At 40.4% G+C, this 65,454-nt stretch overlaps 1 protein-coding gene across 2 annotated transcripts; it reads right to left on the minus strand.

Annotated features, from left to right (window-relative positions):
- Positions 1-24,450: 24,450 nt before the first annotated feature.
- LOC127395611 (chondroitin sulfate proteoglycan 4-like) lies at positions 24,451-60,528 on the minus strand. Of its 2 annotated transcripts, none has more exons than XM_051642783.1 (10): positions 60,339-60,528; positions 52,389-52,552; positions 48,250-51,819; positions 46,997-47,467; positions 45,998-46,174; positions 40,656-40,854; positions 36,751-36,882; positions 32,415-32,587; positions 29,712-29,895; positions 24,451-29,504 (listed from the first exon to the last, which is right to left on the minus strand). In XM_051642783.1, the coding sequence occupies exons 1-10, from the start codon at positions 60,421-60,423 to the stop codon at positions 27,451-27,453; spliced, it is 7,209 nt and encodes a 2,402-aa protein (XP_051498743.1). In that variant the 5' UTR covers positions 60,424-60,528; the 3' UTR covers positions 24,451-27,450. The 2 variants fall into 2 exon arrangements, with proteins under 2 accessions (XP_051498743.1, XP_051498744.1); XM_051642784.1 differs by having other exon boundaries at positions 52,389-52,533; positions 60,339-60,398.
- Between the last annotated feature and the right edge of the window lie 4,926 nt (positions 60,529-65,454).

Below are 65,454 nucleotides of genomic sequence, written 5' to 3' on the forward strand. Positions count from 1 at the left end.
GACCTCGGGGAAACTGAATGGACAGTAAAGCCTGAATTATATATATATTATACAGTTCTGCTTGCAAGGAGAAAGAAGCACTTCAGAACCTTATTAAGATACAATGTTAAGAGTTTGTGCTTGTTACAGAAGCAGACCTGTGTGCTGCAAGGCATGCCCTCTCAATTGAACTAGCTCAGTGTCACAAATTCCCTTCCACAAAATCTTAGATTTCCTTTATGTTTTCTTATTCCTGCCAGGGGAAATACAACTGCCTCTTAGATGTCAGCATTTAGACATAACGATGATAAATGATATATAAAGGATGAAGGCATCCACAGTACATAGAATGGGAAAAAAATTAGTCTCCTGCTACTTATGGTGATTAAAAGTTTTGTAGTACTTTTTGAAATCATAGATGTGTTCACTTTCCTTTCCTGGCCAAATTTCAAGTTAGACAGCATGCTGTCAACTTTATGATATGTAAAGCTTTCTATAGACTGAGAATTTTTCCCTTCACTTCCTCTTCTCCCAACTGGAGAGGTGGTTGGATGATGGAAAATACTCACATAGAGTTGTGACTTGTAACTGAGTTATTATTCCTACAAATGCTACAAATACAATACAACCATACCTTTAATACAAATCACACCTTCTGCCGTAATAGCCATTCAGGTACCCTGATGCATAGTGTTTACCATTTACAAAACTTTATACCCCGGTGGTTATTAGAACAGTGTATTGTGGTAGTTGTCACCATGTCCCAAATCAAAGGCAGGGTAGCACAGTCACAAATACAGGAAATAGTGATGTTGGACAGGTCAGTAGTGGGTGAGATCCATGCATGTGAGATGCTGCAAAGGTGCTAGACAGGGTTGAGCTGAAAATGCCTCTGTCAAGGCAAAGTAAGATGATCTGGGAGGAAAGCAGCACATTGTCCCTCACGCTCCTGAGATCTGATTTTCCTTTTGCCTTCTCCAATGTGGTTTCTTCAATATGTAAATGTTTGGATGTGAGTTTATAGCACTGAGTGCCTATCCTACCCCTTAAATACCCCTAGGCTTGAACCTTCCCCTGGTACTTCATAAATGGGGTCTGTGTTCCTAGGAATGTTCCCAGGTCTCATCATCAAGGCCTGAGGCTTGCAGACTTCATGCATACTTTAAATATTCATTGAGACAGGGATTGTGGAGTGGTTTTGCTCAAATAATGTTGTAGTCTGAGGGATGCTGACCTTGTCAAAAGCTAATTATAGTTCTCTGAAGTACACAAAGGAAACAGAGTTAAAATAAAAAAAAATATGGTATGTAGATGCTACTGGTGGAACAGTATTCATTTCCCTCTATTGTGATAACATGGATACAAAAAAGAACACCACAGTTTGACAGACATCAACTGTAACATGCTTTCACTGCTAGCTCCAGTTTTCATGTTTGTGTGCTTTTGCTTACAGACACCAATAAATTTCTCGACGGTGACCCTTTTCCATTGCTTTTTTAGTGTTTGCCATTTTCCCTGCCATTTTTCTGCTGGTATTATTCTTCCTGTTTTCTCCTGAGACATTCTGTTATCTACTGATGGCTTAATATTATTTCCTCCCTATTCACCCCTTGCTTATTTTAGCTGCTTTTTCCTTCCTCTTACTTACTTTTTCTATCGATTTCCTACATGCTTGTATGTCTTCCTTGCTTCCCTCCACACTTTAGACAGTTGTCTACTCAGAAACCTTTAATATTTGGATATTGTGATGTGAGTGTGATTAATTAGCAATATCTAGAAACCAGAACAGTTTCCATCACATAAACAGTGTCCTCATCTGATTATGACAGTCACAACATTTGCTATTACTTTCCACCATGGGTTTGTTTTTCCCTAAAATAGAAAATCAGTTCCCTGACTGGGTGCAGCACGCAGCCATGGAGAACTCCCCATCTGCTCATGGGAAGAAGCAGGACATGAGGAAGGAAGAGCAACCAGGAGGGGTGGTAGTGCCTCTCTGAGCAGCTCAGAGCCTTCAGGGAAGACTCACACCAGTCTAAACTGACAATGGCTCTGCTTAATGTGACTTCTTTGTGTCTTGTCATCATCAGTAGATACGTGAGGAAATTGAGCTCAGGCCTACAACTCTAACTTCACAGCTAAAAGCTCTGAGTATTCAATACAATTTTTCCACTTTTCTCCAAGATCCAGTCAAGGTTTTCTCCTGCCTGGAGTTAGAGAAATTACCTTCTCCTTCACTAGTAAAAAACCACATTAAACTTATGGTGACTTTGTTGTAGGTAGGCTAATAGTAGAATGCATGTATTACTCTCTCCATGGTTTCTGTTTTTCTTTCTCCTCTACCTTTTTGCATTATCTTCTGCCTATTTTCTATATTTACCTGTTTCCTGGCTGTGAATATCAAGTGTAGAGGGATCAGAATGAAATAAATGGAAGAATGTAGAATGCAATTAAAGCAAATCTAGCCCTCTTGCAGTCTATACCATTACTGCAAGTTAAACCACATCCACATGAAAAAGGTCCACCTGAATTTAAGACAAATTGTTCTCTTTTCTGTAGCTTGAATTCACATTGCAGAATCTCTGTGGTTTATTCCTGATGCCTCATTTCACCGGGACTCAGAGAAATCACAATAAATCCCAGAGATTTTATAGAAAAAAACAAACGCTATACAGGCTCACTGTTTGCCTTTGTGTGTGCAAAATTTTTATATAGTGTATGGCTAATAATATTGCCCTGGGTACTCTAGTCCTGTAGCACAGAAAATACATGTGGTTCATTTTCCACAGTAAGGAACTGTGTACTTTTTGTCTCAGCTCTGTCCAACAGGACTCAGCAGTTGTCAGCAGTCTGTGGAACTTCCTGCAAAACCCTATGGAATTTTGTAGAAGGAATATAAATTTTTATCAAGATTGTTAAAATAGAATGGTCAAAAGGACGTCACTGTCTATAAAAAGCAAAGAGAAACTGGAGATGTCCCTTCTATTGTGCTTTTTAATCCCTTGCAGATCTGCACCTTGCAACCACATGGAAGCAGCTGAAACAGGGCAAAAGAATGGAGGAAATAGGCATAAAACATATTCATATGGACCAAAACTGTAACATATATTTATAATGCAAATTTAGTAAGCTTCATATTGTACATTTTTATCATCATTATTTTGAATATTTTTTTTCTTGAAACTTCAAGAGTCTGATCCAATCCTGTTCTGCCATCAGTCAGATTCCCATTGAGTTCAATAAGGTTTAGAATCCTTAGTAAGCACAGATGCATAAACAACTGCCAGCCACAGGCTACTAAGAATTCACTAAGTAGATCTACTGAGTGAGTGCCTATAGGATACAACCCATTTCAAAGTGTCAGTATTCTTAAACTTGAAAATACTTTTTACATCCACAGCCTATAGCAGCTACTATATGCTGTACAGTCATCTGTGTAAAGATAATAAAATAATAAATATAAATAGCAAATAAATAATAAATGGTCATACCTAAACTGCAGCTTCATCTCAGTAGCTCATGGTATGACACCCAAAGGACCTTTAGACCACCAAAGGTGACAGCAAGATCGTGAGCTCCTTTCAAAAAGGAAAGCAAACTAGAATTATGCTAACATATTGTCAGCATTCAGCTATCAACAGTCCAGAACAGGACCAGCCTGAAGAGCCAGATCATCCTTAAACCACTGCTTTGTGAATGCATTTTGCCAGAAGTACAGAAGAGTTATTTCCCTGAGGAAAAAAAAGACCCATCATTTTCAACCAGTGATCTGTTGACTATGTATGTGAGAGGAGGGAATGTATATGTGCTTCTCAGAGGTCCTGAAATTAAGACCAACAGCAAACTCATGTATGTTTTGTATCTGTTTACATATATATGAAACTTATAAGGTGTCCGTACTTGTTCAGGAAAAAAAAAAGGAAAAAAAAAAAAAAAGAAGAAGAAAAAAAAATTATGTAAAGGTCTGTGCATTGACTGAAATATAAGGACTGGCTGACTTCCCATTAGGGGAAGAGTCATGAGCTGGACAGGATTTCAAGTGCCATCCAGTACTCACCACTTTGCAGTGAAGTAGAATTGGGATTGCCACTGGAAAACTTAAATTTTTGATAGTTTAACTCTATCCCAGGAAAATTCTGAGAGCAAGAAAGTTCCATTGAGTGAAAGTGGATGTCTTTTTGCTTTCCTGTGTTTTGTGGCTTGAACCTAAATCCCCATCAGAAATTATTTTTTCCTGCTATAACCAGTATAAGAGTGACTGCATTTCAACTCAGCTCAATATTGAACAAGTACAAAGAAGGAGCCTGTGGAATAATTGCACCAGATTAGGTCTCAACTATGTTTAAAAATATTCAAAATACCTCCCTGCCAAGAACCATTCCTTATTTCTTCTTTCAGTATTTGTAAAACTTCAAACTGCATATGCACTACATCTGATAGAAAAGGTGTGGTTGATGAGTGTTGTCTTAATGACTGGCTTAAAGGCAGAGTTCAAGTATTTCGTTTTCTGGTCTTTATTTGTTTAAGTTAAAACTTCTGTAGCATTTTAATCCATATGGCAGGTCTTCATACTGTGCAGGTAGATAGAAAAACATTGGCATGTTTTCAGACATAGCACTATGAAATAACCCCTTCACAGGTACTACCCAGTGATTTTTGAAAAGTCATTCCTTCCCTTTCCCCAGGCTTTGATCTGAAGACAAATCTGTACAATTGGATGACTCTTTAGAGAATGTGTTTGATATATATGCCAAGTCTCCTCTTTACAAAAACCTTGCTTCAGAGATGGTGGGAGCGATACGAATAAGTCTGAAGATTTGTAAATATTGATGTGGTATTTAGCCAATATTTAAGGGGCTCACAATGAACTCAGCATAACCAAGACAAATGTCTCTTTTAAAGGAAAAGAAAACAGCCTGTGTAGATTATTGCAATGTGTCCACTTTCAGTTGGCATCTGCATGCAGCGCCAGCGGTTTTGATGTAGAGCATTTTTTTTTCTTACAAACAAGAGGCTTCAAAAATCATAACACTCTGAATTTTTAATTTAATTTTATTTTTTTTTAAATGAAGGAATGGACTTTGTACCTTTTTCTATAATTCTGGAAACAAATTTGGGGATTAAAAGAACTACCAGATTCTAAAGAATCATTGAGCCATCAGCTAGAAGGCATGTTGATTTTTCTAGGTAAGGATTTCTCTTTTCCACTTCAGACCTTCTGCTTGGCTTACTTTACAGTGGCCAGTTATAAAGCCAGGAGAATCCTCCTTCACCTGTCTGATACGGTTTTTGAGTTTTATGGGTTTTCTTTCAACTTGAGTAGTTCTAATATGCACTGTCACACTGTTAGTAATTTGATTTACATTACTTTATAAAGGTTCTATATTCATGCTGGTTATTGGTGTTCTTGAAAGTTAATTATGCATACATGGTCAGTAATAGTAACTAAAATATTAACCAAAACAACTGGCAGAAGGTTTGAATTATATTAACTGAGTAAATTCAAACAGCAAATGTTTCTGTGGCAGGAAGCTGAAGCTAAATAAATGTGCATGATGTGCACTTGGTTTTAACATTTTGGACAGTAAATGTCTGGAGGAAATTGTCAGGAATAGCAATCTAATAAAATGCAATTACGTGCCCTGTCATTTCCCTGACTCAGCTTCCTCACAGTAAGACAGGAATACTCCTTGTCTATTTTCACATCCTACAGGATCTACTAAATCTTCCTTAGTTCCTGAGCATGATGGCACACAGGCAGCCTCTGCCCTTGTGACAAGATACAACCGTGAGGGACCGCCAGTGTTCGTTTCTTTGTAGGACAAGGCCACAACATTTGCAAAGTATTCAGCCAGCCATCCTGACACTGCAGAATTTCTCATGTGGGTGAGAGCCACAGAATCAGAGATACAGGTGATCATACCAAAGGAGAGGGATACTGTGGAAGGGTTCTCAAGCCAAAACCACAGGCCAGAGCTGTTCAAATGCCTGCGTTGCATCCTGGGATAGAGCAAGACTGTGCTGCACTGTGCAGAGTGTTCCACTGAGCTAAGCAGTGCTGGCCCCACCGCATCCCCAGGGTTGCTTCCTCCCATTGCTGAGAACAGCAGCACAGACACATAGCCCTGGGTGGGGAATGCCACCTGAACTACTGGTGAGCTGCCAATGGCTTAGGAAACAGCTGGAGGACTTCCTTGTTCCAGCAGAAGAGCTTCTATATTAGCTCCTCCGTACTAGAAATAGAAATAGAAGTTTATCTTAGACATTAAAAACAGTAGATGCAGGGTTCATTGGGTCATAAACAAACAAAAACCCAGGAAGGTGCACAGGTTAATGGGCAATGTGAACCAGATTGCCTTTGAGATTGTATCTTCTTTGCATAGCCTGGGTTTCAAGGTCATCTGCATCTGGGACATTAGATAATTCAATTAGAAGTTTCACTTTGCCTCAAGACCTCATTTCCTTTTGGAGGTAGCACAATAAATCACGGCTTTGTAAGCTGCAGTACAAGACAGTTGCTCTGTCCTCCACCTTGCTCATTGATCAGATTGACAAGAGCCCATCTGTCTCTAAGGTCTGGAGTTGGTCTTTGTTCCCCTGGAAATCTGGCTCCGGGAGTGTGAGCAAGAGCCAAGCAACTGAAGCAGAAATAACACCAAGTAGGAAACAAGGTATTTCCATCCCATTGGAAATGCATGTGCGGAGAGCGATCATGTGTAGCCGGAAATTGCTTGTGAATAAATATTTCAGTTACTGTTCTTAGTCTGAGTTTATTGCTGGCAGTGGTCCTGTGCTCAACAGTGGTGTCATTGAAGCTGTACTCAAGTATTCAAGTTCATTTTAAAAATTACAACAATGCAGGTTTTCTGCCCATTTCAATACAAGCGTAGCAGTTGAGCGTGGCATTCTCTACACATGCTACCTTTTGGAGGTGGAGGGATTGTTTTGTAGAGTGAGTCAGGCAATCAGGATTAGCCAGCAGGGCATCTCTATCAGTAAACACATTTTCTGTTACTCCCCAAGGGACGACCCACTTGAATATATGGGTTTGTGAATTGCCACGTCTCCATTGTCTTGCCATGGCCAGGACTACCTGCTTTGAGCATGGCACTGAACTGAACATGCATTTAGACAAACATTGTGCTGAAAATACCAGGGAACCATACAGACTAGAGCCGGAAAGAGGCAAATGAGAGGAGGTATTACACGTTGATAAACTGATTAATACCATGAATAGATTTGGGATATCTGTTTTCTTTTCCAATATCTGAACAACATACTTTTAAGTTATCAGGTCTCAGACCATAGGAACTTATGTATGTAAAAAAATACATACATTTAAGAAATAACTAAACAAATCATGACAGAAAAATCCACTATGGGCTACTGAATAAAAAAACATTAATTTGATTCTGAAAATCCTCACATTGATGGCCGTTAGGAACCTATGAACAAATATTTTGTATGCATCATCTCTTGATTTACATTTGGGGTAGGTATCCAATACTAGCCACTGGAGGCAAGGGGGTACTGAGGTAGATGGATGTTTGCACCAGTACTGCTCTTGTTACACAGCTACCTTCTTAAATTGCTGCTGGAATTATCCCACTCTTCATAGGTACATACAGAATGTGTGCGCCCATGGTGGAACACAGCATCTTAACAAATCTAGCTAACATGGAAGAAATAGCAGTATTTTTAATGCTCTCAGTCAGAACTATACACCCAAATGTCTTAGAAGTGTTAAAACATGCTCTGTCTCTTCTGTGTACAACTCATTTTTCTAGGAATGAGTCCATCTACTCAGAAAGAAAGAGGTCTAGGCTAAGAAAGGCTTTGTGAATCTTGGAAATAATTGGACTTCAGGAGAATATTGACAATCAAATGGCAAACTCTGGTTTGTCAATTTGTGTAATGCTTGAAAATCAATATGTCATTTTGTCTTGATAAAGGCAAAGTGCAGATAATGGATTGATTGGATTATTGAGCTGTAATGAAAATGGTCCCAGGAGAGCACGGGTGCACAAAGATGCATGCAAGGCTGGGGACTACTCAGCAACAACTGAAAATGCTTTTAATCTTGACATGCAGATAATGAGCTGACTTTTTAACACAGTGATCCAGCATATGGCTTACAGTGGAGTTCTGCAGGGATAATCACTATTGGGTGGTTATTTTCTTGAATGTCAAGGAAGACACATAATGTCTCCCAGTATCATTCAGTGCATTAAATATTTCAGCTTTCCTGGCTTAGCACCTTAGCTTTGCTAGTGAGAGGTATGTCACAGTAAGCACTCCTTTCCTCATTTTAAGTAATTCAGAAGTATCCAGCAGATTAAATTACAGAAGTAACTTAAAAGCATTTTCTAATGCTGTTTCCTGGTTTACCATTTTTAGTTTATGATCTGTAGACTATTTCAGCGAAGGAACAGAAGAGCAAGACGATTGTCAGCAGGCTTAAATTCCCTCTAAATGAACTACATCTTCATGACCTGCATGGAAAAGACTGGGGAGATGAGAGAGAAAAATAAAATAAAATAAAATAAAATAAAATAAAATAAAATAAAATAAAATAAAATAAAATATAGGATCAATTCATGCCATCTCAGATAAAACTTTTTAACAATTTCCTCCAAAAGCAGCCCCCATTTTACAAGAGGGGCCAAGGAAGTGATTTACTAATTAATGCAATACTGTTGTAACTGCAGACATGCAGGAAAGGGTGCACTGTACTTTTATTAAATGTTGCTCAACATGGGGAACCGCAGACGGAAATTGATGCCTTCCCTATGTTTGAGTGGTTAATGCATAGAACAGCACAAACGTTTGTGACCTAATGTCTGGACGAGGAACTTCCATGGTCTCTCACTTCTTTTTTTCAGTTTTGAACTTCTGTGGGGTTTTTGTTCACACTACCTCAAAATATCATAACAAAGAAGGAAGACAAATTCAGGCAGCCACTGTAATATAAAAGATCTTTTATTCGCACCTTTTGATGCACCAAATGTGTACAAGGCCAAGTTATAAGCCTTACTGGACATGAAGTCAGGTTGAATAATTATTTTAATGTTTTTTTAAATTACGTATTATTTACACACAGACAAATTTCCATATTGGTCAGATGAATTACTCATATTGAATAATTAATTCATCCAGCTCCGTGAAATAATTTTAAATAATTTAGACCTCTCTGCGAGGCTGCCCAGATATCTCATCTAAGATCCTGATCACTCTAAAATTATATGATCACCTGAAACACTTGTCTGAATATTTAAAACATGCTTTTAAAACTCCATCCAGAATAAGCCAGCATGGAACCAGGAACTGCACTTATATAAATCAGGCTTTTTCCACTGAGGTGAAATACTCTGAATTCCTCAGGAAGTGAAGAACTGTCTTAAGTTCTTAATTTCTAAATGTGGTTCCTCAATTCTATCACCAGAACTGCTAGATCATAGTACAGATGTACTTGGTCATTCAGTTTAGTTGTGTGCAGCTAACCCTCCTGACTTCTCCAGGGAGTCACCCTACCTATTCTCTTCTACCTGAGCAAAATTAACCTGGGAAAGGCACTTAATACTCTGGCAGGTTAAGGTGCACCCTGTTGAGAAGCTCATTTTAGTGTATACAGAAGCACTTGTGATGTGTGTAAACTGTTAGATCAGGACTTTATTTTTTTTATCAGGAGACCTACTAACCCCGAGAATTACAACATTTCATTTAAAAATATATCAGAGCTAACCCATTAGATTAGTAAACAGTTCCTGTTTGCTGCCAAAGGAGTCTTTTCAAACTTAACTCGGCATTCTATGTCACATGCTGACTGTCTGTGGTCATAGTCTGAAATTCCTGCTTATTCGCAGTGAGTCAGCTGTTTTTTCTTATTTTTTGCCATAAAAAACCCAACACACACACACAGAAAGAACACAAACAAACAATCATACAAACAAAAAAAACACATCTAGTGTAAGAGGACTCAGTTTTTCTGGATGTCATACTTCTCGCAAGCAACAAGGCATAAGCTGCTTCATGTCTTCCTCAATGCTGAGGTCATGAAAACCACTCTGATCACTCATTTCTTTCTTGTTTTCTTTGCACAGAATGTCCTTTAGGGCACAGCTGACTATTAATGGCTAACAAAAAGTAAAAAAGCCATTCCCTTCTTGTCTTGCAGAAGAATTAAGTGCGAAGGAATTCAAGAAGCCAAACAGTACATGGGAGCACATATTTTTGAAAGGTTGGCTAGCACAGCTCATTGGAATAAGCTCTAGATGACTGTCAAGCCATCTCCTGTATATTCTCCTATCATGCTCTATCAGCTTGAACATTTTGTCTCTGTATTTTGCTGGCATGAACAGTCTCTTCTTTTTGACAGTGAACAGAGTCCCAGCTTGATTTTATAAGAGAAGATATCCCTGGAGACTTTGCAGAACCACAGAAGATGGGGCTATTGTTTGCTGAGACATGACAATACCAGACTAGTGGAATATACAGCTGCGAGCCACAGGGCACTGGGGAAAAAAAATCCCAATTTTCAGAGAGGCTTAAAATTTTTGAGCTTATGCACTTACTTAAACATATGGTCAAAGAATTCAAACATTGTAAAAAAAATTATGTGAAGTGGTTCTGTCTAATGCTTCACCAGCTGTTTATTGAGGGTTAGCATTGCACTGGAGTAAGAGGCACACATATTGTGCTGAGTAGACCACTGCTTATATATTAAAAAGTGCTGTGGGATGTGTCTAGGCACATGATGCTGTTGGAATCATCCTCAGTAAGGTTTTGATCTAAGACAACAAACAGACTCCCAAAATTCTCTAGATATGGTAATTTCCCATTGTGGCCTTTATGTTTGGGAAGCTAAGTGTGGTTAATAGGCTGTGGGATCTTCTAAGAGGATTGGCCTCTGTGCCAGAGAAAGATCTCTGTTATGCTTAATTTACCAGTATAGATTTAATTACCAAGATGAGCTCTTACCTCAGTGATTTCTGTAATTGTGATGCAGATTTTATGATTGCAATAGCTGGTATTTACAAAGGACAAGATGGCCCCTAAATTTGCTCCAGAGGATTTACAGCACAGCAGGTTAAAACCCTTCACTGTAATGCCTTGCTGTCTGCGAGTGTCTTGGCTTAACACTGGGTTAAATCCAATTTTTCCACCTTCCTTTCCACCAGCACCTTCCAGTGGAACAGCACAACTGATAACTGCATAGACAGAACTTGGAAGCCTCAGCACAGAGCTTTCTGGAAAAAGCACAGGAAAATGGAACTTGTGTTTGGAAAAAATAGAAACACTGACAAGTTCTTGTGCTTTTGGAATGAGATTTAAAACTCATTTTTCCTGGATGGGAAGAGAGAACAAATAGAGTCAACAGTAGTTCAATCCAAAGAAGCCAATAAGAGATTTGTTGTTGATACTTCTATGTGCACGCTGCATACATGAGAGGAACCACTCTTATAAAAATTGTCTGAATGGTTACTTCTTTTTCAAGTTTTGCTCTTCACATACAACAGTAGCAAACATTCTTTTAACAACCTGTCTTATGTCAGAATACAGAAAAAGGCAGCAAGATCAGAAAAAGTGAATGGCATGCAGGCAGTCATCTGTAGTCATTTCATCATTCACCTAAATGAACAAGAGTCCCACAGTAATAAATAACTTCTAACAAATAAAATTCTTTGTGCACTTTGACAGTGCCTTGTTGTGTAAGCACTTGGGCAACAATCTTTTTCTGATGTTTTCCATTCTTATTTTTCCCCAATGTTTCCCTTCCATTATTTAACCCTACACTAAACCACAGAAAAATAAAATTGAAAGGGAGATTTGCCTTGGAACAAAAGGGAAAAAAAGTATCATGGGTGTGGAGGATAGAGAGAATCTGCAAGAGTGGATTCAGCTGTAATTTAGTGCAGTTTGTAGTCTCATCTTTCCAGACTGCCCAGCGAGAGGCCACATTGCCCAATTCGTCATATTTCAATGAAAGAAAGAGAAACCCATGACTATTGCAACCAGGAAATGTTGACATAATGGAGTTACTGAATGTTAGTCAACCTCCATGTTAGATACATTGCAGGCAAGATCACACAACCTTTATTCACAGTAAAACCACTGATTTTTTTGTCTTGACAGGGTTTTTGACAATCAGGCAAAATGTTTTTTTTTGGCCAGTGCACAAAATGAATCAGCATTTTCCACAAACACATTGAAAATGAACATGCTGAGACTGTAGCAAGGTTGCATCCTGTGACTAGAGAATGGGTTTATTGCAAGGATGGGGGCATCACTGAGAATTTCCAGAAGGACACACTGAGATACGTATGGGTGTCTTCCTCCTCCAGTTGCTGTCATTACTACATTTCTAATGCCCATGAAGAGACATTAGTCCTATATTTAAGAATTCTCTCTTAACACTGAAAAATCTGGACAATGAACTGTCTATGAGACTACATTAAGACTACACAACACTTGGAAAAAGTAATTGCTGAAAAGTAGCAGTAGCTGGATATATGGAAGATTGAACCAGTTAAATTCAGTGAAGGGGAGTTACTGTTGTAGGTGAGGGCTCTGTGGCATGAAACAAGGAGGAGAAAGCCAAAGTTAGCTGTGTCATTTGAGCAGGCTGAACAAGGCAAAGAGAGAGCTGGAAAAAGCCATGAGCAGGTGTGGGACCTCAGACAGTTGTACTCAGGTGTCTTCTTCCCCCTGTGGTGGGAAAGGAGGGGATGGGTGGTACTGAAGGACACGGGACCATCTGCATGCTGCACACCAGGGTGGTCTGGATGAGAGGCAGTGAGAAATGCGAGCTGCCAAGGCAGGACAGCTGAGCCTGTACACCCACCTCCACATTCCAGAGCACTGCTAAGTCCCTTGCAGGGACCTTTGCTGTCAGACCAGTTCTTATTCTCACTTTTATGTTCACCTATTAGCAGCAATTCATTTTATGTTCTAACACTTTCCCAGAACTGGAATATGGCTGAATTCCTCTGCTTTATTCAAAATAAAGAACTCCCAAATCCTTTTAAATACATTAATATATAATATTTGTGTCACTTCAGTGAAGATAAAGATTATCACTCAGAATCAAGAAATTGGGGGCAAACAGAAGATAATTAATAGGTGTTTATTTTGCCATTGTTTTTTGATATTTTCATTTTTAGGCTCTGAAGATGTCTGAAACTATGCTAACTAAAAAACATCACCTGGAGACATTGACCAAATCTGTGCCAGTTAGGATTAGAAGCCAAGATTTGGGGCTGGAGAGGGGGATTTAAGGGAGGTTTGGAGGTTGAAGCAAGTCTGCTATGAAGACAGGCTGAGGGATTTGGGGCTAATCAGCCTGGAGAAGAGAAGGCTCCAGGGACACCTTATAGCACCTTCCAGTACCTGAAGGGGCTACAGAAAAGCTGTGAAGGGGCTTTTCATCAGAGGGGCAGTGATACGACAAGGGGTAATGGTTTTAAACTGAAAGAGGGCAGATTTAGGTTAGACATCAGGAAGAAATTCTTCACCATGAGGGTAGTAAGGCACTGGAATAGGTTGCCCAGGGAGGTTGTGGAAGCCCCCTCCCTGGAGGTGTTTAAGGCCAGGTCAGATGAGGTTTGTGCAGCCTGGTCTAGTAGGAGGTGTCCCTGCTCATAACAGGGTGGTTGGATCCTGATGATCCTTAAGATCCCTTCCAACTTTAACCATTCCATGATTCTAAAATCTGGATCTCCATACTTAGCTACCTCTTTTCTATTTCCTCCTTTTCAGAGCAATTGATCACAGTGGAACCACAGATCTACACATTTTGCAAATTATGTTAAAATTATGAAAGGTATGTAAGGAACACATGGATAAAATTTGAGTTGCTTCCTTTCGCATTCCTGAACACTGCTAAGCTTGAAACTTCGAATTCTCTGCTCTCTTGATACTAGAATATAAAATGTTCCATTTGTTTAAAACTTCATTAGTACATGATCTTAACTGAAGTAAGCATGAATTAGAAGTTTATATTTTCCTGTAAAAGCAAGTGACCATCAGTAATTTCTGGGTAATGAAAAGGGCAGGTTTCACAATGGAGACATCTCAGACAGAACTAACCACAAGTATGTGTCACCCATTATTTACTGTGACCCTGAGAGAGGAAAGCTAGTCTGCCTTTCACATTTTAAAGCGAAAGGTCACACTCAAAATATTTTCAAGATTCTTATACCTGCTGTAACCCCCACGAATATAAACATACTCTTCTCTGAATATGTACATGAAAATACACAGTTCTTTTCATTGCCAACGCAATCCAAATATTTCAGAGTGTTGAAAAAACCCCTATTTGGAGTCACTTATTTTTTTAACTGAACTGCAAAAAGGTTTCTGCTGGGATGGTATTACCATCTAATGACTCTAAAAAGCATAAAAACTACTGAATTACTTAATCTAACTTAATTTCATTCTGGGAAAAAGTATAAAACCTACTACAAATCTGTTCTTGCTCAAAATATTTTTTTGTTAATTTGTGATTTAAAAGTTGAAATAATTTTCTCAAATCTGATTTAATTTCTTTTGCTGACATATCATGCTTATTAAGACACTGTGTACTTTTATCTTGGGAAAGGCCCACCTTTTTGACTTCTTAGGCACCAACCCAAGTGTCCTTCCCTGTTATTTCCCCTGTTGCATTAATTTGCACTGTTTTCACCATAACAATTAAACTATCACAAATTAAAATAGCAATGCTGAATGATAAGTGAACTTTTCTAAAAGGAACCAGCTTGCCTTTATTTATATTTTGTTTCATTTAATTTGAAAAGTGCATTTATTTTCAGATTCTCAGGACAGGCATAGACCACCCATCATGTGGGGCATAATATTAGAAATAGCAAAAGTGGAAAGTTGATATTAGGGAAGCTCACAACACTTTGATCTAGGGAAAAAAACCAAACACAACAACAACAAACCAAACCAAACAAAGCAACAAAAAACACAAACCAAAACACATACAGACACCAGACACACTCAAAACAAACAAAAAAACCAACAACAAATAAACAGAAAATCCCAAACAAAACCAAAAAACCTACAAACAAAACAAAACAAAACAAATACACAAAAAAAACCCACCAGAAACCCTCCCTAATTTAATGGTCTAAAAAATTAAATTAAGTCCATTCATTATGGAAAGGCTACTTAGACGGCATATCCCCCAGAGATTCTGGCCCCTTTACCCATTACTCTGGTAATTTCCAATGATAAGGACACCTGTTCTCTGGATACTGAGCTCAAACTACCCTCCTTATTTCATCAAGAACACTAAACAGCAGCCAGATGGCTGCTTATTATAAGCCTGTTAGGAATTTGAACCCGAAGTGAGAAACCAGCATGCCTTTCTCCATTTTCCGAGAGCGTGAGCTGCATAAATACAGAGCAAATGCAGACAAAAGAGCTATAACATTTTCCTCCAGCATCAGACATTTTATTGTTTTACTCTTTAAAGCAAGGTAAGAAGTTTATTCAGGAACAAATGCCAGTGTCATTTCCTTTTGAAACAGAATATTAATTTCCTTTCTTAAGAATTGGGGAAGCACCTAAAGCACCTCCACACTGTCCAGGAGAACTGCTGTGCTCTTGGAGCATGGCACTGTGAGGACCACCCCTGCTGGGCTTTGCAGAGACAACCAGCTGCAGCCAGATGGTTACTTGACTCTTCCAATAAAAGCACTAGTTAACAAAAACATAAGGAAGTCTAAGGCAGCACTTCCTGCTCTGCTCTCTTCTTCCAAACATTTAACTCCCATCCCAAACCAAAGCCACACTAGACTTCGAAAAAAGCATCTATGATGACACAGACTGAGTGCATTGGAGTCATATAAAATCTAAACTGTCTTTGGTTACACTCCAAAATAGCTAGCAGAAGACTATATAATAGCCTAATTTGAAGAGATTAAGAAGATTTTTCTTCTTTTTTAGGAGAACTTTAGGCACCAACCTGCCTGTCAGAGCAAGGTGGGATACAGGCAAGAGCTTTACGATTATTTCACCACTTCAGAAGTCCATGTATTCAGGCAGGCAGTACCCACCCACTCCTGGCACTGGAGACTGGAGATTGTTGAGATTAAATAGTAGAGGGCAGGAAGGAGACACTCCATGTGCTTTGCCCAGGAGGATATGCTTGGGCTTCAAAATAAACCAGCACATTAATTTTCCCCTCCCCAAGGAGATGAGGTGAGAAGGATCCTCTTGCTTGGCTGCTGGTCCTCCTTCTTTACCTCATGCTTTCACCAGGGCATTTCTGCTTGACAAGGCTTGACTCAATCCTTGAGTTCATAAATTTTCAGACTTCAAGTCTGCTTAAGTCTATCAACATCTTTGGATTACAGTACCATTTAAGAAAGAAAACAATGTAAGTTTTCAGGATTAATTTGAAGACTTTCAAATAAACAACAGCATGATGATATTCCAAAGTATGTTTTTGCAATAGCTAACCACACTTAGAAATGCTGTTATTTCTAAAATTCTTCACAGTCAGCATCAAAGTTTGCCCTGCCTTTTTTGTTACCTGTGCTAGCTGCTACCTGTTAACTTTTCATAGGCCATTATCAAGCCAGATCTTGGTCATTCTTTTGTAAAACAAAACAATTGTGTCTTACGAGTCTTCTCATAAGAGGGAGAAGTTTGATAGCCTCAAATATTCCCCCTCACCAGATGAATCTGGTTTAAGTTCCTTGCCTGCTTCAGCTACTTTTCAAAACATGGACATCAGTACTGAAAAATCTTGTCCTTTTTTACCCCCATCAATGTAGTACCAAAATAATACTTCTTCCTTAAGCCATCACAGCCAAGGATCTTTGATCTAAAGCACTGGACTGCAAATCAGGCTGGACTGGTTGGTGACAGTCAGGTCATCTCCAGTCATTTGTAGCTCCTGTTTGGTGTTAACTGCTTTCTAGGAGGAGGCAAACTCCACTTTAACTTACAGTTTTTTCCCACAGCTACAGTTGTGTGTGAAGATGTTTGAGGTTCTTCAGAAGTCCCATTACAGCTGGACCACAGTAAAGAAAAAAGGAGGTCAAAGGGGGTAAAAGCAAAAAAAAAAAGACCCATAATTTAAGATTACCACAAGGTAATCTGAGAGGGAGGAGAAACTGTAGCAGGGTGCTAATAGCGTTTATCTTTGACAATCACAGAATGTGTTTTAAAATGTAATTCCTCATTCTTCAGTTATCTACAAAGGATCATTTTACCAGATTGCTTCCGTGTACATGTTTTACACACTTCAGTCGTTTAATATACGCAACACTGAAAACTTCTTTTACCTCTATTTTTCTTCCTTCTACACTGGTTTTCTAAGGGAACAACCCCTGTGCAACTATGCCATCTGCCTGTCTGCCTCCCAACTCCAGTTTCAGTGCAACAGTTAACTTGAGCCAACTTTGAAAGAGGTGTGAAGTTCTCAAAGAATCTAAGCTCTTACAAGTTCATTGAAAATTGGCAGACAAAAAGAGGAAAGAAGCCAAATTTAGTATCTCATGGTGAGTGAAAGACATGCGCGACACAGCATCTTCTTTATCTGAAGAGGCAGCAACCATCTGGTCAGTGTGCAGGCATATTTTGGCTGGCTTGTCAGGACATATGTAGCTCTGAATTAGCCACAGGACACACTGAAGGTTTTCTTTGTAAGATATTTGGGAAGGAGCTGAAGGTAAACCTGAGGAAGGGCAGAACTAGGGCCTACAGAGTAGAAATCCAAAGGAAGCAAGATTTCATTCATCTTGCTGCTCCTCTTCTTCCAGTGATTCCTTTTCTAAAAAGTTACCACCTTGTTAGTGAGGATAGGAAGGAGAACCACTGATAACTTTTGGCTCAGTGCCAGATCACCAGTGGTTTTAGCTATTTTACAATAGGAAGTTACCAGCATAGCCAAAATACCAGGAAACTCCAGGAGATCCCACGTAACTCAGTGAAGAGATGACAGTGTTATACACATTGTGTGCCATCTTATCCCAATACATAGTCATCACCTCACACCATCCTCACCATATGTAAAAGAATGCTGTGCTGATTGCATGAAATATTTGAGCTGATAAAATTTTATACCAGCTTTCTATTAAGTATTGTTCTCATTTATACTTGATTAGGGGCCCTTCTATGAGCTTAGCGAGATCATCCCTAACTTATTTGTAGCTTAGACACATGTAGCTGTTTCTATCACTTTCATATTAATACAAAACCAGGTTTTGAAATGCCCTGCCCTGAGAAACTTGATGGCAAATCGCAAGGGATTTTGAAGTTGAACCCTGCACCCTTCTATTCCTATCCTACAGCCTTAAAAGCAGCATTTAATAAAAGTTACTTCTGCAGCAAGTTTGGGCAGTGTTCTGCAAAGGCTGTCTCCTGCATTTTAAAAAATAAGCCAAAATACCTTCTTGTAAGGTGGTTCCAAAACAGCATGGGTTGTAAGAGTGTGATTTTGTGTTATACACATCTGAGAAAGAGACTCTGCCATGGTGGATTCACATCAGCTGCCAGCAGGGCTCTGTTATCATATTTTAGAATAACTGTAGAAGCTATAGCAACAACAGGAAAACAACTTGTCAAGACAGAGCAGACACAGATGAATAAAACTCATCAAAACTTGAAAACAAAGTAAGCATTGTTGCAGAAGCAATGGGGAAATGTGTCTGTTGGGCAACTGCTGTGTGACAGTAAAATGTCAGAAAAATTGCTTTGCCTGAGACTATAGAGAAAGACATGTTATGGTTTCTCTGGGACTGTTTTATCTGAAAACAGAAAAAAAAAAAAAAAAAAGTTGTAAAACAATGGGTAAAAAAACCCTTGTCATTGACACTTAAGAGCAGTTCTCTGAATTTTCTTCATTTTTGCACTGCCTTTGTCCTATTGGAGCTGCCTGTGCCAACCAGCAGGAAGAAACAAGGCGTGGATCACAAAACGGAGGTTGGTTCCCAGTGACAGGCTGCAGGACACAACCAGTGCCTACTTGGAATTGTCTCCCAGTGCTCCTTAGTCAGTGACTCAGGAAATGTCTAAAGCAAATGACCTGTTTTCTCCAGAATGTCTGGAAGGTTCCCCTGGAGGGAAACAGACCTTTCCCTTACTCTTTGCACACAGTAATGGAAAGGGCAGAGCACTCGTTTGATTTAGCATACTGTTGACCCTTGTTCTCTGGAGAGCAGCCTAGATAATGGTTTAGTCTCTGCCTCCTTGTTTATCCAGTGTATTTTGCAAAGACCACAGATGATTCAGTTTTGGGCACTCTCCTGGCAGTGGAGGGGACACCTCGCTCAGTCAGAGAGGATTTCTCTGGATTTTACCCATATCTCATTAATGCCCCAATCACTGTCTCTACCTGCCACTACCAGCTCTTTCCCAGTATGTGCAGGGTTTGCAAACACAGCAGTAAGGAAACATGTTGCTTAGTTTATTAATGGAACCAAGGTGTAGGCTAGAGTCAGACCATTTGCTACCCTGAACAGCCAGCCCAGGGCTCCCTACTGCATCACTGAGGAGAATGTAAATCCAAGGCAAGGTCCAATGAATGGCCAGTCTGACTTCAGCATCTCCCACTCCAACTAGGCACTGCCAGGACTCCAGCTACCACAAGTGTTCAAGGTGTCACCAATGTTGATGTATGTCATCAACTAAGCAGGGACAGTGATACCAAGGTCCTTGCTGTGATTCACCTCAGAGTGAAATAGCTCACTCTGTATTTTTCCTTTTACCTGGCAAACACACCAGATTTCACATGCTGAGCAACAGTCAGATGCCAACAGTGTTTTCTTCCATTACATGAGAGATCCCTCTGAGCTAGGTTTGAAGAATCAAATTGGCACAGAGAAGTCACTTCACACCAGCCATGCTACAGATCCATTTGCATTTCCAATAGCTGTGTTATTTTCAAAGGATGCAGGAGTCCTGTGTGTCTGCCTCGAAGGCAAGCAAGGCCATGCTGTTTCCTGTGCCTGGAGAATGTTCAAAGGTAGATTGCAGAGATGTTGAGTCAGGCATCTCCTCCTCTCCAAATCACATGTTTGTGTGGAAGCTATTAGTCACTTGTGTCATCCATTCTAGCACAGGATAAAAAGTTGAGCTCAGTGGAGTACTTTGTTAATACAAATATCTCCTAATAGGAAAACAACAACTTCCATTCCTCTATGGAAACTGTAAACAAGAAATTAAAATAGCTTATTGGGACCACTTGCTGGATCCACTTTTGGTATTTCTTAAGCATGTGCTGTCAGTTTAACTAGTTGGATTATTTTCTCATACAGCATTCAAAACTACATCCAGATTTTCCAGTTACTCGAGGAAGGCAGTCATAGTCTCAATGGACTCTGGGCTGGCTGCACAAACAACCAGTCTCGTAATTTTTGCTGCCTTTTGTTTATGGTATTAATAGCTAAGGAAAAAACAGGTCTATGTCTCTCGTCATCAGAAAAGCAGAAAAGAAGGTAGGGCAAAATATATTTTGCTATTCATTTTAAACTCTTCTAGAGAGCTATCCATATGTAGCAGGGTTGTTTTTTTCCCAAAACTATAGAAGTTGGAGAAGTTGCCAACAGCAGCCATGCTATTCCTTGAAATACACTTAACAACTCCAGAAGCTCTAGAGTTATAAAGAATTTCAACCATCTGAATTACCAGAAACTTTCTGTTCCAAAACCTGTGTACTGGAAGAGCTTCTCATTGAGCTTTTCCATAAACTAAGGAAACACATATTGGTGACTTGGGACCAGTGAACATTAAACCATGTATCAGTTCCACAGCAGAAACAAGTACATCTCCTAGGCAGACTTGTCTGAAGAAAATTACAACATCCACAATGGACAACAACATCAACTGTCACTGAGGTAATGGGCAAAGCAGGGTTCTGCTATGTAGATCCATCCTGTACAGATTGCAGCTCTAAAGCCTGGGAGGTCATGCACAGATTATAACCAAACTACTACAATTGCTCCTGGCAGAGGCCTTGAGTATGGGTTTATATATTCTTGTTCTGGATTTGTGTTTCTTAAAAACAAAAGAAAAATATTTTTTTTGGGGAAAAAAAAACACACACACAAAAAAAACCACAAAAAAAAAAGAAGTTAAAACTCTAAAGCAGAACATGGGTACGTCTAGGTTTCTTAGTAAAGCACTGCCCTCTGCTCACAGCTGCCCCTCTGAGAATTTCCCAGCAGGGTGGAAGTGGGAAATCAGTGAAACCAGAGCAGTTTTGCTACATGACAGCCCCTGGGAGCATCTCCTGCAGCTGTGCCCACCAAGACGGAAGAGAGGACTTCTCCCTGGTGTCTGAAGCAGCGCAGAGAGAGGCCGGGCAGAGTGACATCCCTCGCCCCGTGAAACAGTCTGGTGTGACAGGAAACCAGCTGCTGAATGGCCAAGGTCTGCCAGGCACAGCACGTGCTTGCAGCTGAGCTGGGTTCTGGGGATCAAGGAGCTGCTTCCCAAGCTGTGGCATCACTGAAGGGCACTATGACTTCAGCATTTTAGAAACTGTCAGGCCTTCTGTGGAACCAGTGAAATGGAAATGAATGTAGTGTGTTTTCAAGAGACACCTGTGGGTTCAGATTAGACCCGGTCACAACACAAATCAGTGGTGACCAACCATTACTACCCCCATTGGTTCCTGCGCAGCCCACACAGAAGTACTGGGCTTCTGAAGGCAGATCCCATACTCAGAACTAAGAACACCAAAGAGACAACTCACAATCCCAGAAATTAGCACAACAGGGAAGTCTAAATGAACCTAAATCCTACAACCAGAAGCAAGGTGATTTAAGGAAGGAAAATTAGCAACTTGTCTCATTGGTAGTTATACTATAGTATTCCTGGCAGTGTACAGGATGTGGGAGGGACAACACAGATTGATTAAGAGATGCTATGAAGTAGGCAGTTGTTTGTTCTTTTAGCTGATTCGTCCCACTTCTCCTTAATTCTACACCTGGTCTAATTTTAGTCCTAGAGCTACTCTTCAACAGTATTTTGTGCAGCCATGTGCAAATGAGATAAGTCCTCAAGTTACGTTCATGGCTTTCAAGGAATAAGCTAAGGTCCATCTTTCTCTGCGTTAGCTCAGTGCTCAAAATGAAGACCTTTGTTGCCTTACCTATAAATACCTTTCAGTGTCTGCAGATAACAAGAAAGACTATTAATCACTGATTGCTATTACAATCAGTCAAAATTTCGGGCAAGTTCACCCTGTTCCTTCCTGCACTTTGACCAAGACACAACGAACTTTGTGCTCTATTTTTATGGCAGTATTCATGCCAACAGGTTTTAACATCTGAGTTACAATCAACAAGCTGCCTACACTAGAAAACTTGGCTCAGCCAGGCTGGGCGACGGTTTATATAGTGAAGGATTTCAGTGATCCAATAAATCCCCACCTTTGTGGGGGCAGCCACCTTCGTAAGTCAAGATTCAAAATGTTCATGCCATAGGAGACTTACTTCTACTAGATCTCCCGCCAGCAGCAGAGGGAAGCAGAAGAAAAAGCAAACTGAGCTTCTAAGTCTTGCCACCACCCACATCAAGCACAACTCTCCCCTCTAATGGGAATTAAACTCATCGTCTTGATTCTTGTGCTTGTCTCTGGCCATGGGATAATCTTCTCCAAGCAGCACAGTGGGTCATAGCCCCACCAGATCACCCCTTCCTTTCAAAAAAGACCTCCTGGGTCTGCTTCCAAATGACCTTGTTTTTAGAAACCCCATCTAACTCTCTGTCCCATCCTCCTACCTTCCTCTGGTTCTCTAACCAATCTCTTCCTCAGCACCCCCGGGTAGCAAAGTAGCCTCCCTGGTGGTTTCACATGTCTCAAACCAACTTCCTATGTGTTTCTCCCTTACAGATCCAACTTCATTTTTATGTACTTGAATATATACTTGTAGATGAAACAAAAACTTTAGATTCCTCCAATTATTTTTTATTCTCTCAAGAATTTGCTCATCAACATGCCTTCATTCACCATACATAAAAGTTGCTATGCAAGATGAGCTTGTACAGGACAAATTACTGTGACAAGTCATGTGCTATAAATTGCACATATTTATTCTGATCTATTGCCGGTGCTCTTGCAGAAGTTCTGACACTCGGTACTATCCCAGACCAATGCTCATTCTGCTCAAACTTCATTTTGACCCAACAAATTTATGAGACTTGAGGCCTTTCTCTCTGTGATGCCAAGCAAAGGTTGTGCAACTAAAACTGTCTCAGTCTGCCAACAACTTAATGTCGAAGTATACCAGCACACATAAATCACTACCACAAAAATAACCAAGCAGCAAGACAGGAATTGAGGAAATGAACACGTAAAATAAGAATCTCACCATACAGTCTCCCTACAAACAGATGTGAAACTATAGATTTTACCAGTTACAATGAAAGAACATTTTGTTCTGGGACTGCATTTGGGATATGCATGCTCTGGCAGGAATTATTTAGCTTGAATCAAGTGAAGATAAATTAATACAGTTTCCACTGAATATGCCAGGACAATTATTTTCAGCCTATCTAAAAATATTCACAGTATGTACTTCAACATAACTTCACAAGGACTGACTTGAAAAATATGATGAAAGCAGGACAGAAGCCTGTAGCTCAGGACAATTAAGTGGATTCCCCGCCAAATTCGGCCTTGCAGGTAGTACCAGGCTACCGCAGTGGAAGTCATAGCTGGCCCTAATATTTTAATAAGAGGAAAAAACAGTAAAGGTTTATGTTATGACCATTTGTTTCCTATTTTCTTTTCTTCCCAAACTAACACTTGTTGAGCTGCAGGAGGGCTTAGGGAGACCAAGTGCTGCAACTGGTGACTCAGGTTTCCGCGCTCAGGACGCGGAGTTGTGGTGCAGAAGCTGCTCCTGCAGGACACCAGCACTTCTGACCTCTCAGGGAAAATGTTCTTTATCTCAAGTTACAGGAACAACTACAAACGAGCCAGATTAACAAAAAAAAATCATAATCAGGTCAAACAATGCATTTGGTGTGGGGCTGGAGCAAGCGTGTATTTTTGATCAAGAATAAAAGATAATTTTATGAACTTTAGAGATTAGAAAAATCAAAGATTTTTTAACGACAAAAAATCACTAATGTAATAAGGTTTAAGAATCTGGTACTTACATATCTTCTAAGCATGTGCAGTTCAATAACAGAAAAACTTACTGAAATAAACCTGGTGCAATCCTGCTTGAGCAACTTCAAATCAATGCATCCATTTTCATGTTACATTCAGGCAAGTGCTGAACATGGCCAGGTAGATGCATGATGAGACATCACTCCTTTTCCAGCCACATGCATTATGCTAGAGGCACAACACTGGGCACAGCACAAAAGCAACCTCAGCATGTGTTTAGAAAATAAACTTCAAAAAACCTGAAAGAATGTTGTTAGTGGTAATGAGATCCTGCTGTGCTTCTGCACTGACCATGCTATTTTACGGGTCTTTAAACAAAGCACAAAACCATAAGGATGTCAATTATAAACAAAACAGTTTATTGATTTTATATATGTTTTCAAGGCACTTTCACACTGCAGTTTAGCATACCATCTGATAAGAAAGGGAAATCCTTCATAAACCCCATTTACACTAAATAGAACACGCAACTTCCAAGTGACATAAGTAAAAATTCAAATCAGATCCTGACCATAAACTATGTATGTTCCTGGAATCACAAAAAAATTTTATAAGTACAATGTTTTTCTTGGGGATTTTATAGACTGATTGTTATTAAGTAAACCCCTGATAAGATGGATCCCAGCAAGTTTTTACCATTTCAATGCTGGACTTCTAACTAAGCCAGTGACCTCAGCTTACCCAGAGTTGACTCCCCTCACCTACCGTAAATACCTATGTAAGAACAAGATGAACCATCAAGAGACTACTCTGTATTGTCCACAGGGAAAGCTTTCATCACTGCAGATTTTTAATTATTATTTTTTTTTACTGGAGATTCAGGGTAGGGCATTGAAGTAAAATCCATATTTACTTATCAGTTACAATATTACCTCTTCATTTTGTATGAAATGCAGTTATCACAAATACAGTATACTTATCTCCATATAAAGTTCTCATCAAAATACTCCTTATTATGCCTGTCACGGATCCACAGTGTGAATCTTGTCACCAGACTAGCAGCTTTCAGCATTGCAGTATTTTGGTACAGAATTGGGAGGCATACTGCTTGGTCTACTGATAGCTACTGGAGTATGACACCTCTTTTACTGTTGACAGGAAGATCTCGGTGGTAGGAAATGTGAGACAGGCTTCTTTAAGTGTCAGGAAAGCGTTGGATTATAATCCTTTACGCCTCCTTGGAAGAAGCTGTAAAGGGATCAGGTTGCTGCTACTGGCTAGAAGGTATCAGAGCAAGGCTGTAGCAAATGATCTGCTGACAGCTGGGATCTGGATGAAACGGCTGTCCTTTTGGTGTTAGCAGAAGAGGTCTCAGGAATGGCAAGAGTTGTACCGCTGCTCCTCCACAAAGGATGCTGAGGTGTCCCTGCAATGGCTGGCGGCACCACCTCTCTGGCTCAGAGTTTCTAAAAACAGCCCCATACATTTTATTGGGAAAAGCAGAAAAGGGTCAGGGACAGCTGAACACCCCAGCCCTTTTACACTGACCACACTGCTTGAATTCAAACCTGTCCTGCTGGCATTAGGCATTAAAAAAAAACAACAAACAACAACAACAAAAACCTCTGTGTATCAAGGTTCATTTTAGTTTGAGAATATAAAGAGTTCGTACCTTCAGTCCCAAGCGCTCCACTAGCCTAACCAGCTGAAGATGTGGTTTGTATATTTTCCACTGGTAAGGACTACCTTCCTTGAAGTGGGCTCTGAAAAATGCATTGCTTCAAAAGGCACCACTATCACAGCTGACTATGGCAGAGGAGTCTGCCTCTTCTCATGGGTGAAAATTTCCCATAATTGAAACATACAAATGACAGAAACACAGCTAAATATCAACAATAACAACAAAAAATCATCCAAAACAAAGCAGTGTGAAATGAATACCAGAAAGGATGCTGAGGCCCATCCATTTGTTCTGTAAAAGTAAAAACTGCAGTACCTAGGCTCAAACAAAAATGTTATTCCAGTACTATCTGAGTGCAGTGCTGAGGCTGCATCCTGACACTGAGTACAGTGTGTGTTTACTGAGAAGATAACTGGAAGCTGTAACAGTACAAAAATACAAAACCTGATGAGTGGTTCAGTTAGTGAGAGACTGGTTATGATCACAGGACCATTCCCTTAAAGGCGGTTTGCTCTCTGAAGTCAACAAGAATTTTGCAGTTGTCCTCAGTGGAAGAAAGACTGGACCTTAACAAGAGACTGGACATAAATGTTGACTTTGGATTTCCAAAAATACAAAAATATTCCCGTTGCAGAGAAGTTATTGCACATTTTGCCACTAGAGCAAAATAAGAGTAGGTTGTACATATAGCGTGTAAGGCACACATCTTTAGTGTCCTGGGAGATGAACGATAAATTGTGACACTTCAGATAGGGATACGTACTTGTCCCAGGATTGTTTCTGTCAGTAGTTCTACAACACATGATGGTATGCAGCAGAGGACTGGATTCTACTGTTATCTGATTGAGCATCCAGATTCCAGAGAGGAGAGAGCTGTGCTTGCTTCACTGAAGCCCTTTTTAAGTAGCAGGAGATTTTGATACGCAGACCTAACCCAAGCCTAAAGATAACTGAGCAAACAGGTTGACTGGCAAATACACAGTTTTTGCAATGTGGATTGGAGATCATGGATGCATTTCACCAGTCTGCAGACACTGAAGGCTAGACCAGTATCAAATAAGGAAAAAGAGAACAAACAACATCTCACAGTAAGACTATTTTACCAGAACCCTGATATACTGTCACTGCTGTACTATTGTTGCTGAGCTCAATTCTAGATGTCCAGTTGAGTGACCCAGATGAACACCTGCCAAAATAATCACAGCTTTGTTTCTTTAGTACTGGCCTCTGAACAGTCCGGGTCAAAATTACATTACTGAGATTAGCACCTTGGCAATTACTTATGGAAACAGTTTAAAGCTCTTCAAATAGAAGTAGTGGTTCAGGAAAGAATACAAGACCTTTACAGCAAACCTGCTTCTTCAAGAAAAATAATTATATCAAAAATAGATAACCCATGGCAGAATATTCTATTTTACCCCTGTCATGGGAAATAAAAAATATTGCATACACAGGGTGCACTCAAAACCTATAGAGCCAAATTGTGCACTGAATTAAGTGAGAGTTTTGCTGATTTTCAACTAGAAATCTTATTTTATGGCCACTGTAATCAGAAAGATTTTTATTATTACTATTTCACAGGTATTTGGATTTCATCTAACAAACAGTGCATCATTTGACCTATAATAAATAAGTGTATTAAAGGACAAATTATACATCAACAATTACACTCATTTTTCCATACTGCATCAATTAGCATGACCAAAACTGGCCGTAACTACACCCAATATTGATTGTGCTTCAAAGTTGGGTTTGTTTTTCGACAGTACTGGACCATTTCAGGATCAAGGTTTAACCAGCTGTTTTGCAGAGACTGCTCTACAGTCAGAGAAACCACTGTAGGAAGCAGCTGTTCATGTCTCACTGCCACGAATGGTGAGGCTGTACTTCTCTCAACCCCCTTTGGGAGAGGGGTCACTGTAACAGTGGGTACAGTCAGGCTCCGTTCCAGACATCGATCTGCACTACTGACAACTGCATCTGTTTGACTTTTGACCAGCAGTTTTGTCTTCTCTTTCTTCTGACACATTAGCAAGACACACACTGAAATAACAGCAACAATGAGTAGCACAGACACCAGCACCAGGGGGATAATGATGTACCAAGGGTTGGTGCTTCCACCTGCTTGCCCTTTGGGATTCCCATCATTAACCTGGGTTGTGGTCTTAGTCCTCACAGATTCACTTGTTCCCATTGCTAGATTTAGCAATGGACTTTCCTCCTGCAGATTTCCCCAGCGATTCTGCCCTGGCCACATGGTTGGTCTAGTCTTACTTGGTGCTACTGTAGGCTCTTCATTCTGAAAGGAAGCTGATGCCTCATTCTTTGAGGTAGTGTGATGCTTTAAAGTGGTAGGGCTGTTTATGGAAGGCGCTTCAGCTGTAAAACTCTGCACAAGGGGAAGACGGTATGGCACGATGGAATACTGAAAGCAGCCGACAGCAGGCTGCACAGCATCTGCCCTGAGTATGAACGTGAATGAGTCATTCAACAGATCAATGCCTGTCATGTTTGTATCTATGTCTAGAAGCAGAACACCACTATCAATGTCAGCCTGGGTGAATGTCTGAGCATCTTCAAACGCTGCATCATCCACTAACGTTTTCTTTACAATCCTCCCATGAGATGGAGGCACTATCACTTCAAATCTAGGATTACTACTTGTCAAATTTGCTAGCTCAGAAGCATCCAGGTCACTGCTTCTGAATTTATACGCTGCTTGATTTGTAATCTGCATGTCAGATGCAACTTTTATTAAAGGCTTCACTGTGATGTTCAGCACTTGTCCCGTTAGATTGCCTTCCGCAGTAAAGAGCATAAACTCCAGCACTTCTTTGGATGCAGTGAGATTTGTCAGGTGGTAAGACAGCCTTCCTGAGTACAAATCTGCCTGCTCAAATTTAGTAACCTGCTCATTTCCAATCATCAGGTGTCCATACTTGAGTGGCTGAGTTATTTCATACATTATATTAGTGCTTTTTGTATTTGTGACAGCTGAAAGCTGCACATTAGTAATAGTGACAGATGTCTGGCCCTGTGGAAGTGCAACATTAGTAAGGTTGACCAAGGTGAGAGCCATTGGTATGACTTCAAGACTGAACAGTTTGTATAAAGGGCGATGTTTGCCATCAGTCACGCTGAAGTAAAACACCCCAGAAGATGAACTTCCATCCTGTACAAACCAAACTTCACCACTGTCAACATCAGCTTGGGTGAAATCCTTTACAGAGACACTGAGATTGTTTTTCAGTGCTAAATAACCATTGTTGGGGTTGCTAACAATGGTGTATTTGAGGTCGGCTGGGGTGTTGTCTAAGTCTTCAACTTTCAGATTCTCTGACCCCAGCACTGACACATCTCCCTGCAGAACTTTCAAGTGCAGCCTTTTAGTCTTCAGTTCTGGAGCTTGGTCATTCACTGGAACAACAGTGATATTAAACATCTCCTCCAAAACTTCACTATGGGGCTTTGTTGCAGACTTGCTCTTAAGGTTTAACCAAACAGCAAAAGTGAAATTGTCATTAAGTGATTCAGAATTATCATGCACATACATAATTCCAAATTTGTTCAGTATATATTGGGAGAAGTTAGGTTTTTCTTTGGTAACATTTCTTTCTCCAACAAAAATCATACCATGTTGGGGTAAAGATATAACTTGATACCAGACTTCATACATGGAGCGCTGCACCTCAGGTAGCTTAATCAATAGGTTTGAAGCATCTAAATTTGTTTTGTTGATTAATACTCTACCTCCTTCCTGGACTATGACACCTAGCAGAAAGGAAAAGAGAATTTGTAAATTGACTATTTTATAGTTGCAATGTTTCAGAAATTAGATACCAAACACTCATGATGCTCAGAAAAGCTTCTTCTTCATTTTTTACTGAAGAGAAAGTATCCTTCATTTTTTCACATTTGTTCATCAGAACCATGACTGGTTCAAAACTATGTGAAGCCCAAACAGTACAGCATCTTTACCTGTATTTGCCAGAAGACGACTGTTCCGATCGTGCCTTCTAATTTCGTATGAAATTACAATGTGGAACACCTGGAGGTCCAGAGTTGATGGCGGAGAGAAGACAGTAAATGTAAAGAAATCTTCTGCACTCCAGTCAGTTGACTCAGCATCTAAGTGCTCATAAATGACCACACCTTCATCCACCTGTTTAGTGTAAAGAAAAGCCATAGGTATAATAGTTTTAAACACAGAGGTATAAAGAGAGAAAATAAAAATATTAAGAACATTATTCAAGAGAGGCCTTTGTACCTTAGTCCATGAACAGTGTAAATGTAATTTACAATAAGATCATCTTGCATTTCTCTTTCTCTGAAGATGGACCCGGCATTGCCAGACAAGCAACACCCACCTGAAGGTAGGTGAAATGTTAGTGGGCATAAATGCTTAGAAAGGCCTTACGTAAGGAATAGAGGTACAAAACACTGAGAAATTTGTTTCAGACTTGCCATGGTAATGGTGACCAGGAGCTCAGGTGGACCGTGTCTTCAGTGAATCAGAATATCATGTATTTTTTGTTTATAAGGATACCAGCAGGGCTAGACTCTCAGATTTCCAATTTGGAGAAAGCTAATTTTTAGAGTAAAAAGAGGCACAACATGCAACCTTTAAATCCAACAGTGTTTAGAGTCGGTTTCACTAGGGTTACCTTTTTTTTAACTGCAAGCCCATGCTAATACCTGGGCTAAGAAGATGGGAATTGGTGAGGATTTCTATGTTTACCTCTGTAATGACTTAAAAGTATAATGAAGAAAATGCAGCTTGCTGCAAGATGAAAATACTTCTAAGACACCATAGAAAGTACTGGCAGAGAAAAAAACCTAAATATCATGTTGAAAACTATTTTCTTATACTGGCTGAACAACAACTGTTAGTGAAAAACTTACTGAAATGCAATAGTGATTTCACTTCTTTTTTTCCTTTTTTTCTCTGGCAATGAAGCAATAAGCCACAGAGCATAGGGACGAGCTCAGCAACATAGCAAAAGTGCTAACTACTTTTATAAGCTCTCAGAACAGTACTTTTCAGAAATGGAATTTCATGTTCCACAATACAGAACGAAGTCAATGAAAACCCAAAGAACTAAACTAACACAAAATATTTTTGATTAAAATCAGATTTACACGCTTCTTATTACCAAACAGCAATTAAGTGCCTTACTCAGAGAATATACAATGTTTATAATATCAATGTCATTTTCTCACTGATATGTAACCTCTTGTGGCTACAATACCCTAGACAGTGGGAGTTTATTTAGTATCACTTTATGCCCCACTCTCTACCAGAATAAACAGCAAACTGGGTAGAATACCTTAATTCTACCTGCAGTAAGTCACTTAGCTCTACTTGTTTCAAGTGAAAATGGCCAATACAAATACCTCTGACAGAGAAGAAAAGCATACACATTATTACAGTTCAAATCCTTATGCAATTTACAAAGTTCAAAGGAAAGTTAGCTATACATTAGATTAACAACTAAAGCTACAGAGAGTAAATGCCATGTTCTGACATGGCATTGTCTGATAAACGTATGTGAAGATCATCTCCATAGGCAAAAAGAGTAAAATTTCAAAATCTTAGGAGACATAATTTTCTGTCTGACATCCTTTAATTTTTCAACTAGTGCCCATAAAAATCATACATTTTAGGAAGAGAAGGGAAAGTGTCATTATACAGTTCATCTCCCTCATAAAGTAAGACAAAACTCAGCAACTATGGCAGGAAGATCAGTAACATAATGGGATTAGAACGCAATTTCAAGATAAATATTTTGTGATCATCTTAATTTATAAAGTTTAAGTGGAGATTTATTCTACCACAGTCCTTGGTCAGGTTGTTTCAAAGTCTGATGAGAACTAATAAAATAAAAATGTCAACCTTTTTTCTAGGTTTTACTGGTCAAGTTTCAAACCCTGACCAATAGATTTTTTTCATTCCTTCATACCCTAAATAAAACAGCCATGTTTAAAATCTGTAAATGCAGATTAAGATCAAATTACCTCTTAATTTTTCCCTCAGGAGTCAGAAGACTGAGTGCCTTTTACCTCCCCTGCTTAGATTTTTTTTAAGAATCATTTACTGCATGGAGAGCAGGTAGTTGTATTCGGAGTCTGCACACAGACATAAGACTTCTTTTAAGTTGCAAAAAATGTTCTCCATCAAGTTACATGAGCTGCCACGTTTTAGTTATTCAAGTATGAGACACTGTATCACATTTAAGATTATTTAAACACTTAATATCACAGCCAATCAAGTCAATAAAAGTCCTCTTGGGAACACGGATGTACAGCTGAAATCAATCTGATACTTGGACTTTTCATGGAGAAACATCTATTCCTTCTGCCAAAAATTAAAGGCTTCCAACCTCGGACTGCTGGCTAATGGCATCAGAACAGCTCTTCTTGAAAAACACTGCCAGAAGCAAAACAGGGGAAATTGCCAAGACCCTGCTAGTATTCAAGCAGAGGGGAACAAAGGCTCCTCTTGCGTTCATTACTAGATGCCAAGTATTTGATGACAAAGCAAATCTGGGTGATTGCACTGATGGGTCACATATGCCTGGTTACTTAACAGATATAAATGAATCAGACAAAGAACAAGCAACTGAGATGCCCTTTGAAGTAACAACCTACCCTTGAACTCATTATTATAAAGAAAATGCTTACCATAGACTGCGTAAAACTGAGGACTTCCTGAGTGGTATTATCAGAATTTACTCTGATCAGCCTTCCAAGTTTTGGGGACGTTACAATCATGAAAATTATAGTTCTGTTTTCTGCCTTGGTCACATCATTGGTTACAGCTTTCAGATCATGTTGTAAAATAGGTTTCCTGGAACCTAAAAAATGTATTTTATAAGTAACACAGATTTGCAGAAGCAATTCTTCCCAAAAGGTAATTTTTGTATGCACAACTCGGTCTCTCATCTAGGTATTCTACTTAGTATTTTAGTAACGTTATATACAATCAGCAGGCTAATCCTTTTCCTAGATATCTTCTAGTTACAACTCTTACACAGCTTTTTAAATCAAAAAGTGCATTAGTAGGATGTACCTGTGTTTTACAGAAATGAAAAAGAGTGCAGCTCTCTTCAGCACTTGTGTAAATAATGCCCAAAGTATGGAGTAGAGCACATAAAAGAACTCCTGTTCCTATATTACATGTCTAGAACTGAATTTAAACTCCAGCTGAAGCTACCATTGTTTCTGGAAATACCAGCTGCCCACAGAAGGCAGGGTGATTTGGCACAAATAAGCCTTAACACAGCAAAGTTTCTAGTGAACACACAAACCAAAACAGATTATTAGCAGACCACACTCAAACCACACTGTACTGGTATGAAAGATGATTTTCATTCAATAATGTTTTAAAATAAATACAGCATTAAACAAACAGCAGAACACCACACAACAGAAATTACCTGAACTGATGGATGGAGACTTGTAGGTGTATATATTTTAATAGTAATATAGTAATATATTTTAAAATTCCTTTTAATACATAGCACCACACTAACTGGTACCTTCTGCCTTAAATATCATAAAGATAATAAAGAGCCTTCTGACATTGAGTCAAACCAAGACAATTTTTGACACAGTTGTGACAAAACCAAACTAGTAACTTTCTAAAAAAAAAGTTTTTTCATTTGGATTCTTGTTGATAAAGTATTTCACAGTACACACTTGGCAAACTAAATCTCATGCTTAATGATACTTTTGGAGGAGCAATAGATTCCCATAAATGTGTTTCTCTGGCCCCCACTTCCGCCTCCACTTTTACATTTTCTTTTTTTTCCTTGAGCAACAAGATTTGACAGTATCAACACATAATTTCAGACACTAGAAGTATATATCCATGAAGTCTGAATTATTCATTCCATTGAAGACAGGTTCAATAAAGTCTAATGTTTATGCAGGAATAACACAAAATTACATGCTTCAGCTACAACATTTAGAAGAAAAAATACGGTAAGCAAACTGAAGAATGGGCACGTTTTGCAAGCCATTAGTAACATCAGGATGCTGCCTGTTTACATGTAGTTGCACCCTGGTTCAAGCTACCTTTACTTTGAAACAGAGTAGTCATAATGAAATTAGATCTCTGGCTCTTTTTGCACCTTTCAACATTTCCATGCCTCTATGTATCCATACCATTTTGAAAAGCAAAGTAGTCCCTCAGGTCTAGAAAAACTCTCCAACACTGTATCTAATTCAAGAAGTCTCCCTCCTTCTCTCCCTCTCTTCGCTTCCCTTTTTTGTGTGACAGGCAGAGAGGGAAGCATGATCTTGTGCTGTGCATACAGCAGATGTTGTCAAGAACGTACAGCTGCGTGTAACAGTTAATCAGACCACTGTATCTGCAAACAGCTATTTCTCAATAACCTCCTCCTTGAGCAAATCAGGTCTCATGGCTTTAACAGAAAAAGACAGAATAACTCTCAAACATGGTCACGCCCTAGCAATGAAAGTTACCACTCCAATATTTCATAACCATACGAGGGTTTCCCACCACCACCATCACAGTGCAGGGACACAATGCAGGATGTGTGCCACAAAGCCCCTGCTTGTTTCTAATAGACATGATCTCGCTCACTGCACAGGACAGGTTGAAATACAGTACTGGGCCACAGACAATAGTCTTTCACTTCTTCCTATAAAATGGAATCCTCCCCCAAACATAACCTTCTCCTCCACCCACTTCTGTCTTGAGACTTGAGAACCTTTTCTAGCACCCACAGCAGCTCTGCTCTGATCTGACACTTCAAAAGGGAGAGAAAGGTTATTTGCCAGTCAACAGGCTGGGTGAAGGAAAGGGAAGTGAGAACAGTCTGCTTGATCCTCAACGTTGAGATCACAAAACCAGCTCCACCTAAACAGAGGGAAAAGGAACAGAGATAGGAGAGGAAGGCACGCAACAAGGATGGGTGATGCAGAGTGGGGCAAAGCTAATTCACACAAGTAGAATGCAACAGAATAAGGCTGTTATAGGCACCTAGTATCCATTTTGGCTGCCTACATTTAGAAGCTGGGAAGTGCTCTCACATGAGCATTCTGCCTATAACTCCTGAAGAGTTATGAAACAGAATGGTTTGGGTTGAAAAGGACCTTAAAGATCACCTAGTTCCAACTCCCTTGCGATTGTGGATGCAGGGACATCTCCTGCTAGACCAGGTTGCTCAAAGCCCCATCCAGCCTGGCTTTGCTTCTGAATACCTACAAGTCAGGCTGCCTCTCCTTCTCAAAGAGGAATGCAGCTCACTTCTTTGAGCAACTGCTTCCCTGAAGAGAGCAAATCCTCACATTGTAGATACCTACCATATGTAAGAAACAACTAATATATTTAGCAGTCAATTTACTGAGCACACTGAATAAAAAAGACTTCCGTTGAACAGAAAAAAAAAATCCATAAATCCTATAAACAAACCTAGTATATCCAATACATAATAAGGTAGTGGTATATGCTCTTACAAAATAGCAGAACAGTATGCTTGAGAGAACAGTTTATACCTAGTCATGAAGACAAGGCAAATTCTTGACATTATATTCCAGTTTTACTTCCTTAGAGAGAAGATTCTTCAAGTTGTGTCAAAATTAACTTTTCCTGCAGTTCTATGAAATAGAACACTGGCTATTGATTTTTGCATGTTTTAACAATTTAGTGCCATCACTGGTGTAACAGTCATTTCATGATGACCAAGTACAGCTGAAACCCATAGTGCTCCAGAACATCTTTTAGAAGTATCATAAAGAGAACAGGTGAAAAAGCTAGTAATACTTTTTATCATCAAAAAAGGAATTTTGCTAACCCAAAGTAAGAAAAAATTCAGGAAAAACTGCAAACTTAGATGAATACAGCTTGCAGTCCTCAAAGAAATACTGTATGTTGCAAACTGGAGATATGACAGTCTGGGGACTTTGCCTTCTAGGAATGTATCAGGCATACTTTTCTTATAATTATCTTCGGCTTAAGATAGAATTCCTGTAAATCCCTGTGCCTGAGGCAACCTTACACACCAAAATCGGAGATTAACAAGCTTTGTAAGTGGATTTATGTGAATCTCATTTATATCAACTGAATTAGAAGATCATGCTGCTACAATCTCATTTTTTGTTGCCAGTTTTTAAGTGGCTTTTGTTGCAAGCCTTTGTTTATGCATCTTATGCTCAGGAAGTTTAGAAAGCGAAGTGCTCCTCTTCTGTATCAAATTAATACATCAATGTATAGATTACTACCTATAGAGTTTTACCAAGCCCCAGCCTCTCTCTGGCTGTACAGATCATATTCAGAACAAAAAGAAGGAAGCACAAACAAAAGTGTGATGCAAGACATTGCTGGGAGAAGCCTAATCTTCATTACGCCTTTAATCCTGCAATAATGTTAGATTACTAACTCAATGAGGGATTGCTCTTGCCAATGCAAAACAGTAAATGGCTCTGGTGAGACTCTCTTAACACATCAACTCCTGCAAGAGAAGGATTTCATTAAAAAAATACTTGGCTGCTGATCCAGCTAGTAACAAATGTACAAATAAGAATCTAAGATTTCTGTCCCCTTGACTCATCAGAGTCTGTGCTGCTCTCAGTCTGGTGATCTTGTGTGCTATTCAGAATCCCACAGATACAAGCTGCACTCTGCTTTTACAAGGCAAAATCACCACCAGCCAAGACACCTCTGAATACATGAATACAGTAAAGAGCTTTTAAACAAATATGCATGGGCAATGTTCAGAGCTTAGGCAGACACTTATTGTCACACTATGCTTATGTGTTTCACTGCCAGTTTCCAAGACTCCAAGCACATGCGCATAAGAAAAAGTTGAAGACTGTGAAACAACCTAGCAATATGTCATTTGAGAAAGCATAACTGTTCCTTTAAAAAACAAATAGATAGATGTTCCCAGGTACATTTTCTATAATTTACTCAGCTAGCTATCTGACAAATAACCATATATTAAGCATTTTTTTCAAGAGGATGAAATCATGATAATATTTAAAAACAGACCTGGAAAGACTTCAAGTCCTTTGTTTACTTCAAGGCTAATGACCAGCGTTTGAGCTGTGATGCTAAAAATCTGCCGAGGTGCAAAGTTCAAACCATCTGTTACCTGAAAGCTGAAGCCTCCAGACATTGCTCCTGTAGAAAACAAAACATATATTTATTCTTCTATTATTCTGTGTGTCATCCAGTACCTACAAACACACTAAGCAGCTTTTGCTCTTGGCTACAGTGAAATACATCCAAAGTCGCTTTGAAGCAATTTTTCATCAGTACCTTTATGTCTTAATTAGAATTAAATACATTAATAATGCAGAGAACACCTTCCCAGTGAAGAACTACTGGCTGTTAATTACGCTGAAAGCCAGACATCCCTTACATGTAAATTATCCCCCTTCCTTTCTTTCTTCAATGACACCCATGGAGCTGAAACAAAGTTAAACTTGGGTACACAACAACTCCCAAATTTCCTACTCCTTTTATATCTTAAGAGGGACCAAAGCATGTGAACAGTGACATTTTAGCAAAGAAGAAATTTGGAGAAAAACAACTAGTACATGCTTTCATTTTCATTCACATTTAAAGGACTGAATCAGCTCTTCAAGTTGTTTCCTTTGCCTCTTTGCTCTGCTTCAGCTTTGCTGAAGAGCATGTATTGTGACAACAAACTATTTCAGAGGTTATGTGTACTCATAATAAATGCACATCTTTCTTTAATCTTAGGACGTTTATGTACTTTGGCACAACTGATAGCAAAATACAGAATCACACAGAATCACAGATTCTTAGGGGTTGGAAGGGACCTCAAAAGATCATCTAGTCCAACCCCCCTGCCAGAGCAGGATCACCTAGAGCACATCACACAGGAACGTGTCCAGGCAGGTTTTTTATGTCTCCAGCAAAGGAGACTCCACAGCCTCTCTGGGCAGCCTGTCCCAGTGCTCTGTCACTCTCACAGGAAAGACGTTTTTTCTGATGTTTACGTGGAACCTCCTATGTTCCAGTTTGCACCCACTGCCCCTTGTCCTACCACTAGACATCACTTCTACCTCACCTTCTACCTCCAGGAGTCTGAGTGGATACCTGTAAAAATATCTCTCTCAGAACTGACTTACTGAGGTATACATAGCTTCCTAAATCTTGCTTTAAGTAGAGGCTCAGACTGTTTAAACAGGTAGAAAGAGAGAATTAAAAACAAACATTAACTGTTGCAGTTACTCTTCTATTTGCTTTGCCCAATTGAGCCATGAGATCTTTTCTACACTAATATATATCCTGAAAGTGAGAGGATGCCATGTACTTGCACTTGCACCCCTTGCCTAACTATAAATTAACATATAGGAAGAATCAAATGTGGCTTCTGAGATTATAATCAACAACTACCCCTGGCAGTGCTCTTATTTCCAGTCAGGCACTGAGGCAGCTCTGGAAGCTCAGGTCATAATGTTTTTATTTTAAAAGCTTTCATTCTCTGATGTTTCTCTTGATAAAAGTGCACAAGTAGCTGTGCATTTTTTAAATCATTGAGGAGTCTACTATCTCTCTCGGGTTGGGAAAAAATGGCTTAGTTAACCTCACTTTTTTGGCTAATGCAGGTCAACTGTCCGACTGACAGTTCTTTTGCCTCTGGCAGAGGCAGGCACAGAACTAAATCCTGAGTTGCTACTTGGGTGCAGCACGTACTACTTTATCTCAATTAATTTTTAAAGGCATACCTGATCAGAAGTGATAAAAAGGACACCACAAAGCAGACTGTAAAAACCACACTGAAAAAACACAGAGACTTCAGAACCAACAAGACTTAAATTCAGTACTGCCCTAAGGACAACACTGGCAGGGTTGAAGGGCACACCCCATCCTGTGAAAGTGGGATGGGAGCACCCTGGAGTGAAGTGACAGTGGAAAAGGAAAGGCATGTTCTTGTTCTGCTTTTACGGTGGTGACAGAACAATCAGAGATTACAGAGGAAACACATAATTTAAGGGGAAAACATGAGAACAAAGAGGGACATTTGCAACTCCGAGGACAGAACAAGCAGCAAAATGGAACGTTCAAGACTGAGCAAAGGGAAAATGTTATGGAGTATAATGTTAGAGGGCTAAAAACAAAGTACAGTAGTGCTTTATTTGGTAGTACAAAAGACCCTGAGGATGAAGAGTGATTGCCATGTGCAGATGTAAAAGACCTCTGGTGCTATGAGGAGCAGCCAGAGAAAAGAAGAGCTGCTCCAGCCAAGAAGATTATGGCTCTTCCCTTTGGAAAGGGATAGAGTAGGAACAGTAGATGCCAAGCTGTGGAGAACATGAATAGGGCTACTTCCCAGGATGGGCCTGGGAAGTAGAACAGGAACTAGCACACACTAGGAAAGTGAAGATAAGGGACAGAGTAGCTGGAGAGAAAAGGGGTAAAAAGCCAAATGACAGCAACCAGATAAGAAAAGGCCCCATGACAAGGCTGGGAGTGAGAAGCACAGGCTGGGAGCAGGAAGCACACTTCCAGCAACAGACCAAGATAAACAAGAAAAGACCATCATGGACTGAGAAAGGAAAAGAATAAAAATATCCAAAGTACTTTCTGAAACACTGGAGGCCATGACGCTGAGCAGATGGCAGAGCCAGAGCAGATGCAAGAGCTGACACATAACCTGGGCAATTTTACATTTCAAATTTACTGTACAACTCACACTCCTACTCACTGGAAAACGAAATCTGTTGTTCTTTTTACTTTTATTAATCATATTCATTTCCTAAGGCTCCAGATGTGAATGTGCCCTTTCTGGAACATAGAATGGATTCATTTCCTCACAATGACACTACCACCATTCTACCACTGTAGCAGTTTTTACATGTCAAAGTCTCCTTCAGCCCAATTTTAACAGCTTGGCTCGCTTTTGCCAGGCTCTTGACGTCTCATTTCCTGACCAAGTTAATTATCTTGAGCAGGCTACTTACAGCTCAACAGCAGCTGCTTGTAAAACAATTCCAGCAACACACATGCACTCTGCAAGGCAGTGCCTCAGAAGTCGGAGAGCTTTAACCTGCATCAAGCCTCATGAAGATACAGCACAGAACCAGCATGACTGCTGCACCCAAAGGAGCACTGGAAATAATTTCAGTCTGCCTGGGGATTGGCAAGAGAGTGCTGTACCTCTTCAATCTCCTTTCCTAAAACAGGTTTATTCCTCCTTTAGCACCTTATTTCCTCTTTCAGCTCAGGTAACATGACAATAGAGCTGGAGCAGGAGAAAAGCAACTATTGCCCCACAAAAGTCCTACATATTCCACCAGCTGGGACCCCACTGAGATCTTCATTCCTGTAGCTTTCCAGCACTGCCACTCAAGGATGAATGCAGCTGTCCTTACTTTTTTTATTGCCCACATATTCTCTCTGTAGCAGCAGCACAAACAGTATCTTTAGCTCTGGCCACTGGCAGAAAAGAGTCAATGGTTAAAGCTGAATTCTTTCACAACCTGAAAGAGAGGTCATCACCCAGACGACCCGTAACTTCATTGCCCAGAGCTGCGCAAGAACACAGCTACTCTGTGGCAGGTATCTGAGACTGCCAATCCATGAAAAGCTCTGCTAAGTAAGAAGACAGAAAGGCTTCAGGAGATTCTCTACTACAAGGGTCAAAAATGCATTTCATATCTCTGAAAGCTCCAAGGCAGCTACCCCAAACCTGCATTCAGAAAGAAGGCCAATATCAAATGAACCACTAAAACTTTGGTGACTACTCATTTAAGTAGTCATCAGACACCTCCCTGTTTAGTTTGTGAGATCATGTATATCGTAACTGGTGTTCTGAGATTTTTCTGACATTACAAGGAGATTTTCAAAGGATTAGAAACAGAAATATATCGATTAGGAGCAGTATTTTTTGTAACAGAGGTGGCATTTTTGAAACGACATACCATTGTGTACAAATACCAGCTGCCCTTCAATTACATGAGCCTGGGTAAAACTAAGGATGCTCTTGTTTGGGGAAGACTTCAGAGCCAAGTGCCCATTGCTAGGTGGAGTAATGGAATATATCAGTTCTGATGGTGAAGAGTCCTTGTCTTCTGCACAGAGGTCATCAATAGTTATTTCTGTGACTGAACCCACCCAGACCTAGAAAAGCAAAAATAAAATAAAAATAAAGAAAATGCATACAAAAGAAAATGAGGGGGGGGGAAACTTCAAAGAAAAAGAAAGAATAAAAATGTGTGCTGTGAAACACTAGCAGCTATGGACAGGTTTCCTTACTATCCATCCAAACCTCTCATAATGGACTGGAATAGTTAATGTTGGCAAACGGTTTTACAAAAATAAGACCACAAAATAATACAAGCAAACACACCCTACAAAAGCTTGAGTTCTAGACAACTGCAGCATGAGTGCTCTCTTTGTCAGGCACTATCCAAACCCTTATAAACATAACAAAATCGTATTTTGACAATTGAGTCAAGGAGTTCCTTTCCAACACATACACATGAATATTAGTGTCATATACTTCACAGCAGGCAAGGCATTCAATACGCTCTATTTTCACCTGCAGAAAAAATAGCCTGGGGACAGCATAATATCTAATACAAATGTCTTCTGGCTGCATTATTTCCTTCAACAACACATACTAAAGGCCCTTTTTTAGTGAATCAAACAACCCACAGAGGTGCTCAGTCCAGTGGGAGACGAAGGAAACAAAACCTCCAACAGCTGCTTAGCACTTTTCAAGGTCATGCTTCCAGAAAAAATAGCTAACTAGCATTTGGAAATATGGTACAAAATCCATTAATTAATTCTAGCACATCTAAATGCCTTTTTTTTTTTTTTTTTAAGATATGCACAAACTGCAAGACCGATTTCTTTCAAGCAGAAAGGACTGCTATCTGAGCTTCATCCATAGTGCCCTGGATTATTTCTTGTTTGGAAATGATAAGCAACAGCCTATTTTACTCTTCATCTTTACTGTATTTATTTGGAATTACAGACAAAAGTACTAGGAAAGAAAAACATTTATCTCAACATAAAATGAAATACTTGATACAACAATACCAATTTTTTGCAGAGCTTATATAGTGTACAATCTTAAGAGCCTTAGCCTTTAAAAACCTCAGCTTGAGCTTTAAAACACATACTGCATCATCCCTTCCTGTTCTCATAGGGTCTTGGTACACTTAACAAGTATCTGGTGAGAACATCATACCAAATGAAGAGGAAACAGTCTTTGACAAGGGGCATTTTACCTCTGCCAAAACAAAAGATTAGCAATGACAGATACTTCCCTAACTATAAATGTTACTTTTTAATAAAATCCATGGAAGAAAACCTTTTAAAGTCACTGGGGTTTTTGCCATGACATTTCAGTAGAGGACAGATCATCACAAAATATGTGCCATGGAAAAAGAGATACTAAAATGAAATTATGTTTTCTAATTAGGAAAAAAGTTTGAACAATAAATTCTGATGCATTTTATAACAGAAAACATCTTGCAACCAGGAAATAGGTATTTTCTCCCTGGAAATATTTCTTTCTCTGTCATGTAATGACTGCAATTGAACTACAGAAAAGATGCCACCTGAGAAAACACAGGATGATAACTATTAGCAAAGGTTGACTTACTGGGTGGCACCAAATAAGCATATTAATGTCACTCATTTTGTACCGAGACTCTTTAACTCACCTCAGTAGCACTTAATTCAGATTATTCTACACAGAAAAGCTCAAATACAGCACATGCAAAAATATAAGAAAGAACTATGCAAACCTGTTATTAGAAATGAGTTGTTTAATCTCCAAAAGTTTTGAATTTTTTTCGCTTACTAAAGGAAAAATGAGCTTATTTTCTGAAAATAACATTGTTAATTTCTGTTGCTCCAGCATGGTAACACACAATGCTTTTTAAAATATTCTACATGCTGAGGTGCTCCATGACCTGCAACACAATCCTTGAGGAATGAAAGGAGATCCAAGAGCTGAAAAGGGCTGCAGGGAAGCACTGAGAACATTGCAAATACTCTGTAAGTAGCTTCTTTTCCACATCTGGGATCAAGTCCTCCTTGAAGAGGACCATGAAAACTGTATCTGAAGTACCAAGATGTAGCATCACACTAATTTTGTATGTGCCTAAGACATTCCATGGTCATGGGCTCAAAAAGGTTGATGACCCTGCCTGCTGGGAAATAATCCATTCTGCTCTACTTACGGCATTATTGGTATCTCTTTGCATGCTACATAAATCCTACCAGGCACTCTGTACTCACAGCCATTTTAATACTCTGGTAAGTAAGCGATTTCAAGGGAAAAATAAATAAATCACTGTTTGAATTTGTTCATTGGAAAATAATCTAGTTCTAGGAAAATATGGCCCTCTTGTGGCAAAAAAAGGATATAGTCTTTTCACATTTATATACCCCTAAATATATTTAAACACATACATAAAGGCAGTCAGTAATGCCAGGACAGTGATTTTCTTAAAAATACCCTACTTCCCTTCCCCATTACCACCCCAGAAAAAAAAAAAACAACAAACCCCACCACAAAACTTGTGGAAATTTTAGAAAATTCTACTTAAAAAGCTATATAGTTTCTAAATAAACATCTTCGTCATGCACTTACTGTTCTAATGGAAAGGCTTTAAATTAAATGCAAGGATTATTAGCATACATTACAGAATCTCTCAAAAGAGTAGAATTTTCTGTATTTCATACATTATGCTAGTGTAAATACTTCAATATGTCATAAAGTCACAGACAAAAAACCAAAACAAACAAACAAACAAAAAAACACCAACCAAATCTCTAAATAATTCATCTACTTTCAGTTCCTACAGAAAAAGCATTCCCTAAATGTTTAGTGGTTTGTCCTCCTGAAACTCCTCCCATGATGTTGGTTGTTTGAAGAAGGGATGTTATAGATGCCTCGGAAGTGAGGGAGCTAGAGCTGAAGGACTCATTCAGCATGAGTGCACAGTTTCTTGCATTTGGCCAGAATCCCTAGGTCAAATGCCAAAATTAACCCTCATATATCCTCACCAACATCACTGGTCATGTAATGCAGCTCTTCACAGAAGCTACTGCTAAACAGCAAATGCCCAAAGCTAAGCTAGTTTTCAGTTGTTCAGCTGTTCTTTCTAACTTTTTATACAGATATCTGCAAAATTTCAGAGGTCATAAACTTCAGTGAACTCAAAACGGTCCTACTGGACCTCAGTTTTCACAACACTGGTCCCTCATTTTATACTAGTGCACATCTTGTCCATTTCTAACCTTTCAAAAGATAATAAAGGGCTACTGCCTTTTTAAAAGCAACACACATTTTATTACTCAGCATTCACCACTAGCAATGTCCTTGAGGAACACAGGCTGCTTGGCTAGAACATGGGGCAGGCAAGTATCAGGCTGCACAGGAACGCCCAGCTCCTCTCAATATGTAGCAGGACTAAGAAAAATCCATTTTCTCCCATCTACTTGTGATGTCGAAGTTACTTTGAAGAAGGCTCACCTAATGAATTCCTCCCAGCATGTAACTTGACTGCAGCCTTGCCTGTCTGCATATGAATCCAACATGCATGAGCACATTAGTACTCACTCATGGCAAAAATAAAGGTTATTTCTCAGCAGTAGCTTACACATGATCAGCAAAACCCCAGGCATAAAGGCAGCATCTTGATTCTGGGTATGCAAACTGCCTCCCCAGCAGAGAGGACCAACTTTGGCTAGGTTAAACTGTGTTCTTGGGAAGCCTAGACTCACAGGTATTTTTAGAAAAATCTATATGCTGCACTGCAGTGCACTGCATGCCCTCAGTTCTGTTAACAGACTGCAGTTCAATGCCAGCAATGTACCAGAAGTGCCACAGAGAAAAATTTCATCACCCTTATCTGCAACTAGACAAAAATTACTGTGTGCTGTGCTGATGTCTATAGAGTACCACTGTAATTACTTTAATCAGGGAAGGTTTTACTCTCTACCACCAAAACGTGTGTGAAGCAAGTCTACTCTTTTGTCAGAAAACTCTGCACAGCACAGGGTGTTTTGTGCTGTGGGTGTCTGCAGATTACCAGACTACCTGCTGTCACTGCAAAACCACACAACACTACTGTTATCACTGTTTACAAATTATGTATTTTCTCATGTGAAAAGACTAAGCAGACACAGAAGGTTATCATCATCTTTACACTAATCCATTTTCCCTGTGCGTTTGATGCCTCTCAGCTGGTTTACTGTGATCCCAGGTTCATTAGCTGATGTATATCCATTTCACTCTGCTTTGCAGAGTCACCTAATGCTCTTTATTCATCAAATCTCAGATTGTAAGACTTTACACACATGAGATTTTTTATTTACATGGGCTCAGTGTCCACAATAAATAGGTTCTAGTTTCTGAGTGCTATTAAAACACAAGTAACAATCCTATAAATAAATCAAAAGAGCACTGAAACTGATTGACAGTAGTAACTTTTTTCTGAAGAGCAAAAGATTAAAAAGCCAGCTATGGTCATTAAGAGCAAAAAGTAGTAATTTTGAAATTTTCTTCAGGAATTCAAGAGGGGTGGAGTTAGAAACAAGTTAGCATGTCCTTTTTTTTTAGCTCACAGTATCACACGGTATGTCTGCATTAATAGTTCTATGACCTCTGCAAATCTAGATTTTCACAGATTGCATTGTATTATTCTTACCAGCAGCTTTTAAAAAGGGGAACACTCCTGTTCTGTATCAGAAATACCCAAGACAGTCAATTCTCTAATGAAGTGTCAGTGAGAATGCTACTCCTTTCTCTCATCCCATCCCACGGGGGATTCAGAGAGCAGCAGGCAGAACACACCTGTTAGGGTCTGAATGCTGTGCAAAGACAACAGTGAAATGCTGGCATCCTCATCATCACTACTTTTGGTACTTTTCTAAGCTACACTCTTCATTAACAGCACTTAGCAAACAACATTAAAACACAACAATTCAGGTGCAAGTCATCCCACCTGCAAGTGGATCTCAGTCCAAGAGATTTTATGTACCTTTAAAAGAATGCTGAGTTAGCCCTCTAGATAAACTTTACAACAGAAGAAAATGTTGTTCCTGATGATTATAATGTCCCTAAATACACACTACTCATATACTGCCTCCCTGCATCAACACTGATTATGGAAATCCTATGGTCACCATTTATTATATTGACTAGCCTAACCAGACACAAACCTCCTATTCGCTAATGAAGGTGCATTAAATGGTATCACATTAGAATAATTTTAACATTTCAAAATGCTGACAAACATACCCGAAGAATTCTATTGACTTTTATAACAGGAGCTTCATCATTTACTGGAATAACCGTTACAAATACAGTTTGGGGCAAGCTTTGTTTCCACAATTCAGTGTTATTTACTATCACTGTAAAATTGTCCATCAGTTCCTCGCTGTCATCATGAACATAGTAGATTAATTCTTGTTCCACCTGAAAAATACAACAACTTGAAAAAAATGCTAAAAGAAAATGAATGTCCCAAAATATTCAAGTCTAGTCATGCTCCTTCATATTTACTACCTCAGCGTTCTATGACTTCTAAAACTTTATTTATGCTTGTATCTTGTCTGTACTTCTATCTTCATTCTGTCTACAACTGTAAATTTTACTGCTCATCTGTTCATTCTTCCAGCCAGGATATCTTAACTTGCCAGGCTTGGCATTCTCCCTTACCCTGAAGGGAAAATGGAAAATCCAATCCCACTATATTTACCACAATGTTTCCTGGAATCTACAAGCTGAACATAGTATTAGAAGATGGTGACTTACAATACAGCTTCGCTTCTTAGATTTAAGACTTAAAAATAGCTTACTGTGCATGTGCTGGCCCTCTGTGAGCAAAGACATGACCTATAAAATATGTTTTTTCCACTTCTCTCCTTGTTCAATCTACACACCATTTCCTCTGGTCTTATCAAAATGTACCCACAGTTTGTCTGTCTTACATTTCCAGAGCATCAACAACTCTGCCTGAGTATGAGTGGCCCATCAGTCTACTGTTATAGCACACTAATCTGTGTGACCAGCACTTCATGGGGAACTGATGTGGGTCTTCACAACAAGGCACCCTCCCTCCCCACCCCAAATGACCAGCTGGCAACTGCAGAAAAATCTTTGGTACAAGGCCAGAATAAAACTCAAACTCATGCTTCTTGCCACCTCGCACCAAACTGCCCCACAGCAGGCAAAACTAGCTTTTAGCAATATAAGGAATTGATTGTGACTACAGTGAAGCAGAGCTAAATGCATTACCTGTTTTCTGGTAAATGTGGTTAACTTTATGCCAGGAACTCCAGAGTTTTCAACATACCCATGTTTTGGTTGTTCAATTAAAATAAATTCACAGCTGAGTCTTGCAAAATGCCTACTAGAAATTTTTAGATAGTCTTCCATCAAGGCTTTTGAGCCCCCTTCAATTACTGTGAAGTTCTGTACTTCCAGGGGAATCATTCTTGGGATGATGTCTACAGAGATCTCTAGTCCACTCACTGTTTGGACACCATTGGTCACATCCAGAGAAAAACGGTCATCTAGTTGGTCAGAAAGTGTCTGCACATACTGAACTTTGCCTTCATCAACATCTTGCTGTGTAAAGCTCAAAACTGGCCTCTGGTCAGCACCCAAGTAACTTTCTTCTGAGGAAAACTTCCGAATGTATCCGTGTACTGGAAGCTGTCTTACTGTGAACACAATCTCAGACGGAGAACTGTTTTCATGAACCACCTTAAATTTAAAAAATACCCCAAAATTATTTAAACAGCAATGGGAGAATGTTTTTGTTTCTCTTTTGAATTTTTTACTTTTAACCCTTAGGTTGTCTGCCTAATTAACTGGCATTCCTTGTTTGGGTTATAATGGTGCATCTGCAAATTCCTAATATAATACAGTAATACTTCAAGTAGACTGGTTATATAATGTGGCATGGCAGTATTCTGTAGCCTCAGCTTTGCAGATTGGAAAAGGAATACACTGCAGAACCAACCAGCAGCTGATGCCCTGCCAGCTGCTGCCCACAGCCCCGCGCTGCCAGAGCCCCCCGGTTGGTTCCTGCCTGGCTGCATACTGGCAGCAAACATCGAAGAGGAACGACCTCAGGTTGGTGACCTGATGGTTTTCAAAACTGCGGTGCAATCATCACAGCGTTAATTGGGCCAGAAATCTGAATGAAACATGACCCTTTCTCCCTTGGCATCTCCTACTAGCTCAGATAAGAATGATACCCAAATATTAAGTACAAACAATTGCCATAACTGAAACAAATACACACATGCAGCATCTCCAAATCCTAACTTTCTCAAGCACCAATCTGTAACACAGTCAAAGACTACGGGCAGTTCTTTTAACATAAACTACTTGCTTTCTAGAAATGGAAGCTTGCTAGTGTTAGCCTCTCCAGAACTAAGCATCCACAATGCAGCCATGAAAGGGTGAAGACAAGGCAATGGATGAGAAAGCAGTGAAGACAGTTTGCTAGATTGGATAAACAAACAACAAGCTTAACTTACTTGCAGTTTTCCTTTACTGATTTTAACTGGTTTTCCTTCTTCAACTAAGAGGTTGTTTTTGTTCAAAATTCTTGGTGGCCACTGATGACTTTCCAAATATATTTGAACATGCACTACAGCATCCAGATGGACATCTCCAGCATGGACCGTAAAGTTAAATGTGTCAACAAGTTTGTTGCTGTCATCATGCTTGTAGGTTACATACCCCTTAATCAGATCAAGCTGAGTGAAGGAATCCATCAACAGATTATTTATATATATTCTTCCATATTTGGGGAAAGAGAGTATCTCATATGTAATCTCATGATCATTTCTGATATCTTGGTTTGTAATAGCACTTAGGTTAGCAGTTGTAACTGTTTCCTCTTTTCCTTTTTGAACCAACAAGCCCGTATTATTTGCCAAACTAACATAAGGATCTGTGGCACTAACTTCTAGAAGGAAAGAGGTATAATGCTTGCCATCTGTCACAAAGAGCACAAAACGCCCAAAATCTGCACCACGGTGTATAAATAGGACTTGCTTTTGTTCCAGGTCTTCTTGTTTGAATTGGTAGAGTCTGTGCGACGTATCATTCGTCAGGACCAAGTCTCCATTGGAAATGCCACGTCTAGTATACAGCAACTGGCCATCATCAAAGTCAGAATCAGGATCATGATAGCAAAGATCTGCCAAAGTTAATAATCGCTGCCCACTTCTCACTACATTAAATATCTTATCAATTACACGTACTGGTTTCTCATCATTTTTCAGCTGGACAGAAATGTTGAATCTAATTTCTACTGACAAGGGCTCCAGCTCTGGATCAAAGTTTGTCGACATCCCTGACTCTTCACTGGAAGCTCTGACAAGAAATGCATCAAATGATGTCTCAGAATCATCATGCACATACATGAGGCACTTATCAGTTATATCCTTGCTAGTGAAAGTGGTGAGACTGTCATTACTCATGAGTGAGCTGGAAAAATTTATAAGTTTTAATTTCCCATGCTTAGGAAACTGTACAACTTTATATTGGAAAGTTTTATTATCCAGTGTTTGCACAAACAATTTCGTGCTTGTTATTAACTCTCCTTCACCTTCAGTAACAGTTAGGCCATTGTTAGTCAAAACAATGTTTCTGAAATCTGATTTGATGTAGACTTCAAAGTTGTATAAATTTGATTCCAGATACTTGGTAGAAATGAGGAACCCAAATGAATCATGGTTGTCTTCATGGTATCCGCTGATTAACTCATATGCCACTTTTTGATCAGTAATATCTTTCTGGCTAAAGACTGAGTCTTTTTTCAAAGGCTGATCATTAAGTAGTATTTGTCCATTCTTTGGTAGTGACAGCAATTTAAAATTAAGTTCATCTTCAGGTATTTCTAGATCCACAATTTCAGCAAAAAGGTTATCTGAATTCAAGTATCTTTTTTTTGATTCTTCTATTTCTAGAGGAGCATGTTTCAATAAACTGTACCTTAACCATTTCACTTTGATTGGAAACACGTGCTCCTCACTGATTCTGTTTCCTATGCTAACTTTGAATTTAAACTGGTCAGTAACATTTTCCAGCTGAATTTCTTTAAAAGTGCTACAGTATCTCACACGGCTGCGCTGAACAGAGCGTTGAGAAAAAGAGCTGACTTGCTTCCATTCCCCCCTTGAATGCTGCCTTTGGACTTCCCCAAACTGGGGTGGCTCTGTGATCTCATACCGTATCTCCAGCTCCTGGAGGTTGGCATTTGCTTCAACTCCCAGATGCCCAGGAGTGATCAGAGCTGTAACACCTTGGAGTAGTTTTATTCCTGAGTTGTTGACAAGTCTGTAATCCAAAGCAACTGCCATGACACGTAACACAACAGTGTTGCTGACTTTCTCACCATCACTTGCTCTCAGAACAATTCTTGAGTTCTTGACGCCTGTGTGGACAAAGAAAACAGTGCCTTCTCTTAAGTCCTCATTAGAAAAAGCAGTAACAGCTTTTCCAGGATGCTTTGAATTTTCTAAAAATCCTGCATCTGCATTCAAATTTCCAAGTACTGCAAGACTGAGATCCACAGGATCTGTATCCCTATCTGTAACTTTTATCAGATCACTAGTCAAAGGTTTCTTTGAGTTCTCCAAGACAAGCAGCAAGTTTCCCTTGGGCAGTGTGATCTCAGGTGCATCATTTACTGGAGTGACAGTAATGCTAAAAACATGCTGCTCATTTCCTTGCAAATATGGAGGCACAATGTTGCCACTGCTGGTAGAAACAGAGAAAATAAAATAATCGTAAGTGTCCTCAGAGCCATCATGGATGTAAAGAACCTTCCCTTGCCACACATCCTGCATAGTAAATGTATTTACCTCCTGCACTGGTTCAGCATCTAGTTTCAAGTTCCCATGAGCGGGTGGTTCCTTTATTTCAAAAAGAATTTGTGATTGATTAATCCCTAGTTTCTGAAAGTCTAAGTTGACTTTAATATGTTTAGATTCAAGTGAAGCTTGTCCACCCTCCAGCACAGCCAAGTTACTTAGAACTAAAAGGTGGCTTTTCTCTTCCTTGCCCAGAGAGACCAAGCTTTCAAGGAAAACAGCAAATGTTGGGGCTGCTTTCACAGCAGGATCCTTCACAGCCATCCCTGAAGAAAAATTTGTATTAAAAGCACTCTCTGTTTCACATCCAGCTGAAATGTCCTTTGTTACTGAAACATTCTTCAGTGATTTATTTCCTGAATTGACTTTCAGATCTCTTAAGCAACCTTTGAAGGACCCTCCTCTGGCACTCTTTCCAGACACTGAAGTTAGAGCTAACTTAATCACTTCTGATCGTGTGCTGTCATCTACACCACCTATAAAGAGAGACCCTTTCAGAAGTGGCAGCTTGCTGTTGGGAGGTAATGATTTTTTCACAGTTTCTCCATCCAGTGTCAGCTGCAAATATTCTGCAGTAAATTTCAGCTCAATGTAGTGCCAATTGCTATCATTGACAAATCTACGAGAGGAAATCTCGGTTCTACTTTTGTGTTTTCCAACATAGGCTTTAATTAATCCATCTTCCATTTCCATTGCAATGAAATCTCCTGCTTGCCCAGGGTGGTAAAGCAGCAAGCCACGTGCAACTGAAGTTTGCAATGCATACTCCAAGATTCCTTCATCATCAACATTCCATGGTGGGAAAGAAACATAGGATCTGGAACTGAAGAAACTAATGGGTTCATCTTCACCTGCAAAGAATTCATCACTGCATCCCAATGAAACTTCATGGACATTTTTAAAGCCAGGAGAGGGTCTCAGAGGCATTAGAATGTCTAGCTGATTGAACAAAACATCATCAATGCAACCTCGGAAATTGGGCTGTGCTCCAACAAGGTAGGGAACATCAAGTTTACTAGTACCACCTACATAGAATCCATAATCAATATTTAATTCATAGAGAATTCCAGGCATTTTTGCATTAATTCTATCATGTTTATCAATTACCAATGTGACATTATCATGTTCATGATGTAGTTCAACCAGATGCCAAGCCAAATCATTCAGCTGAGATCTTTGCTGAGAATGCAGTACTCGCTCCCCAACGCCAAAGTTTATTCTCAGCTGCAAAAGACAGAATTTTAACTATTAAAATCCAAAGGGGTATTTTTGACAGTCATATACTCATATCTAACATATTAATTTTCTTAAATTTACATATTATGTACATGGTTTACAGAATACTACAAGAAAGTAAAATCCAAGTTCACAAATATTACTTGAATAATTGCAGAAGAGGCAATGGACTCCTCTGCAGCTCTTCTAGGACCAACAACTCCTGAGAACCCAAGTTACAAGAATATTTCAAGAACCTACCTTACAGAAAAACTATTTGTTCAATCCAAACATTTTCTATGATGTTAACATCATCAAATCTGAAATTTTAACTTTACTTAATCTTATGCTTTGAACACAATCATCTCGATTTTAAGGTTTAGTGTCCTCAAAGCCTTTCAGAGGCCAATCTGAATAACTAACATTGTAATAAACAAATACTGTATTTTGAAATAATCATGCGATTATTCCTTTTTTTTTAAAATCAACTTTGAAAATTGTTATGAATGACAGCTTGAATAACAACACTAAACAATACAGGCTACACATACCCTTTTAGCTACAGTAATAAACCATACCTGTAAATCTCCTGAATGTAGCTCCACTAAACAATAATCCTTCTTCCCAGCTGCAAGAAAGAGCAGTCCATGTGGCTTGCTTGTTCGAAACCGCAACTGGAAGGATGTCTGAGAGAATGCTTCCGCCATATTCAATTCCACAAAGCTATCACCATAAAATGATACTTAAAGAAAGTAAAACAAGCAAGGAGCTTTAGTCACACACACACACGTTTCTTTTTCTTAGCTACAGGTAAGATATATTTTTAAAACTGTACATTAACTCTCTATAGACTTATTTATATATGAATGAAAACAGATCTCGGGTATTAAATCAACCAGTCCAAGCATCTAGATAAGAGATCAATGGCCATACAAGTATAGACAAGGTGTGAAAATAGTCCAGTATTCTAGCTCCAACAGTGACAAAAGGGAACAGTAAGAACAGTACAATCATATTGAACACTTTCCTTCAAATATTCTTCCAAGTTGTTGGGTTTTTTTCACGTATTTTCCTGAGCTTATCACAATCTGTCTATTTTGTAACTGTCAGTGGACTCCTCCCTGAAGTAATCCCTTAGATTCTCTTTGGAAACATCTCCATCTATAACATGCGCTTACTGCTCCCTCAGAGACATCTTCTGTCATCTCCGATAAGACGAACTACAGGCCTCCTGCCATCTGCATGGTTCTTTCATATGTTCTCATAGATCTCTTTCCAGGGTGAAAAGTCCTCTTGTTTCATGTATGCAGCCTCCCACCACCCCTGCCACTCTGTTGCCCAGTCACTCAGCTCTGTACTGGTCTCCAGCAATCCTTCACTCTCTTTTTCCTTCTTTACTGCCTTGAAGAACTGTAACACCAGCAAACTTTCTCATTTGACTACTCACTGCCTTTACCATTCCTGTTACCACACTGAACAGCAGACATCCCAAGACACAGTCCTCAAAAACTCTGCTGGTAACTTCCTTCTTATGTCAAAGCAACCAATCATTCACTACTCCTCTTAGTCCATTACGTAATATACAAAGCCCTGCCTTGCAATCCAATGGTTGCTCAAAAGCCTTTGATGTCACATTTTACCAAAAGCTTTTAGGGAATCTCAATCTTAGCCATCTTTCCGGCCCCCATCAAGAAAACTCAGAGAGGTTTGTAAAGCAGAACTTGTCTTTAAAGAAACCCCACTGATTCTTCCCAAATTGATCCCTCTTCTGTTATTTTTCTCCTTTGTTACAGTATCTATAAATTTGAATAGTATGAATGTCAGTCTGGCTTACAATCTCTAGTCAATCTTTTTTTAAACACTGGACTAAAACTTGCCACCCTCCAGGCTTCAGGTACCAGGGAATTTAAAAGCATGAGATCAGATGTTACCCTTAGCAAGTAAGCAATTTCACCTCTGAGAATTTTTTAGGTCAACTCTCTCGTTTCAAACCAGAACAAAGGAATTTCAGTTTGGAAATCTTCCCAGTTAGCAGAATACACCATCTTGTTTGGCTTCTCTGCAGTAGCCATGCTCTTTCTGAGAGCTTATCTTCTACTGGTAACTTAATCAACTGGCTTCACAGACCCTCTGCAGGGCTTTTGTTCTTGATGTATTTAAGAAGCACGTAGTGAAAGCTTTGATTCCCTCAGCTGGCTGATCCTTGACTTCTTTTTTTTCCAGGCCTATGTTCACATTGTATTGGCTAGGGTTCATGGCGCTTTCAGCTGTGTTTGGACACAACTCTTGAAGGACATCACCAGTTAAATATTTATTTTGCAGCACTTAGCTTCACTCTGAGACAAGCTTCTCATTTCAACGTTTTTTTAAAAGTACAACTGCAGAAGACTCCTGAAGTTTAAATGTGCCTGTCCCTACATTAAGGGCCCCTCTGCTGAATCCAACACACTTTGGTGACTCTCACTAAGTGTGGCTTTAACTCAGACTCTGAACTCGATTTTGCACATTACAGAGTACTAAATCAAAGGCCTCGTTAACCAGCTGTTTCATGAAACAACCACTGACAGCATCCAAAAATTTGCTGCAGTATATATTAAAATTCTAGGTGGCTTTCCAAAGAATAAGATTTCAGCAAACCCCACAGCCAAAAGTTACATAACAGTGTGTTGTACCAAGTACCCAGAGAAACAAAGGGAAGATTTTTAGTTTGCTGAAGTACACGTATTTCATACAAAAGAAGAGTCACCCCCTGTGCATAGAACTGGTTCCAAGTTGAACATAAAGGAATTCTTTTCCACAAGTTTACTTTTAGCACAGAAGAAGCTTCCATCATATAGCTCTAATATATCTTACAGGTCTTCCGTAATATCTATCCAGTAAGAGAAGCAATGCCATTTGTTGTATACAGAAATGTTATTACTGGGAGGTTAATAAAGACTGACCTCCCTTTTAGAGCAAGTACTGGAATAACAGAACTAGAGACAAACCCCCAATATAAATAAGGACTAAATTTTACTAATAAGCCAGGAAACAGGTTAAATATTTATGTTTCATATTATGGTAAACACGTCAGTGGCTAGGACTGTCACTGTTCTATCTACCATACAGATGGACTACCAGAGACTGTCCCTATCCTGTAGTGCTTTGTACTCGATAACAAAAGTAAGGCAAAGGATTTGCCTAACCTCCACCTCAGCAAATGAGGCACTGAGATTCCTGGAGATCACAGAAAGCATATCCTAGCTGGCTGAAATCATCTGTCTTAATCAAAGGATTACCCCACTACCTTCAGCCATTGCAGAAACATCAGAACATCATTATGATGTTACAAGTACAGAAAGGTTCCACCTCAAGAAGACAGACCTTTCTCCTCACTCTGCTCAGATTCCTGAGAAGCAGTTACGTTTTTTTTGCTACATTACATCCTAGAACCTCTGCAGAACTGACAAGAGATTTCATTAAGTTTTTTAGAAATTAACAAACGAAATCCAATGCTTTCACAGATGTCAATGTCCTGAAAGTTTCATTAAAATTACTGTAACACAGCCCCTACATTTCATTGGTGAATTTCTGAATCAAAACATATGACTGCTGATATAACCTGGAAATAACTTTTAAATACATCAATTTCTCATTAGACTCAAGTTAATGGGGAAAAAACAATGGATTCTGGGGGAAGCAATTGAGCAGAAAGATAAACTTCTCCATGGATTACTAAGTGCAATTTAGAATAACTATAGTTGCCGAGTCAAGATTTTGCAGCGTGCCACTGGGAAACAGTTTGGCATATATACTAAATATTAATTTCCTGGAAAAGTAAAAAGAAACGTAAGTTAAATTTTTGCCTTCTATAAAACACTTCAGAGTCAGAATCCATCACTGAAAGTGGGTCAGGAAATTTAACATCAGCCAAGTCACTGTTCCAACACTAAATGAGATCTTGGGCCAAGACCACCAACAGTGGGCTTCAGTATCCACTAAACTATGAAGCATCTTATTACAGTACAGGAATCAAGTTCCTCTAGAGCAGACAATTTCAGAATGATTTCTGGCTGAAACAGTGTTATGAGTGACCTCAAAATTAATCTGGTGCCACCGCTTTTGAAAAGGGGACATTTTGTCCTGGACCATTTGATGTCAATCACACCATTATGAAAAGTGGAGTTCATCCAGCAGTATCAGCCTTCAAGCTCCCTTGCTACTGGAACACATGAATTCAGCATATCACATAAAGCACAATTCCTTTGGATTGCCTGGACAATCTATTCTACAACAGCTTTATGCCTCATAGGAGAAAGAAGAGTGAAAACAGGTGAGAATAAGAGCTATACTTGCATCAGCTGTAACATCCCTTGATGGACAAAGATACAAAAAGGCTCAAAAAAAAAAAGGCACAGTCATTTGAGATGCCAATTTAAGGATCTGTTCAACCTGAGTTGCTGGCTAATTTGTGGTCCCCGTTTCTCTTCCTTTGCTATTGGAACCAACACTCAACTCTGACTAGAAACACCACATTGGGGCTATAAATCTCTCAATACTTCCATCATAACAGATAACATTTATACAGGAAGTGTAAGTTTTGAGAGTTCCTTCTTTGGATTCCTCTCACACTTTCTTCCCAAAGAAAGTCATATGGAAAGGCCTTCCCTACTGTGCCTGAGCCAGTAACCCAGAGAGACTTTTCTAATCATGTAATCCACAAAGGTTTTTGCATTTATGCCAAATAAAAAAGAGGGGCATTTTACCAGATCCCTTCTGTGACCCTTATATCCATCCTTTTATATTAATAAATTGAAATACCTAATTTGATCTTCAAGTAGAAAAGAAAACTGACATAGTTCCCATGTAAGAGAGTTTCTGGACAATATTTTTGTCTTCAAAATGTTCAAGAGGTATCCATGCCAGAGCCCTTTAAAGATAACACTTTGGCCAGAAGCCCATAATGTAAGGAAAAGCAATGCAGATAAGACTTAAAAATATAGTCAGACATCCTGAATCCTTCTGATGTAGAAAAAAACATTTGTCTGTTTTAGTATCTAGTATATTGATTTTCTGCTTTCAACACTACAATACATGTCATCAGCCTTACTGCTGCTCAAACTGTCTCCATGCAGTCTGGGAAGGACCCTTTTTTTTTTTTTTTTTTTTTTTCTGGGAGGAAAAAATCCACATTCATTGCCTTTGAACCTGCTGTCTTACCATCTACTGTTGTTATGTGCTGAACTGGTACCTGGGAGCCCGAAATTGAGAGTGTCCTTATCTGCTAGATGCCTTACGCACATCCTTCCAAATATACTCCAACTGTACAATGCTGCTTCAAGAAAACAGTTACTTATCTTTCCATGTGAAAAATGCAAGACCAAAATAAAAGCTAATTTATCTGTGATAACAGCACTATCAGTCAAAGGGCAACAAGTGCGTTCAACATCAGTTGTGACTGGTGAGGAACTGGCTTTGTCACCTCTAGTATATCTACAGGCAATACCTGTTTTAGTTATTTCAATGAATAAGCTTCCCACTGTCCACCTGAAATGTGCACCCTGAAGATTTGTCCCCTGCAGCTCAATCACAAAAGCAAAAAGGAACAGAAATAAATGGGTACAGGTAGCTCAGACAAATATTAATCTTCCAAAATGCAATAGTTTTCTATCTGCCTGTTGAAAAATTTGGTTATGATACTGATTGTCAACTGTTTTGGATGTTCAAGCAGAAGCTATGGCTGAGAGTGCAGTCTGGTTTTCCCTGCTATTAGTGAAAAAGGTGTGATCGCTTTTTACAGAGTAGAAGTTTTCACACTAATTTTAGACTAGTAAGCACATTCTGTGAGAGCTCACTTCAGGGCTGTAGAGAAACCAGTGGTATAACTTCAAGTTCCCTCTCTGCCTTTCTCTCTACATTCTTGAAACAGAGCAGTTGGTTTTCCTACTGACACATTTCTTTTGTACTGCCAAGTCTTTCAGGACGTTCCAGTGAGAGGTGGAGGGGATGTGCACTCTAGAGATGGAGGCAGTTTTCCACATAGTAAAAATATTTTCATGCTATATAAAAGTCCAGGTTGAAGCCTCATAAAGTGCCCTCAAGCATGAGATGCTAGGCAAACAGTGAGAGATGCCCTGAGTCGTCAACAGCTTCTGCTCTCCAAAACATAGTGCTGGTGCCACAAAACAGGAGTTTGCTTAATGAAGCTTTGCTACAAGGACAAAGAGCAGAAATAATACAGTAAAATGACAGAAAGAAAACAACTAAAACAGGACACTTCATAATGAAAAAATACTATTTCCATCTTTGTCCTTTTATCTAAGCTGGTAGAAGGTGACATCAGAAGCCCTTAAGGGGCATGGAAAAAATGGAAGTGGAAAAGGGAGCAGCCAGATTCGCTAAGAATGCCCTTTAAGGCTAATTAAGAGTGAATTCTCAGGGTTGATTCACACTTTCTCAGTATGGTATTTACAGTCAGGTTCTGAGGGTACATCACTTATGAGAGTCAGTAAGCGTCTTACACTCACCTAAAATGTACACTGTCAAATTAATAGAGCCAATGTTAATTTCTGGTACTATCACAGACACACACTGAAGAGTTGGGAAAATGACTTAAAATCTAATTTCACTTTACTGAAACATGACATGAGATGATGTTATTCCAGCCATCGACTGATTTTCCATTTCACTCTAAGATTTTTGGGAGCAGGAACTCTATCTCTAGGTATGGCTATAGATATAGCAGCAGCTGGAGTAAGAGAGGAGGGCTGGAATTTAACAAGCCAAGCTATTAGTGATGCCAGTCCACACGGCCCAGCAGAGCTCAGCTTGAAGGCAGGTGAGCTGCAGCATCCTGCACTGCTGCACCTAGGTTAGAAGCAGCAATAGGCTGCCTCACTGATGCCCCTGCCCTGCCGGCTGGACAGGAGCCCTCTCCTCTGGCTATGGCTTTGCCTTCCCCTGTTTGCAACACCAGGATTAAAGTCGCTACTGCAGCAGTGCAGCTCTGTCCTCACTGACTATGAGAACAAACCATGACAGGGATAAAGTGGTTTGTCAGCTGCACATTTTCAGAGCCATACCAGATGGCCTGACATCACTGTCAGCAAAATCAATGACCAAACCCTTTACCCAGACATTAAGATAAAACTACTATTACTACAGACATTTCAGTGGCAATCAGATTTCCGTGACATCCTTGTTATTCTGAGACATCACCATGAGTAATAAAAAATTCCCCCCCTACACTGCATGCAGGCTTTTTGTTCACAAAAAAAAGTGAGAACACCACACAGAGGTCCATCTACTGCAATTCTCTTGTGGCAAGACAAGAGAGGCATATTTCATTTCTAATATATTAAAATAATCCTGTAAGAAAATCTACAGTCTTCATTAATCTCTGAAAAGGTGAAAACTATTTTTGAAGTTACAATTTAATATTAGGAGTTCATTGCTAACTAGTCTTCCCATCTAGTGAAAACAGCCACCATACAATCACTGAAACCAACAAGACACTTGAAATTTCTAAAGAAAGGGTGTTACAGCAATTGGTTTGTGACACATAGGATTGCAAAGAGTATGAAGAAGCACTTTTGCAATGGGCTGCTGCTTCATTCTTCAAAAAAGGTAGTTAATAATAAACTTATCAGTCTTTGATGCTCTGATTTACTTGAAGATGTATGACAAGAAAAAAAAATTTTTCAGATGAAGTTTTTGGCTGTCCCAATGGTTTTGGTGACTGACCAAGACCTGCACCTTAACATGCACCCGCAGCAGCGAGAGGTACAGGCGCTTGTCCTGCCTGAAATGCCAGCCATGAGGCACCCGAATCTGGATGCCAACCCATGAGACACCTGCAGCTGCTGGATGATACTCGGCGTCAGGACCACTGGCTCACATGCATGTGAAACCAGAGGAAGGAACCACAGGAAAAATTCCTGCACGTCCCTTAGCATTTTCCTAGTAGCCTATTACAGTTATCATTGTGACAAAAAGAAAAGAGAGAGAGAAAAAGGAAAAAAAAAAAAAAAGAGAGAGAGAAAGGGGGAGCGTGTGGGGCTGTTCATTCACAATGTTTTGAGCTTTTTGGGTTTTTTTTTTTATTAGAGGGTCGAGCTGTGCCAAGCCCCAGCACCTCCGCTGCAGGAGAGGAAACTTGCACCGGCACAGGCTCAGTCCAATGCGGCCAGGATCGGCCTTCCCTTCCAGGAAAGGGAGCCCTTCGCCCCCACAGCAGCGCCCGCCGTGAGGCCGCCCGGGGGCACCGCGCCAGCCCCAGCCCCGCGCCGAGGCTTCGCGGCTGCCGCCAGGCCCCGCTCGCCGGGGCCTGGGCCCAGGGCGCTCCCCGCCGCTCTCCGCCGGGCCGGGGCGGCAGGCACCCTGCGGGGAGGCTGCTCCCTTCGGCCGGGCCGCCGCCGAAAAGCCTGCCCGAGCGCCACGGGCAGCCCCGCTCCGGCCCAGCCGCCCCTCCCCGCCGCCCCGGGGCCGCCCCTACCCCCGCCCGGCGCAGGTGGCCCCGGCCGCGCCTCCCGCCGCGGCGGCGGCCCTACCTGGGACAGCCGGCCGGCCGGCGGCCAGCAGCAGCGCCAGCACCAGCGGAGCGGCGGCCGCGCCGCCTCCCCGCCCGCCCGCCATGGGGCCGCAGCCGCGGCCACAACCAGCGGCGGCGGGGCGGGGCGCGGCCCTGGGGAGCGGGTCCCTGCCCCGGCCCCGCGGGGCCCCAGCCCGGCGCTCCCCGCCAGCTGCCGCGGAGCAGCCCCCGCCCGCCTTCCTACGGAGCAGCAGCTCCGCGTCCCGCCCCCGCCCCAGCAGCCCCGGCCTGGGGCGCGGGTTGGCGGCTGCTCAGCTCCCCCGGCGCTGCCCGCCCCGCTGGGCGCGCCAGGCCTCATGGAGCAGGGCACGGTAGCCCTGAGCTGGGCCCCGCGGCCAGGCCCGCTGCTCGTTTCCGAAGTTACAATCTTAGGCTCGAGAAGGTCGGAGAAGACCTCTCAGATCAAGTCTAACCCTCAAACCGGTACCACCGTTCCCACTAAACCATGTTCCAAATTGCCACATCTACGTGGTTTTTGAAGACTTATGTGGGTGGCAAGTCCACCGCTTCCCCGGGCAGCCTGTTAAAGTGCTTCACCACTCCTTCAGTAAGGAATTTTTTCCTAATACCCAATCTAAACCACCCCTGGCACGACTTGAGGCCATTTCATCTTCTCTTCTTGCTAGTTACCTCGGAGAAGAGACCATCTCTGAGGACTGAAGCTCTAGCGTGTCCCTGGGCCAGCTGCCCCCAAGGACAGGCTTTTCTCTCCTCACAGCTGCATTTTGTCTTTGCGTCAGAGAGGAGCTGCCCCAATGTCATTCACAGCTGCTCTCCCAGTGTCCTGCCCATCAGCCAGAGGAGGTTGTGCTGCAGTACCAGCAAAAGCCTTCCATCTTCCCAGCTGGAGCAGCCCTGTCCCTCATAGTATTTGCATAATGTGCATAAAGGAATACATCATAATTATATATGGAATAAGTATGTAACAGGCAGACAAAGCATTAGGAGCAGAAACTGAGGTTATTTTAACCAGTAAAGGACCTAAATGAGACAAAGTTCTGCGTTTCCCACCTCAGCGTTGGTGTTCTGTGCTTGAAAGCACAAGGCTTCAGTTTAGAAAATGCTTTAAAGCACACGCTTGAACCACTCATGTATAAGCCACTTACTGTACTTAAGTAAAATATGCAGACATGCCTTTAGTTACATACATTATCCGTGCCAGGAACAGCCTTGCAGCCATAAAATTTTCTCTGATGTTATCAGCTGGCACTGTGCATTGCAATGTGTCTCAACAGGTCAGTTATTTTTTTTAACTTGTTACTCCCTTACACATAGGACTGGAATTTGTGACCTGAAATCTGACACTAAGCAAGCAGGGAAAGTAACCAAGATAATATTCCAAAACTGCAAAAAGAAGAAAAATTGTGATAGCATTAATCTCTTTTCTGGGTCAGCCGTCTGGTTCTTCTCTTCCTTTGAGGTTTGCAGTCATCATTTAGTCTACATTTTCCTTAGCAATTTTTGGCAGACTTTGCTGTCTTTACAGTTTTTAGAATAATGTACATGCTGGGAGGGGGTATCTGTGCCCAGAGGGAAATCACAGGGAGTGATCTTCACCCAGGTGTCACTTAGCAGCTTTATTAAATATCTCAAAGGCCTTATAAGCTTCATTCTTTTCAGACTGGCACTCAAAGATTTGTGAAAATCTGGAGAAGAAATTGCAAAAAAACCACATCCGTTCAGGATGTGAACAAGAAGGGCAAAAAAAGGATTTAATGTGGAATAACGATCAATAATATGACTGAGGGTGGAAAAGCAGTCCTGCAGGTGTGCGGCAGCAAACTGAGCTGTGGCAGGCAAACGTGGGGAAAAAAATTGCCTTTGCACCCTTCTTAAGTGACACAGGTCTTTCTTCATGTATCCCCACCTTGGAGTGCTGGGCTTCCCTAAGCCCGTGCAGAGGAGTTTGCCATGACAGCCCTTGGACATATCTCAAAAGGGACATGGCTTGTGCTGTAGGCCTTGGGAAGTAATACTCAAGATCACATTATGGAAAAGTAGTGCAGCAAGATGCTTGGATGAGAGGCAGGAGATAGGTAAATGGGAATATCCTGTACATATGAGGTGTTTTGTGGCTAAAAGCAGAGATGGTGGGACAGGGAACATGAGAGCCGTGGTCTCATATGCAGGATTGGTGAGGCCACATTCATGATGCTGTGCAAGCAGGGACACTTCTGTGCTGGATCAGGTCTCTGAGTTCAGAGAATGAGATAACAACATGTGATGCAGTTGGAGGTATCACACTGGATACTGATCCAACAAAAGGCAATCCACTCTGACACAGGAGAAGGGACTGACAGAGATGGGACAGTTTGGCCTGGAGAAAAGATTCAGGGGATCTCATCAGTATCTATGAATAGGTGAAAGGAGCATGTGAAGGAGAGGAAGATGGACTTCCTAGAGATACCCAGTGAAAGAACAAGAGGTAATGGGCACAAAGTTAATGGGACACTCAGTGTTCTGGTTTGGTTTGGTAAGTTTTTTGATAGCGGGGGAAGGGCCACAGGAGTAGATTCGGTAAGAAGCTGAGAAGCTCCCTCTGCTCAAAACCCAGCCAAGGAGCCATTAGAGGGACAATAGATGCCCCTCAGTGATTAACATATGAAAGAAGGGATATAATACCTGAGCAGAGAGAAGGAAGGGGAGAAGAGCTGTGCTGGAGGATAAGAGCGGTGCTGGGGAAGGAGAGCGGAGCTGGTGGTTGGTGAGGAAGAAGGGGAAGAAGGTGCCCAAGCAGAAGTTTCCCTGCAACCCATGACGAGATGGCAGCTGTCCCCCTGCACTCAGGGAGAAACGTGCTGGAACGTTCCCTGAAGGTGCCAGGAGGGGTGAACTTGGCCACCGGACTTGGATTTTGTGGCCAGTGGATTTGCTGCCAGTGGACTCTGATGAGGCAGCTTTGGAAGACCCCAGTACCAGGGGAGTTTGTTCCCGAAGCGCCCGTGACTCTGTGGGAAGCCCAGGCTGGAGCAGCTCCGGACCTCATGGGAAGGACTCATGAAGGAGAGGTTCGTGGAGGACTCTCTCCCATGGGAGGGACCATGGGGGAAAGCAGGGAAGGACTGTAAGGAATCCTTCTTCCTGAGGAGGAAGGAGCAGCAGGAACCACCAGCCTGTGAACTGACTCTAAACCCCAACCCCTGTCCCCCTGTGCTGCTGGGGGGGAGGAGGGAGAGAAACCGGGAACAAAGGGATTTGGGCCTGGGAAGAAGGGAGGGGTGGGGTAACATATGCAAGCCCTGCTCTGTGTGTGTCTGTGTCCTGTGTGCATTTGATTAGTGATAAATTATTTTTTTGCTCAAGCTGAGTCTGTTTTGCCTGGAACCTTAATTGGTGAAGAACCCTCCTTGTCCTTTGTCTTGACCCATGAGCTTTGTCCTCCTCATCCCAGAGTGTGGGTGGGTGAGGTGAGTTGAGTGAGTGACCATGGGGCTGCTCCTTTGTTGTCATGTTGGGCCCAAACCACAGCACTCAGGAAATTTAAACACCAAAATCTTCCTCACATTGGGGGTGGTCAAGCATTGGAACAGGTTACCCAGACAGGCTGTGGGGTCTCCATCCTTATTGATATTCAGAAGTTGACAGGACACAGCCATGAGCAACCTGCTGTAGGTGAGCTCACTTAGAGCAAAGGTGTTGGACTAGACTGTCTTCAGAGGTGCCATATGCCTTCTCACCTCAGCCATTCTGTGAGGCTGTGACTCACACAGGAATCTCCATGGTCATTTAAAACAAGCATGAAGAGACTTCTGCAAAAAGGCCACATTTTGAGAGAGGCCTAAATGACGTGTATCTTTAAGCCACATTTTCCTAAGTCATTCAGGAGTTTCTAACCCCAAGTCCCACTTGCATTCAGCAGGACTCAGGTTTCTTAAGAAAGGTAAATCTGAATTTTTCTGCAGTTCCTGGGAGGATGGGATTGGTTTGGTTTAGATTCTTTTTTCATCTCAAAAGACATATCTGGGTAATTCTGATGGGAATGATTGAACGCTAGCTGCAAGCAGTCAAGATAGGTCCTGTGCTAATAATGTAAAGATCTGCAGCTAAACAGAAGAAATAAACAGTCTTTAGATAACGCAGTAATAAGCCAACATTTATGGCATTAAAATTACATTTTAATTTGACATCCTAATTTCAATGTAGCACTGTATCAGGTGGCAAGTATTCAACTTGTCTTCCCTGAGTGGAGCAGCAGCATAGTGGACCAAAGCTTCTTAACATCTCAGATACAATTAACTTATGGATGTGTATGCTCTGGAGTCTTCTTAGCAAACACAAACTTGCAGTGGTCCATACAGATCCCCAAAGAGCATGGCTGTATTGACACTAGGGGGAGTCCTGAAGCTGCAAGAAAATCTTTTTCCTGTAATAATTTCTTCGGTAAATAGTGCCGTCTAAATGAAAATGCTGTTGAAATAGAGCTTCCAGGGAAAATTAAGGTGTTATTCAATTCAAATGGGATTGAACAGTATTCAAATTCTACATTGTAGTTTTTCCTATCATTCATTTAGAAAGCCAAGTGCATTTTAAAGAAAGACAATGTTAATAAGGACATTGTATTTTCAGTATAGAGGGTATTTAAAGTCAGCATACAAAATGGAGTAAAATAATATTTTACATTATTGTTCTGGTAATTTAAGTTACAAAGGCCCTGTTCTTCAAAATCTGTGCTCTTCTTGTGATCCCTCATTGAAGACTTAGACCATGTGGTCCCAAGTTTTCAAGATAGACAATTGAATTTTGACTGTAGTCAAGGGGGACTGTCAAATGTATAGCCTGAAGTTTAGGCTACACATTTGCAATAAAAATAGGTTTCTCAAAAGTGCCTAGATGCAAGCACAAGCTACTGTGGGATGCTCATCTGTGCATTCCTAAATCTCTTTAACTATTTTGAAAACTGTAGGTATTTGAAAGAGAAATTTGCATGCACCCAGTCCTCAGTCACTCAGAATGATAGTTTATCCTGTGTCACTGGGATTGGGAATACAGCTTGCTCTGTGGGAGACCATAACATGCAAGCCTAAGGCAAGGCAGGTCTCTCCGATCTGAATTAAGGACTAGGGTGGCATTCACAT

This window comes from Apus apus, chromosome Z, assembly GCF_020740795.1.
Source record: "Apus apus isolate bApuApu2 chromosome Z, bApuApu2.pri.cur, whole genome shotgun sequence".
Taxonomy (NCBI): domain Eukaryota; kingdom Metazoa; phylum Chordata; class Aves; order Apodiformes; family Apodidae; genus Apus; species Apus apus.

Excerpts from the sequence above, each read along its gene's own strand:
- LOC127395611 (XM_051642783.1), bottom strand. The coding sequence starts at position 60,423 with ATGGCGGGCGGGCGGGGAGGCGGCGCGGCCGCCGCTCCGCTGGTGCTG. Across the intron at positions 32,588-36,750 it reads AGGACTTGAAGTCTTTCCAG|GTTCCAGGAAACCTATTTTA; the intron begins GTCTGTTTTTAA and ends TACATTTTTTAG. Across the intron at positions 29,505-29,711 it reads TCGTCTTCTGGCAAATACAG|GTGTCATAGTCCAGGAAGGA; the intron begins GTAAAGATGCTG and ends CCTTTCTGCTAG.